Genomic DNA, 72089 nt, shown 5'->3' with positions numbered 1-72089 from the left:
AAACATACATTCAACTTTTAATTGAGAGATTTAATGGAATTATGATGAATAAAAGTGATAACGTCATTGAACAAGTCAATAAAATGTCAGTAATTGCAAAAGAGTTAACTGTCTTAGGAAATCCAATTCCTGATAAGATGCAAGTGTCTACTATTTTGCATAGTTTGCCTGACTCATGGGATTCTGTAGTGGTAGCTCTAAACTATTCTGTAACCCCTGTGAACATGAAAAACTTACCAACTCTTTTGGGGATAGAAGCAGAAAGAAGAAATAAAAAGAATACATCTAAATCGCTCTTGACAATTGCTTCCACTAGTCAACCCCCAAAGAATGAAACTCCTAAAAATGAAAAGAAAAAATTTTCTAAAAGTTTCAAAGGCAAAGGAAAGAATTTCAAGAACAATGATAAGAATAAAAGGGGTAAGGGAAAGTGTTTTAAGTGTGGAAAAATTGGCCATTATCAAGCTGATTGTCATGAAAATAAAAATAATAACAAACCAAATTATGGAGGTTCCAAGGATATAGTTTGTGTAAGGAGTAAAAAGACCCAAATGGGCATGTGGGCCTTTGGACTGTAGCATGGAGGGTCGACCTGCTCCATAATTAAACTCTACGAGTTGGCCCATACGCCGAGGGTCCGAGGATACAGCCGAGGGAGAGCTTCTCCTCGGACAGATTCAAGAGAACTCAAAACTTCATTATGAAGGTCGAGGCACAACCCTGGAAAGACTGGTGGTTAAAGGGGGACATCCTGAATCTTCTAGACGCACCAGTATTAAAGAAAATATCAAGAGCAAAGGCTGCCACCTCCGCATTAAAGGCTCTGCACCTACCTCCCTGGCCGCATTAATAGGGAGGTGACCCATGAACAGTGAGGTGGAAACTTCTAGTCACTGTTCAAAAAGTATCAGGGAAGGAAGTATAAAAGGGGGTAAAGGCCAAAGAAAATGGGGATCGAAAAACTAAGAAAGAAATTAAGAAATTGTAATCTTGAAGGAAGAAAGAGAAATAATAAAGAAATAGTCCTCAGCTCGAGTCCGAGGAGATCCATTTGTCATTATCGTACGTTATTTACTTGTGTTTGTTTATAAAAGCCTGTTATCAAGCTCCCAACACTTCTAACCTAGGTTTCAAGCCCACACTCTATAAATTTTATTATTTAAGGCTCATTGGGCCTGAGCCCATGACTGTCTTTGGGTCCAGGTGCAATTGTGCACTTACAATTGGCACCGTCTGTGGGAAACCTGGTCTAGAAAAGGTTGGGATACCATGGCAGGCCTAGGTTCTCACCATGCAGAGTCACAGGGATCACAACCGGAGGATCGTTTCGAGCGCCTTGAGCGTCAGAGGGATCGTGAGGGAAGTGTCCATACAGAATACCCCGGCGCTAGCCATACTCATGGTGGGGGTAGCACCACCCACGAGGAGGGTTCTAAATCCATGCAGAAGGAAATCAATCATTTGAAAAGGAAGTTACGTCGTTCTAAATGTAGGTTTTCACCGTCCTCATCTAATCCTTCCTTAGAGGAGGATAGGGGAGGTGGCTACAGCTCGAGGTCGCGCTCCCCCGCCAGTGCAATGTCCTCCGGTGAGGAGGACGACCAGCCAACTCGTAGACGTAAGAAGCTTCATTCTAGGGGCTTAGGCAACGATGCTATGAGTAGGGCGTTGCACCAACTCTCCAAATCTCCATTTACACGGAGGATTGAGAAAGGAAGGCTTCCCAGGAGGTTTACCCAGCCCACTTTTACCATCTACAATGGCCGGACTGACGTCCGGTGGAGCACGTGAGTCACTTTAACCGGAGGATGGCGGTGCAGCTCTCACAACGAGACCACGATGTGTAAAGTTTTCCCCTCTTTGCACAGGACTGTTGCTATGAGGTGGTTCAACGGCCTTAAATCGGGAGTGCATAGGTTCGTTTGGGGAGCTTACTAGAGCATTCGCTTCGCGGTTCATTACGTGCGGCGAGTCCCTCGGCCATTAGACTCGGCGGTATCCATGACCATGAGGGAGGGGAGACGTTGAAAGCATACTCCGACGTTATTGGGAGATGTTTAATGAAATAGATGGCGACTTTAATGAGGTGGCGCTTAATACCTTTAAGGTAGGCCTTCCTGCGATCACGACACGAGAAAGTCTTTGACCAAAAAGCCGTCCGCGGTGTACGTCACCTCATGGACCGTATTGACGAGTATAAGAGAGTAGAGGAAGACCAACGGCAAGGAAAGGGTAAGGAGAAGGTTATCCCGCGGGAGAGAAGGGATTTCGGGTCGGACGGGTACCCACGATAACGGGCGAGGAGAGATTACGTTGGGAAGTCCGCCTCGGCAGCACCTCGGGCCGTGAACAACGTGTTCGAGAACTAGTACATCATTCTTTGGAGAAAATTCGTAAGGAACCCTTCTTCAAATGGCCGATAAGATGGCGAGGAGACCCTGCGAAGAGGAATCGGGAACCTCTTTTGCCGGTACCACCGGGATGTGGGCCACCTTCTGCTTGTCGGACCACTTTGGAACCACTTAAAGCGGCTTGTCGGTGAAGGAAAAGGCGAGCCGGCTTTGTGCCAACCTAGCGGGCGGGGTAGTCAATGCAGTTCGAACAATCGGAGGAATAATTCATCTCGGCCGGCTTTAGGAACAATTAATGTTATTTTTGCTTTGCACACAGCGGGACCGGTTCGACTCCCGCTAGGGTGATGGCGAGTTTCCCATTCTCGGTAGCCGAGGAGGCGGTGCGAGCCGAAGAGGTTGAAGCTCAATTTGCCCGTCTTGGGATTTTCTGAGGAGGATAAAGTAGGGACTATCCAACCCCACGACGATACTCTTGTAGTTACGCTTAGGATAGGGAACTATGATGTGAGGAGGGTGATGATAGATCAGGGCAGCGGTGCAGATATCATGTACCCTGATCTATTTAAGGGGTTAAGATTGAAGCTGAAAGATCTTACTCCTTACGACTCGCCACTTATAAGCTTCGAAGGGAGGTCTGTTGTGATGAAGGGACAGATTCGTTTGCCCGTTCAATCCGGCTCAGAAACGGTTGAAGTGGACTTCATCGTGGTTGACGCATACTCTCCATACACGGCCATCCTTGCCAGGCCTTGGCTGCACACTCTGGGAGCTGTCTCCTCTACTTTGCATGTTAAAGTTAAATTCCCCTCGGGGGAATATGTTGAGGAAGTTCTCGGCAACCAATCGGTGGCCAGGCAATGCATATCGAGGCTGTGTGCGTATCGGACGAAGGGCGAGTCTTCGGCTTTAATCACCAAAGACTTATAGCGAGTTAACGACTCCGATTCATGCGGGATGGTGACGGGAGAGGAGACACATTGTGAGGAGTTAGAGAAGTTTCCGGTAGCCGATAACCCGGAGAGGTTCTTCCAAGTCGGCATACTTTTGCCACACCAAGAAGATCGAATTGTTAGAATTTCGAAGGACAATATTGATGTTTTTGCGTGGGATCCTTACGAAGCTCCGGGTGTCGATCCGAGCTTCATTTGTCATCATTTGAATGTCAACCCGGCTATTGTTCCGAGAAGGCAGCCACCTCGGCGCTCTTCCGAGAGGAACATTCGAGGCTATGTGAAGGAAGAGGTGCTTAAACTCGAAGAGTTTGGGGCTATCAAAGAAGTTTTACCCGAGTGGTTGGCCCACACGGTTGTTGTTAAAAAGAAGAATGGAACGTGGAGGGTGTGTGTGGACTTTCTTGATCTAAACAAGGCACTGTCCCAAAGATTTGTTCCCATTACCGCATATTGATCAAGCTGGTGGATGCCTTTGTCGGACATCCTCGGATGAGTTTTTTGGATGCCTTCCGGGGTTACCACGGATTCCCTTGGCATTGGAGGATTAAGAGAGAAGGTTTGCCTTCATTACTCAGACGGGGAATTATCATTATAAGGTCATGCCATTTGGTTTGAAAAATGCGGGGCTACTTACCAAAGAATGATGACCGGGATGTTCGAACGGTAATTGGGGAGACTATTGAGGTGTATGTAGACGATATGGTGGTAAAGAGAAAACGATACCTTCACACGTGAGAGACACAGTGACACCTTTCGGGTGTTAAGAAAGTACAAACTGCGTCTTAATGCCTCAAAATGCTCTTTTCGGCGTTAGATCTGGAAATTTTTTGGGGTACATGATCACTCGTAGAGGCATAGAGGTAAACCTAGCACGGGTAAAGGCTATTCGGGACTTGCGGCCTCCTCGCAACCCAAAAGAAATCCGAGAAATTAGGGATGATTGCCGCATTGAATAGGTTTATCTCTCGGTCGTGGCCGATGCGTCCCTTCTTCCAATTGTTGAATAAGTGGAAAGGGTTTCAATGGACCGAGGAATCAACGTGTTAGCTTTCCGGCGGCTTAAACAATATCTTTCTCGGCCACCCATTTTGTCTCGCCCGAGGCGGACGAGGTCTTGTTTGCTTATCGGCGGTGGCCGTGCACGCGGTCGGCTGGTCCTTATCAGGAATGAAAGTGGGGTGCAAAGACCGGTCTACTATGTTAGTAAGTCTTTGAATGAGGCCGAGGTGCGCTACTTGCTCTTGGAGAAAGCGCTTCTGGCCATAGTTCATGCCACGCGGAAGCTCCTTCATTATTTTCAGTCTCATGCTGGTGGTCACGACCCCAATTGCCTCTCAAGGCGAGTGTTACGCGACGGCGCCGCTACCTTGGTAGGGTGGCAAAGTGGGGAACCATATTAGGAGCTTTTGACGTTAAATACAAACCTCGCACCTCGGTGAAGGGCCGGAGTCCTCGGCCGGCTTGGTGGCGAGTTTGCTGAACCATTGCCAGAAGAGACTCTAAAGGAAGCACGCATGGATGGAAAATCAGTTGGTGTGATCACGGCCGCAGGGCCTTCGACTTGGAAAATGTATGTGGTTAGGGCAGCTAATCAGAGAGGGTCTGGTGTGGGACTTGTTCTGATATCCCCAGAGGGAATTATCTTTGAAAAATCTCTAAGGCTATCATTCTCGGCTACTAATAATGAAGCCGAATACGAAGCAGTTCTGGTAGGCATGAACATGCTACATAAGATGGGTGGAAAGGAAGTCCATGCGTTCTCGGACTCTCAGTTAGTGGTTGGCCAGGTCATGGGGACCATGGAGGCCAGGGATCCAAGAATGCAAGAATATTTGGCCCAGGTTAAGCGTCAGCAAGCAGAATTTGACTCCTTTGTCTTAGCTCACATCTCTAGGAGTGGGAACACTCATGCCGATTCCTTGGCTACGTTAGCAACGTCCTCGGCTCAGGACTTGCCCAGGATTATCCTTGTGGAGGATTTGCTGGAGCCAACTCTTATCCCCGCCAAGGCGGCTCGCGTCCATCTAATAAGGCTTGGAGCTAGTTGGATGGACCCAGTCGTATCTTTTCTTAAGAACGACATCCTTCCTGAGGACAAGTCTAAAGCAGAGAAGGTGCGTCAGAAGGCGCCACGTTTTTGGCTATCAGGGATCGAAGCTGTCTGAAACGATCCTTCTCGGGGACCGTACTTATTGTGTGTGCACCTGAATCAACGGAAGCACTTCTCGAAGAGCTGCATGAAGGGATTTGTGGAAGCCACAACGGGGAAGGTCTTAGCCCATGGGGCCCACGACTCGGGGGGTTATTGGTGGCCCGACATGCGAGAGGGAGGCTCGGGACTATGCCGGAAAATGTGATCAATGCCGGAGGTTCGCCCCAATATTCATCGGCCTGGAGGGGTTCTTAACCCTCTCTCCGGTTCTGGCCTTTTGCGCGGTGGGGATTGGACATAGTGGGGCCATTTCCGAGAGCGGCGGGAAATAAAATATGGCTTCTTGTGGGAACGAGACTATTTCACCAAATGGGTTGAGGCGGGAGCCCTTAGCGAATATCGGAGATATTGATTCCAAGAAGTTTGTACGGAAAAATATTGTCACTAGATTCGGTATACCACACACGCTTATCTCAGGCAATGGCGTTTAATTCGACGGCAAGGCCTTTAGGCAATATTGTGGTGACATGGGTATCATAAACGGATACTCCACCCCGGCTTATCCTCGGGGAAATGGGCAAGCGAGGCCGTTAACAAGGTCATAGTCGGTGGGCTTAAGAAAAGGTTGGACGATGCGAAAGGCGGATGGGTAGAAGAGCTCCCTCATGTTCTATGGACGTATCGGACCACACCGCGGGTCCACGGGAGAAACGCCATTCTCTATGACTTATGGAGCCGAGGCGGTGATACCTACTGAATACGGTTTTCCCACCCTGAAGACAAGTTCTTTTAGTCCGGAGAATAACAATGGACTCCTGGAGAAAGGTCTTGATTTACTCGAGGAACGACGCGAGGCAGCCATGGTCCAAATGGCTTATTATCAACAGAAGCTAAAACGGGGATTTGATGCCCACGTGAAGCTAAGGCCACTTGCACCTGGTGATCTTGTACTAAGGAAAGTTGTAGGCACTTCTAAGAACCCAGCTTGGGGTAAGCTAGGACCCAACTGGGAAGGCCCCTATTGCATTGTTTCAGTAGCAGGCATAGGGTCATATCGGTTAGCTGACCTAGATGAAAGAATTGTACCACGCCCATGGAATGTAAATAATCTTAGAAGGTATTATTATTAATAAAATGTGCCTTTGTCAGTTAACATTTTAAAGTTATGAGTATCTTTGACGCTTGCAGCTACTGTTCTTAAGAATCAAACAGAAACTTGGTTAAGTGCAGTCCTCGGACCACAAACCTTGTGGAAATTGATGTCTTGTCATTTGTTAAACAGAACCTTAGTTATGCCGGGTCCTCGGACCTCCTACTTTGGGGAAATTAACATTTGAAGCTACTGTTCTTAAGAATCAAACAGAAACTTAGTTAAGTGCAGTCCTCGGACCACAAACCTTGTGGAAATTGATGTCTTGTCATTTGTTAAATAGAACTTTAGTTATGCAGGGTCCTCGGACCTCCTACTTTGGGGAAATTAACATTTGAAGCTACTGTTCTTAAGAATCAAACAGAAACTTGGTTATGTGCTGTCCTCGGACCACAAGCCTTGTGAAAATTGATGTCTTGTCATTTGTTAAACAGAACCTTAGTTATGCAGGGTCCTTGGACCTCCTACTTTGGAGAAATTAACATTTGAAGCTACTGTTCTTAAGAATCAAACAGAAACTTGGTTAAGTGCAGTCCTCGGACCACAAACCTTGTGAAAATTGATGTCTTGTCATGTGTTAAACAGAACCTTAGTTATGCAGGGTCCTCGGACCTCCTACTTTGGGGAAATTAACATTTGAAGCTACTGTTCTTAAGAATCAAACAGAAACTTGGTTAAGTGCAGTCCTCGGACCACAAACCTTGTGAAAATTGATGTCTTGTCATTTGTTAAACAGAACCTTAGTTATGCAGGGTCCTTGGACCTCCTACTTTGGAGAAATTAACATTTGAAGCTACTGTTCTTAAGAATCAAACAGAAACTTGGTTAAGTGCAGTCCTCGGACCACAAACCTTGTGGAAATTGATGTCTTGTCATTTGTTAAACAGAACCTTAGTTATGTAGGGTCCTCGGACCTCCTACTTTGGGGAAATTAACATTTGAAGTTACTATTCTTAAAAGTCAAACAGAAACTTGGTTAAGTGTGGTCCTCGGACCACAAGCTTTGTCACTATTCTTAATATTTTGTCATTGTTCTTATTCTTATCATCCGTTTTTGGGAATCATTATCTCACCATTTATTAATTTGGATCTCAAGCTCTTCATTTTTAAGGGTTAAGCAAAATTTTTGTAAGGAATGGTCCTTGGACCTTGCATCCTACTGAAAGCAATATGTTAGATTACAAAGGTTTAACTGTCATATGAGTTGTCTAAACTTAGACATTATTTGATGTCTAAATTAAGTTATGCGGCATTCTTGAAGTCATAGTTATTTGCATAGTGGAATTATACTTATTTATGCTGTTTTCCCTTTAACTGTTTGATATTGAAAGCTCTCATGGCAAGCACAAAAAGAATAAAGTAAAACAAAGGCAACAATATTGAAAGCCAAATAAAAATGTTTTTCATTAATTACAGACAAGGAAGGGGAGTACAAAAAAATTCCTAGACTAGGCCCTAAATTAGAGCAGTGGGTCTTGAAGGGAGCTGCTACCAACCTCAGTACTCTTCAATTCTAGCTCAAAGGTGGACAAGGCTTGTTTCCCTTTGTCTATTGAAGGAATGAGGGGCTCCACGCTCTGGATCTGCTCCTTCTCGGCACCAACGCCCTCGTCCTTCTCTTTATGGGAACCTTCGGGTTACGTAGGAGCGAGGAACGAGCTCTTCCACCACGGGGAGGAAGGGCATGAGAGGCGACGACGGGAGGGTCTTCAATTTCTGTATGTCTAGGGAAGCCGGATGTTCTCGGGCTTCCTCGGCTCGGAAAGCTTGAGGAACCCCTCGCATTCATGGCCTCTCCCCGGACACCTGGCGACGGTACTCTCGGCCGCAAGGCGGCAAAGGCCTCTGTCGGCTCTTCTTGCGTTTTAGCCACCTCACGATAAGCGGCCTTCTTCACGGCCTCCGAGGTGTCTTTGGTGGGCGCGAGCCTCTTCCTTCGCCAGCGTAAGCTCCTTTTCCAAGTCGGAGCGTGCCTGATAGACTTGAGCGAGCTCGTCATCCTTTTGATGGAGAAGCTTACGCTGCCCCTCCACTTAGGTTGCCATTGTCTTCAAGCTGGCCTTGTCGCCGTCTCTCTCTCTTTTCAGGTCGGCCAGGCGTGAAGTGAGCTTCCCTTTCTGCCTCTTGTCTTAACTCCTGCTCCATCCCAGCGCGCTTTCGAGAATCCTCCATGAACTTCTCGGCCTCAAAAACCTCTTGGATGGACTGCAAAAATGTTAGGAGGGTCAATGCAGTAAAGTGTTTACAATAAATACAGAACATAAGTGCGAGGTGGAACTTACCAGAGCTAAACCCTTTTTCAGTGAGAGGAACAGCTGCGGTGGCCACCATCTTCTCCAAGGATTCCATATCCTTGGGCAACGAAAAAGGACGCTCCAACACCTCGGCTAGGTGGTGGGCGTGGCCTTGTTAGACTACCACGATCTTTGGAGTGGCGGGGAATAGGGGCGCCATCCGGCCTCGAGTCGGGAGACCGGGTGGCGGGTGCTCGTCGCACCTCGGCCACTTCCTAGACCTCCCCGCTCTCAGGCGGCGGGCGCGCCCTTTGCCTTTGTCCGGCTTCTGTTGTTGGGCCAGCGGCGGTTGCTGTTTTAGTTTCTTTGCTTTCTCCCCACCAGCCCCCTCGGCGTCCACCTTTCTCTTCTTTTTAGAATCATCTGTAGGAGGCTTTGTCTCGGCTGGAGGAGGGGGTGGTGGCAAAGCAGGGTGAGCTTGGGCCCATTTTGCTCCTTTCTTTGCCACTCGGGCACCTCTGTCGGTCATGAGATCCTTAAGCTTGTCCATTTCTTCTTCGATTGAACTGTCGTCTGGACGCGCTATCACTAGACCCGCGATCCCAGAGGCCTCGGCTTCTTCTTCCTCCTCGTCGGAGAGGATAACAAATGGATTTCCGCGAGGTCGTGAAGAGTCCTCGAGCTGGAAGTTTTCTATCTCCTCATCCAAAGTGTTTGAAGAAGACACTTGCTCCTCTGGGACAACAGTTGCCTGGGAGTGTGTAGCTAGAGGGACCGCAGCAATCGGTTGTAGGTACAGTATGGTGTTAGGGGCGTCAGGGAGGTCGTTGTCGGCCAGGAAGTGTGGTCTGGCTACGTGAATCTTCCTACGCCGCCGGTCACCGGCAATAATGGCGTTATCTATTGCCTGGAAGTCCGAGGATATGGGATCGTACCCTAGAATCAGATGAGCAGCCCTGAGTTGTAGGTCCGCGCTGACAAACACCTCAGAGCGCAGTACTCGGTTCAGATCTGCAACATTACAGTGGCTTAAGCACGGGCGTACGTGTTGCTTATCTGCAAAGAAAGACATCAAAGCAAACAAATATGGTCAAATTCACACAACATATAATAAACTTAAATAAACATGAATACATGTGAATACACATTTTTGTGAGTGTTAGTGGAAGTTGTGCGGTGGGGAGGTTAATCCTAAGGTGTCGCACCTGGATCTCCCCACTCAACTGGGCAGTGGAGGCCGTCGTGCCAGTTCCCAGAGACGATCAGGTAGTCATCCTTCATGCCTTTGTTGGATTTGGGCAGACAGGAGATTAGCCTAACGACGCTGGAGCGGGATTTAATGTAGTAACCTACATTGGTGAGTTTATGGCACTCGTATAGAAAGACGACATCGTGCCAGGTGAGGTTTAGACCCATTTGCTCGTTTAGAGCATCGACGCAACCCAAAACTCTAAAAACGTTTGAGGTGCACTGATCGGGACACAACCGGTGGTTGTAGAGGTACTCCCTAGTTACAAGCTTCATTGGGAGGGTCATCCCACCCTCTACAAAGGCTACCATTGGGATGATAACCTCTCCTTCCTTTCTAGAGCCGGCCACGGCTTCCGCCGGGCAATATTTTAAACCTACATCGCCGGGAATGTGATACTTGGCTCTGAAGCCTTCCATTCCAACGGCGGTATCAACTAGACACTTAAATTTTCCCATCAGGGAGGGATGAAAGACTAAACTCTAAAAGGAAAAATGTCTACAAGGATAGCCGAGGACAAGATCCGAGGAGAAAAGGTTAAGAAAAGAAGAATCAAAAACTTACGAATCTCAAGTTGTGCAAATTTCCACGGTTTTCTGCGGGTAAAGTATGTTTACTGATGTTTTGATGGGATTAGTCCCTGATGAATTAAATGAAGGCGCAGGTTCCCGAAACGTCACGGTGTGCGGAAAGAGGCCTCGAAATTATATTTGTCCCGCCTAAATTTTCGTGAAATAATGAGGACTGTTGGATGCCCATCTCACCGTTGAACGTGGGGGACAAGGTGTAACTTATAGTAATAAATGCGCGCATTTTTGAAAATAAAACTGCCATATGGCATCCTCTGGAACGCCAAACGGCCTTCACACACATAGTTATTTACAGAACGTGTGGGGAAAGTTTTCGTTGGATCAAAACCCTATTTTTCTCCTCGGATGATGAAAAATAGAGTTTTGAGGGGCTATTGTAAGGAGTAAAAAGACCCAAATGGGCATGTGGGCCTTTGGACTGTAGCATGGAGGGCCAACCTGCTCCATAATTAAACTCTACGAGTTGGCCCATACGCCGAGGGTCCGAGGATACGGCGAGGAGAGCTTGCTCCTCGGACGGATTCAAAGAGAACTCAAAACTTCATTATGAAGGTCGAGGCACTGACCACAGAAGGCGGGTGGTTAAAGGGGGACATCACTGAATCTTCTAGACGCAGGTATTAAAGAAAATATCAAGAGCAAAGGCTGCCACCTCCGCATTAAAGGCTGCACCTACCTCCACAGCCGCGTTAATAGGGAGGTGACCCCTGAACAGTGAGGTGGAAACTTCTAGTCACTGTTCAAAAAGTATCAGGGAAGGAAGTATAAAAGGGGGGTAAAGGCCAAAGAAAAGGGGAATCGAAAAACTAAGAAAGAAATTAAGAAATTGTAATCTTGAAGGAAGAAAGAGAAATAATAAAGAAGTAGTCCTCGGCTCGAGTCCGAGGAGATCCATTTGTCATTATCGTACGTTATTTACTTGTGTTTGTTTATAAAAGCCTGTTATCAAGCTCCCAACACTTCTAACCTAGGTTTCAAGTCCACACTCTATAAATTTTATTGTTTAAGGCTCATTGGGCCTGAGCCCGTGACTGTCTTTGGGTCCAGGTGCAATTATGCACTTACAGTTTGTGTGGTATCTGAATCTCTGTTAACTGATGTTGACTTCGGAGCATGGTGGGTAGACTCTGCATCGTCAAGCCATATGGCAAAATGGTTGGTTCTTTTGCTTACTTTGATATGTCTATTAATCATTCTTATGCTTATGATGATGCTTGTTTATGTATGGATGATCCTTGTATATGGCATAAGAGATTAGGACACATTAATAAAAATAAAATGAAAATGATGATTAATATGGGATTAATTCCAAACATGAACATTGTTTTTCCTACTTGTGAACCTTGCATATCTAGTAAAATGGCTAGACTTCCTTTTCCTAAAGGACAAAGATCCAATGAATTATTAGCTATTGTACATTCTGATGTATGTGGTCCATTAAATATTAAAACTCATAGGGGTATGTTATATTTTGTCACATTCATTGATGATTTTTCTCGATATGGACACATATACTTGATGCATAAAAAATCTGAAGTTTTTGAAAAATTTCAAGAGTACAAAAAGGAAGTTGAAAATCAATTAGGAAGAAATATTAAGGTACTAAGATCAGATCGTGGGGGAGAGTATATATCAGATCCATTTAGTGATTTTTTGAAAGAAAATGGAATAACACATCAACTTACCATGAGCTATACACCACAACAAAATGGTGTTGCTAAAAGACGTAATAGAACCTTGTTGGACATGGTAAGGTCTATGTTAAGCCATTCTTCATTAGGTTCTACTTTTTGGGGAAAAGCAACTGTAACTGCTATGTTCTTGCTTAATCTAGTTCCTACAAAAATTCATAATAGAACATCACATGAATTATGGACTGGAAGAAAACCCAATCTACAAAATTTAAAGCTTTGGGGTTCTTCTGCTCATATATTAATCCCATCACATTTAAGAAGTAAGTTAGATAGTAAAACTATCAAAAGTACATTTATTGGATATCCTGAAAATTCTAAGGGGTATAGATTTGTTATTCACCATAGTGATGGAACTATTAGTGTAACTGAAAGTTGAGATGCAAGATATTTACCATGCAAATGCTTTTCCAGCACACATAGTTATAGTCAAGGCTTGCCGCGAAAGAAGGGGTGACTTGCCGAAAATCAAACAGAAGTTTTGGGATACTTAATTAGGGAGAGAAATTAATACATAATCATACACCCATTTGAGAAGAAGGCAAGCCACTAACAAGAATTTTATTTTCATTTTCACGTACCTTTATTCCTGAGCTTAAACTCGTGCCCCATAAGATGTTCCAGCATTCTAGATCAAACCATGAATGCAAAATAATGTTGAAGGCTTGCTAATTAGAAGAAGAGAAGGTCCAGCATGAGAAAGAAGAGCCTATCAGATTAGCCAAAAATACTGCCTACAATGCACAGGAGAGTTTCTAGACTCAACACTTGAAACCCCTTGGAGGAGCAGGCATATCATCATTGGCTACCAAACAAGACTCTTATCCTCATGTTCGATCTCTCTTCCTCTCAAATATTTCATAATTCCAATGTATGATGCAAATACTACATCTTCGAGCCTCTATTTATAAGAAATAAAATAATGGAATTCTTTACGTCCCTCTTGACTAAATTTCCTAGTCCTTTTGGTCTTACATTTTTTCTTCCATTTATCAACTGCATCAATTAGTTGACCATAATGGAATATATTCTATACACGGAAAGCTGAAGAAGAGTTCAACCAAGCACTTTTTCTTTTTTCTGAGAAGAATTCAACCTGCCACTTTGGTTGAGCAACTTGCACCAAGTCCTTTTGCTTCCACCTTTTGCACTTTGAAGGAAACATGGTTGTGACAGTTAATGATATGCCCATTTTTAATAGAAAATTAGGAAACTAGGATCTTGGCCGAATTTTACATAGGATTTCAGAATTTTAAAATTACGATTTTTTGCCAAAAACCAGAAACTAGGATTTTAGCAAAATTTTGGTCAAAATTTTTGCATTTTGAAAATATTCAAAAATTTTAGATTTTTTTTAGAAGTAAAATTTTTGCATCAAAAATTTTTTTGAAACTTTAAGATTTTACTAGTGAAAAAAAAAAACAAACAAACAAACAAACCAAGATCCTGGTAGAAATTTAAACATATTTTTTGCACTAGAATCATTTTTGAAAATTTAATATTTTTTAGTGGAAAATAAAATAACTAAGTTCTTGATAGAATTTTAGAAAGAAAAAAAAAATTGCATTTTGAAAATATTTTAAAATTAAAGATTTTTCAATACTCATAAAACTAAGATTTTAGCAAAATTTCTGCATTGAAAAACAATTTAAAATTCAAAAATTTAGTGGAAAATAAAAAATAAAAAATAAAAAATAAAAAGCAAAATTTTAGCAAAATAAAACAATAAGTATCTAAGTCAATTCTTTCATCTAAAATAAGACATATGAAATTTAATATATAAGAAGAGGATTATGAAAAAGGTAAATTTGAATGAAATAAAAATTGTCACGATTCTTTTTGAAAGTATCTAATTCAATTCTTTCATCTGAAATAAAACCTTATCATAGTTCAATTTACAGGAAGAGGATTAGGATACTGATAAAATACATGCCACGAACATAATTAGCAAAGATGGAGATTCTCTCCAACACAATTAAACGATTATATAGCCTGAAAATGTCTACCATTAATGCCATTGTAGTTTTACTAGAATGAATTGAAGTAGACTATCAAAATAGGTCCTCTTAACGGCCTATAGTGGCGTTTTTTGGATCTGTAGTGGTGTTTCACTAACACCACTCATGGCATACTCTGGCATCTCTCATGGCATGAACTAGCAAAATGACCACTCAAGTCACATTGATGTAAAAATTAAAATTAAAAGTCACATTGATATCAATTTGTCCCATTCTCAAGTCTTTTGTGGAGGGTCTTTGGCTATCTATAGGAGATTTTAATGCTTTTCTCCGGTCCTCTGAAAAGCTTAACAAACGGCCAGTCCAAGCAAGCCAAGTTGAAGATTTCTGGGCTGCAATGGAGGAGTGTCAGTTGGAAGATTTGGGTTTTAAGGGATATCCTTATACTTGGAATAATAAAATGCCCGAGGAGGCAAACACAAAAATCCAGTTAGATAGAGTTGTTGCAACGAGGGAATGGAGAGAAAAGTTTCAGCTGAGTTTAGTGGTGCATTTGGCTCCTCATGCATCGGACCACTTGCCAATTGTTCTTCACACACAAAAATTCAAGAAGCATAGAATACAAGGAAGGAAAGGGTTTAAGTTTGAGGAATCATGGCTGCTTTGGGAGGAATGTGAGGCTATTGTCAAAGAAGCATGGAATGTGGTACATAATGGAGGGCACGGGTGGCACTTATTAAGCACAGAATTCAAAGTTGTGGTGACCAATTAAAAGCTTGGGGAATTTCTAAGGCCAGACCGAATAGTGAAGATATCAAACAGCTTCAAAAAAGATTGGAAAACTTGAATATGGAGGTGACCACGGAGGATTCAAAGGCAGAATTCTTGGAGGTGAGCAAGGAGTTGGATGATTTATTGTTGAAACAGGAGATTTTTTAGGCACAAAGATCTAGAATTTCTTGGCTTAAGCATGGAGATAAGAATACAAAATTTTTTCACTCTAAAGCAACACAATAGAGGAGGAGAAATTATATAAAAGGTGTAAAAAATTCTGATGGAGATTGGGTGGAGGAGATGGAAGATATTTCTTAGGTGGCAATAAACTATTTTGAAAACTTGTTTAATTCAGGTACTTGTACTCAGGTTGATGATTGTCTTAACACGGTGGAGCATAAGGTGACCCCCTATATGCAACAGACATTGTCCAGTGATTTTATTATTGATGAAATCAAGATAACGATGTTCCAAATGGGACCAACAAAGGCGCCTGGACTTGATGGTATGAACACTCTTTTCTACCAAAAGTTTTGACATATAGTGGGGGATAATGTAGTTAATGCAGTGTTAGACTATTTAAATTCTAGTGTTATGGGGCCTGATATAAACCTCACTAATATTGTACTAATACCTAAAATTAAATCTCCTTAGAGAATGTTTGATTTTAGGCCAATTGGTTTGTGCAATGTAATTTATAAAATTATTTCAAAAATGCTGGCTAACAGGTTGAAACAGATTTTGCCATCTGTTATATCTTCTGCACAGAGTGCTTTTGTGCCAAGGAAGCTTATTACTGACAATGTACTAGTGGCTTATGAACTTTTGCATTCTATGCATTCTCAGAAAAAAAGGGAAAAAAAAAAAGGATCATTGGCATTGAAGCTTGATATTAGTAAAGCATATGATCATGTTGAGTGAACTTTTCTACAAGGCATAATGAATAAATTAGGCTTTCTAGAAAAATGGATTCAGTGGGTGATGGGGTGTGTAATCACCCCATCCTTTTCCATTCTTATTAATGGAAAAGCATATGGCAACATCCATCCATCTAGAGGAATCTGGCAAGGGGATCCCCTTTCTCCATATCTGTTCTTATTATGTGCAGAAGGATTCACTTCATTATTAGGGAAGGCAGAGTTGGATGGTCATATCAAAGGAGCTTCTATATGTCGAAGGGCGCCTAAAATATCCAATCTAATATTTGTTGATAATTCCATAATTTTTTGTAGAGCCACTGGTGGAGAGGTTGGGGTGATTAATGAAGTTTTGCAGATCTATGCTAATGCTTCTGGCCAATGCATCAATATGGAGAAATCTTCGGTCTATTTCAGCAGTAACACTCAAGAAGGGCAAAAGGTAGAGATTGTGTCAATGTTAGGGGTGAAGGTGGTTGACAGATTTGAATCGTATTTGGGGCTGCCTACTCTGGTGGGAAAGGCAAAGTATCAAACTTTTTCCTACCTAAAGGATAGAGTTTGGAAAAAATTACAAGAGTGGAAGGGCATGATGTTATCAAGAGCAGGTAAGGAAGTATTAATAAAGGCAGTTAAACAAGCAATTCCTACATATACTATAGGGGTATTCCAGTTTCCGGTTAAATTGTGTGAGGAACTGAATGCTTTGTGTGCTAAATTTTGGTGGGGACAAGTGGGAAATGAAAGAAAGGTTCATTGGAAGAATTGAGGTAGCCTAACTCAATGAAAGGCTGATGGAGGGATAGGATTTTGGGATTTGAGGTTGTTTAATCATACTATGCTAGCTAAACAAGGTTGGAGATTAATGCATGATCAAAATTATCTTTTCTTTAAATGTTTTAAAGCTAGATACTTTCCAAGATGCCACTTCTTGGATGCAGTTGTGTCTCCTAATAGTTCCTTTGTATGGAGAAGTATTATGTCTACCATGCCAATCTTGAGAAATGGATCTTGTTAGCGTGTGGGAAATGGTGAATCCATAAAAGTTTTGTTAGATAAATGGATTCCTAATTATCCATCAAACAAGGTACTACATCCGGTACATAAGGGTGAGGAGGATTTGAGGGTTTTGAATCTTATTGATTCGGAATTACATGGCTAGAGGCAAGATATCATCATGGAAAGCTTTAATAGAGAGGATGCAGAGGCAATTTGTAAAATTCCCCTTAGCCATAGGCGTGTGACATATGTTGTGGTGTGGCTGCATAATAGAGAGGGAGTTTAAACAGTCAGGTTCAGCTATCATGTGGCTAGAAAGGTGCTGAGGGTGGGCTGAATGCTCGACGAGTTCAGGGCAGCAAATATGGAAGAAGCTGTGGAGGGTACGGGTGCCTAACAAAATGAAAGTTTTTGCTTGGAAAGCCTGTCATGAAATATTGCCAACCCGAGTAAATTTGGCCAAAAGTAAGACCATTAGGGTGAATACATGCCATTGCTGTCAAAGAGCTCCAAAAACGGTTATTCATGCCATTTGGGAATGTCCAGAGACCCAAGATGTTTAGGCTGGTAGTTCCACCGTGATGTAGAAATGTACCACTAACTTTAATGATTTTATGCAACTATTTGAGGCATTGATAAACAGGTTGGATGCAGCTGGGATGGAACTTTTTATTGTTCAAGCTTGGACTGTGTGGAACCAGAGAAACACGATAGTGCACGGTGGACAGATGAAGGATCCATGCTAGCTGAACAAATGAGCAGCAGATTACCTGGAATAATACAAGAAGTCGCAGGAACATCTGGTTGTTTCAGACACATCACCAAGCGGACAACAATGGAAGCCTCCACCACAAAATATGTTCAAGTCGAATTTTGATGTAGCTATGTTCACGGATCAGCAGTGTCAAGGGATTAGAGCAATAATCTGAAATACACAGGGGGAAGTGATGGTTGGGATGTTGGCTAAGTGGCCCTATGTGAAGAGGCATAAGCTTTGGCATGTCAAAAAGCAATGTTTTTTGCCATGGAAGCTAGATTTTCAGAGCCTGTAATTGAAGGTGATAATGTCACAGTGATGAGAGCTGTCTCGGGTTTGTCTTGCCAATAACTCCTTACTTGGACATATTTATGAGGATATTTGTGCTTACCTTAATGGGATGCAGCATGTTTCAATTAGTTGTATTAAGAGAAGGGGGAATATGGTGGCACATTCATTAGCTAGGTATGCAAAAAATAGTAGTGATGAAGTCTGTTGAGTAGAGGATTCATCACCACCTACGGTGAAGGCTTTGTACCAAGATTCTTTACATATTATTGAATGAATGAATGCCTTGTTTTCAACAACAACAACAACAAAAAAACTAAAACTAAAACTAAAAATAGTTTACAGTGTGTATATTAGTCCTAATTCTTTTATTTACAAAAATATGGCGTGACATAATATTATTGAAAATATAAATAGAGGCTTTTACACAATTCCCTTATTGAATTTAATCTCAAAGGGAGATTACATTGTAACCCTCATTTCAATGGCAAGGTTCATGTTGGTACAATTATTAAAATTAGGATGTTGATTGCAATGTTTCATGCCTTTGGGATGTGAAGTGCAATTATTCCATAGTTTAAGTTTAGAGTGGTTATCTATTAGGGAAAACCTTAGGTTTATGCCTTTGGGATGTGCAGTGCAATTATTCCATAGTTTTGAGTGGTTATCTATTAGGGCAAAACTTAGGTAAAGAACTTAGGTGTTGTTCCTTAAATTCTTTTATTTAAATTCAACTATGTAGCTGCTTAACTAAAAATAGACTTCCATCTCATGAGAAAGAAAAAAGCTACATGACTGAAATTTAAGAAATGAGCCAAATTAAGGAATAGAACCTAAAGTACTATACTTAAGTTTCACCCTATTTATTATTAGCCTCTTTTTTATTGGATATTGTATCCATTTAAGCACTTTAATTAATAGTTTGTAATTAATCACTAATCTAGAAGTTTCATTTTTCAATTTGGATTTTTTTTCACATCTATATATATAAGGCAGCCAAGACTCAATTCTAAAGCAGGTCTAATTGTAGTAGCAACAATTACCTCAGAGGTCCAATTCTAGGAAGAGTTCTAGAATCCCTCACCCAGCTTTGCCTCCTCTTTACAACCTTTAGCATTGTAAACAGATGGCTCAATTTTACTTTTGTAATACGTCAACCAGTTTTCACAATTGTAACCCCATGGCCTCAACCGGCCTTTATCTGTATTTTCCGCACATGGCCTCAACCGGCTTTAGTCTGTAAATCCAATTAGATTTGAAATTGAAATTCAATTAGAGTCTAATTTTGCGCCATGTGTCTCATCTAATCTAAGTTTTTAAATTTTTGTGCCAAGTTATTTAATTCAGTGTAAAAATTAGAATTCAATTAGAGTTTAATTTTACGCCACGTGTCTCATCTAATTTAAGTTTTTTTTTTTGTGCCAAGTGAGTTTAATTCACAGATAGTAATTGTGAATTGATATTGTATATGTAATATACAATAGTGGTTTTCGAAATTATATATATAATGCAGTGTAATGAGAAATTTAGAATAACTAATATCATGAAAATTTCAAGAAAAAACTATTTTATTACCTCCAAATGTCCTGGTCGAACTAATATCTTATGTTTAATAACTCAACTTAACATCAATAGCACTACTACAATTCATCATTTCTATGTGTAAGCACAAATTACATACTAGTAAAAAGTAAAGCAACTCCATGGAGATTTACTTTTCCTTATAATTCATTTGTCCAAAAATTCACTAACTTTCCTTTTTTTGTATTCCATTAATTTATTCTTAGTTCATTTTATTTGAATCGGTCAAAGTAATCTATCCTGTGAGCATATTATTTTTGGGAAATTATATGTCCACAACATTTTCATAACAATCCTAAGTGGTAGGTTATTACTTTTTATTTTTTGTGAACAATAAAGTAATTTCAATGGTAGATTCAAATTAAAACCAGCAATAACCTAACATCTAAGATTTGCTATGAAAGTACTGTAAAAATATTATGAACGTATAAATTCTCATCTTTTTCGTCAATATATTTTTCATATTTTCATATGTCACAGGATTTCATGTTATGGACTCATTTGTTCAGTTTGAATGTACTTCATTTTTAATCCTAGGTTTAAAGTTTTCAAATTTTTTGTTGTAAAATTTGAGTTCATAATTTTTCTTCAATTCTCTTAAATTATAATTCGTTTGTTTAGAAATCCAATTTGTTTTTATTTATATTCCTGATTCTCTCATTTTGTCATTCACGCTATTAGATTTTGTATATATATACATACACACACTATTAATAAGAGGATTCCTTTGTTTTGTCTTTAATTTTTGGCATAGCAAAATATCCTCGTACAAATTCTAAAATAAAATACCCTTTAGTTAAATTTTTTTTTTCCTACAAAAAAAAAAGGCAAAAAAGGATAAAACAGTAATACTATCTCACATACAAAAAAAAAAAAAAAAAGCGTTGTTCTCACTGCCCATTTGTATTCAATTGTCTGATTCCTATCTATATTTGCTATCTAATTGAATTCAAATACTTCAATTATCTTTATAAAAAATATATACAAAATTACTTCTTCAAAAAAAAAAAAAAAACCTCATTACCTCACGTAAGAACTACTCATTCTTATCCCGAAATTTCTATTATTTTTTCTTTCAATTCTTTAAATCATTCCAAAAATTTTGTTATCCAAATCCTATATAGTTATCATAAATCCCCATTCATTCACACTAACGTATATCATCTTTTTTTGTTCAAATCTCAAATTTTTTTACTTATCCCAATCAATAAATTCAAATGTCTCATTGGGTTTAAGACAGTTCTCTATCTTTTTTTTTAACATTATTCCACGCTACCTTATCTCTTTCTTTAAAAAAAATACTCCTATACAAATACAAATAGTATTTTATATATCACTTTTAACATTATAACACTAAACCAAAAATAAAAAAACAAATAAATAAATGTGAGTTTCAGTTAACTTAACTAGTAAAGTTTCTAATAATTGTATAAGAAATCTAAGGTTCAATTCCCGCCTACACCAAAAACTGATTGGTATCTTGATTGGATGATAAAGAGCTATCATCAGGTGCGGATGTAATAGCTAGGTTGAAACTCTCTCAAAAAATAAATAAACAAGAGCATGCGCATGAATCTAGTGCGCGTGTATGAGTATATATCAAAGACATTGGACTTTGGTTTGACTTCATAATATTTTGTCTCCTAAATGGTAAAACCAATAGTTTCATATGCAAATAAATCATTTAATAAGGGTGTCCAACCATGATCCAACCCAAAAAAATTGTCCATTTTGAAGAGATCTAAACTAGAATTCGACCAAGGTGGCAGTCAACGGCAAATCTTTGCTAAGAAAATTCAACAAGCATGAGTTGAGTGCAAGTTTTTGTAAGAAAATCCGACTCCAACCAATTGAACTGATAACCACCGTTAGACTTCCGCATTTTAACTGATATGTTGGTTTCTTCACCAAACGTGGCGAGATCCTCTCGATCAATGAGATCCCGTCATATTTGACAAGATCTCAACTAGATCTGACAAGCTAGATTCATTGAGATCTCAACCAAATATAGCAAGATCCATCAAATTTCCACTGAAAATGATTGACGATTTCTTGACCAAACCCAATGGATTTGACCGCCAAAATAATAAAATTGTTGTGGCGGTCGAAAAACCATATACCCATAGTTGGTGAAGAGTGGCATTCAGGGCGATGCCACCTTAAGGCCAGGGTGGTCCCAGGACGACTCTGACCTAAAATTATATATATATATATATATATATATATATATATATAATAATTTAAAAAAATTTATTTGTCTACCCTTCAAAAAAATTTAAGAATACCCTCAATTTTTTTTATGTCAATAAAATTAAATTTTGCTTCATAATTTGTTCTACATTCAGTGGATGAATAATCGCTTGGTTGTGTACATTGAAAGAGATGTAGCTTGTAGCATTGATAATGAGATTATCATGCACCAATTTCAAAATATGAAATCTCGCATAGGGCAATTGTAAACTTTATGTATTGCGTGTTTTTTTTATTATTGTTATTGTCAATATATGAATTTCTCTTTTTACTAGATTGTATAATTTATGTTTTTTAAGGAACATCCTAAAAAAAATTTCTGGAGCCGCCACCGGTAGCATGATTCTAGACTCGAGTTGATTGGGTCGAAGACCCATTTCCACAATTTTCGGACAATGATGCCATTAAAATACTCACTTGTGCTGCCGTGCACTTCGTTGGAGTGGTGCACATATATTGGTCCTGGTTCGAAAATCAATTCCACTCAGCGTCACATATTGTCTGTACTTGATGGGAAGACCATATATAGCATTTGTGGTGGTGGTTTCATCGTCCTCACTACATTGTTCACAGGTGGCGCCTGAGGTGATGCTCTTCCAGTATTGTAGAGTGTACCTTTCACTCTAACCACCAGAGGAGGACCTTAATTTCGTTTGGAATGCTAGCATATTTTGCATTTGCTAGTGAATAATGATTCTAGTGAACTCTTCCATCATCGATTAAAAGATCATGTGACATTATACCAAGTGCTATGGTGTGAAATAATTGTATTTGGATTGTGACACATAGCTAAATTGATTTTTAATAAGCTATAGTCGAAATAGGATCCACAACAATTCACAACTAAATTAGTTTCCCTTCTTTTTACAAATTTGTTTTTTTTTTAAGTTAGCTTTCCTACATCACACATTTCGGAAATCTAATGTGGGGTTGCCCACCAAGTCCACAATTTTTACAAATAGATTGGCTAAAGAAAACGTTAATAATTTTTAAAAATATATTTTATAAGTGGAGAATTTGTACCTAGATGCCTTGATTGAAAACATTAAAATTTTTATTTAAAATGTTTGAAATCTAATGAACAAGAAATCATGAAAAAATGGATCGAGGCCATACATATTTTCGTTGTGCGGGAGATTGGTCTATAAATAATCAAATATAGGTAGAACCTTGCAAATGCATCATCAGTGTTATATCTTTCACATGCTTGGCAACGCTTGTGAGGATAGTCTCTCTGTCTCTCTCTCTCTCTCTCTCCTCTCTCTCTCTCTCTCTCTCTCTCTCTCTCTCTCTCTCTCTCTCTCTCCTAGTCCCACAAACATTGCAAAGGGTTAGAAAATAAAGCCAAGGGCAAAAATAAATGATAAATTAAGTATTAGCAGTATTGAGACCTCTTGAAGGTTATACATTCCAGTCACAAAGTAGAAGCAACAATGAATAATAATTTTTTTTTTTTTTTAAACCATTAGAGGACTAGAACCATTGACCACTATTTTATGCGTTTGTCTGCCAATTCTTCACATAAATTTACGATGCAATTACTTTTCCAGCACATCATACATAGATAAGTTCAAGGGCTTGCGAAAACTAACATTAGAGATCGAGAAGAGCTTGTGATCAGCTCAGCCGAGGTTACTGGCTGAAAACCAAACAAGAGTTTAGGAATAATTAATTAGAGAGAGAGAGAGAGAGAGAGAGAGAGAGAAATACATACACTTAAACTTATTTAAAGGAGAAGGATGCAATCTCTCAAAATAAAATATAAAAAATAATATTAAACAAAAAAAGGAGAAAAGCAAGCATCAACAAGAATTATATTTTCATGCATGTATCTTTCTTCATGATCTTAAACCCATGCCCAACTAGGATATTCCAAGATTCTCATATGAATTTTGCATGCAAACTAATGTTGAAAGCTTGCTAAAAGAAGAGAAGGCCCAGCATGAAAAAGAAGAGCCTATCAGATTAGCCAAAGTTGACTGCCTACGAACCACACAAGATGAGCTCCAAGACTCAATACTTGAAACCCCTTGGAAGAGTAGGCAAGTCATCCTTGGCTACCAAACAAGACTCTTGTCCTCATGTTAGATCTCTCTTCCTCTCAAATAATATTTCATAATACTAATGTATAATGCAAATACCACATCTTAGAGTCTCTATTTATAGGAAATGAAAGAATCAAATTTGGACCACTCCATAAAGTTACATCCCTCTGACTAAATTGCCCTGTCCTTATCTTGGTCTTGCATTGTTTCTTCCATTTGTGAACTGCATCAATTAGCTGACCATAATGGAATATATTCTATACAAAGAAGGAAATCTGATGAAGGCTTCAACCTGACAGTTGGGTTGGAAAACTTGCACCAAGTCAATTTGGACGCACCTTTTCTGCTTCAAAGGAAATTAGGGGTGTTTTTAGCAACCAAAATAAAAAAGAAATATGGGGTGTCACAGTTAAAGATTTGCCTGTGTGGTTTGGTATAATTAATAATATTGCGCTGCACTTTTTTTTTTATTATGCTCTTTATCATCAAACCAAGATAATTTTTGGTATATGCGGAAATTGAATCCTAGATCTCCTATTCAACCATCAGAAATTTTAACAGTTAAACTAACTGAAACCCATCTGCTGCACATTATTTATTGTGAAAGTTATGTGTTAGTTGTTACGATAGCAACATGGAATTAAATCAGTTTGTCTTTATAAATATAATAGGATTTAAAACATATGAGATTAGTTTCATGATGATTGCTATTAACCATCAAACCAAGATATATCAGTAAGATTCAAATTTAGGTCCTTTTTTATTTTTATGATAAGTGAGACTTTATGAGTTGAATTAACTAGAACCCATGTCTTTACTTATTTATAGAGGTGAAAGAGAATGAGTTTTTAACAAAATTTAAAAATAATGAATATTAAATAAGTGATATCATATTGCTTTCTTTGCCAACTAATGAAAATTTTGAATTCTCTATAAATGAAAAATTATATATTTTTCTTTTACTTTCTTTTTTGTTTAAGATTTTCATCCACTCTTATTATGTGTTAATTTGCTAATGATAATATATTTGAGATTAACTTCTTTTTTTTGAGAAATAATTACAACATACTGCTAACCCCGCAGCTCGAACCCTTTCCCCCCTAGACCCCTAAGCATTTTGTACATGGGAAGGTACCAAAACTTCAACTTGTAGCCCTCTATTTTATTGTTGTCTTTAATCCAAATCACTACATTGTTCATCTAATGTTATATTATAGTATTATCTCTTGCGAAGTATACAAAAGTATGATCATGATATTTCTTACTAAATACATTGCTTATCTTGATATATTCATAAATACCTATCAAATCAAAATATACACATATGAAGATGTTTTGCAAACAAAACACAAAATGCCATCACAAATTTTTACTCAACAATGATTAAGCTTTTATATGAATAATTATAAAAATTATTATAAAAAAGTCAATAATCAAAATCTATCTGCAAAAAGTTAAAATATGTCACTTTCAATTATTTTTGTTTGACTAACCATTATTTTTTGCCCAATTAAGTGCCACTATAAAGTACTTTGAAAATAACCATTCAAAGTACTTTCTATTCATCACAATTCGGGTCCGATGTGTTTTTTTCAGTTACAACCATGCATCAAAGTATATACCAATCTCAAATCTAATCAATTTTCCTGGCTAATTAGCACTTAAAAAAAAATTTTCATTTAGGTAGCATTCAAAATGGCTTGATAGTCCTACAAAATAGTTACTTCATAAAAATTTACACTCTCATATCTCACCCTCCAATCCCCCTACCCTTTTAACACCCAAAAAAATATATATACATTTTTAGGAATAAGTGACATTGTATCTGTAAAATTGTGATTTCCAACTATATTGTTGTAAGAGGCAAAATTTTAAGCCAATTATAAAATGCCACATCAAAATCTAGTGGCAAATTCTAAATTAATATCATTAAATTAATTAAATTAAATGATGACATGTGTCATCCAAATTGATATCAGATTGGCATATCAAAATTTGCCACATGTCATTTGACCCACAAGATAAAGATAAATTTCCTATTCAGGATTTATGGATAATTATATTTATTAAAATAAATAAATAAAATAAAGATAAATTTTTATATTCAAAATTGATAGATGATTATCTTTATTAAAATAAATTAAATAGAGATAATTATTTATCTTTGTTGATTATTATCTTTATCAAAATATGATATAGATAAATAGAGATAATTATCTCTAAAAAGAATTTGGGCCAATCAAAAGTCTACTACATACTTTCAAACATATTAATTCAAAGTGGAGCTTATCCTCTGACATTGCTATAAATAGAGGACATCCCCTCTCATTTTCAGGAGGAAGTATTCAAGAGGCCCAAGCTCTGGAGAAATTCTGTCTCAAGAATCTTTGAAGAACTTGAAGAACATTCAAAGGGCTTGAAGAACTTGAAGGACAACAAATCTCTAACAAGCTCAAAGCTAGAGATTTGTTGTGAAGACCGTTCAATCTATCTTCCAACCAAAATCAAGAAGATCTCTTGTTCGAGTTCTTTGAAGTTCTATTGGAATTAAGCTAAAAAGCCTCCATAAACCTCAACCCAAATCTTTGAAGCTCAACAGATCAAGCCTCTAAAACCCCTAAAAACTTCAATCTAAGAGCCTTCACAATCGAAGACTTGAAGAACAATAAATCTCTAATAAGCTTAAAGTTAGAGATTTGTTATAAAGACCATTCAATCCATCTTCCAACCAAAGTCAAGAATATCTCTTGTTCAAGTCAAGTTCAAAGAAGATAGAATCAAAGGGTATTCTTTTGTAAAAGAATTGAAATAGAGATTGTACCCATTATTCATTAATACAAATATATATTTGCAACCCCTATTTCCTTTTAATTGTTTGATTTTCTGCAATTGGGAAATTTTGTGTTAACAATTGTGTTGGCTTTAATTTCGTGTCAAATTTGATTATAATTTCTTCAATCATTTTCCCTGTATTTATGTGTTTTATTTGTAAGGGATGAGTGTGAGAGATTGGCGAAGAATCAAGCTTCAAAAGTTGAAGCAATGGATTTCGCAACTAGCTTACGAGTCGCTCACGAGAAGCAACCCACAAAAAGGCCACGTGTAGAGCACATGACAGGAAGCAAAAAGTCATACCAGGCTGTCAGTTTCACGAGTGTCTCGCGAGAAGGGCCAACCCGCGAAACTGTTTGGAAATTTAGACCCCGGTTGATAAAATTTACAAGTTTTAAACCCAAGTTGTTAATTAGATTTATTATGCATAAAACTTGTTAAAACAAACAAACATCAATATCATGTCAAAACTATTTGCAGCGGAAAAGTAAATAAGACAAGATATGATAACCTAGGAAAACCAATGAAACCAACCAATTTCACAGTAAAAAAACCTGGGGGGAAACCTTCCCAAAAAGCAATTCACTATAGTAAAGAGAAGTTTCAGATCTAGTACAAAACCTTTGTCCCTAGACTTTACAATCCCCGTAGATGAACTCACAGCAGAAACCTTCTACCGCTTCAGAACCTCTGAACTCTTCAATATATGAACGCCACCCTTTAATGCACGAATCCCAGTATGTGACTAACCAATTGCGCAGATCCTAGTACGCGACTTTAATCACCAACTAAAGAAGAAGATGTTGGTTGCAAAGTTCTTCACTTCATCAACAATGAAGATCAAGAAGCACTTAGTTACAAAACCCTAAGGCGCAAAGACGCAGTAGCTTCTTTCTGAGAGAATAAGGTTTCGGTCACCTTTTGCATATGTTCTCCATATTCTCTTATATGATGGCCTCTAAAATAAGTCTTATATATGCCTAGGGTTGTGAGAAAAGAAACCCTACACAAATACAAAATTCTGGCCCAAAAATTAGATCTGAAAATTCTGATTTTCGTAACCTCAATAGATACCTCGATAAATAGTAGGTGTTGAGCCTCATTAAACCTTGATAGATAGCTATTTGTTGAGCAGCTGTCGAGCAACTGTCCGCAGGTGTCCAGCAGGTGTCCAACAAGTATCCAGCTTTAGTAAACACCTTTTCTTTACTTGTTTCTTGGTCCAATCTTCATGGCTTAATACTATACTTGAACAACATGTTCTTTGAAGTATTAAACACATCTTAGATCTACCCAATTACAAGTAAGGTGCGTTTTGTCAAAGGATTAGCCAACTACATAAAATATGTCCTTAACAAAAACATTTTGTTTGACAAAAGGTTATGTTGCTTTACCAAATTTCTTACCCACTCTATATATACCTTCATTACCCACGAATTGTAAGGAGTACTTTTTAGAAAGAAAACTCTAGAAAATACATTTGCGAGTTAGAGATTGTTATACCCACAATCATCTACATATTTCCTTATGGTTTTCCTCAACTCCCACCTCTCCATCTCTAAATCTTTGAGAGGTTACTAGCCCAAATTCTTACCACACCCATTCTGAGTGTCAAGTGAAATTTTGGTGCTATTGGGAAATATTGGAAGGAGCCATTCATTAGCAAATGCAATCTTGCTTAATTGCGAGGTCCAGAAAGCTAGAAAATACAAGACTCCGAGAAGTCCGTTGGTAGCAGGAGCTTAGAGAGCTCAAGTATATGGGGTAGACTAGGCTTGGATGGTTTTTTGTTATTCGTGTACTCCAACTTTATTCTCTAGTGGATCAATTTCAACTTGGAGGGTTGCGAAGAGGTTTTTCATTGAGTTTTTCGATTTCCTTTTCGATAACACATCTCAATGTTATCTTGTATATGCATCTCTCTTCCCTACTCTTTAAGTTTTCATTTTATTATTGATGATGGATGAATATGGCTTAGGGTAGCTTTATCAATTCATTGCACTTATTTACTCTAGTTCTACACTTAACTTAAGTTAGAATAAAAGTAATCTAGTCGTAATTTTTAATTGGGGGTCTGAACTAGCTCTTGGGTTTTAGCACAAATCCGAGCTTTCAGTATCTTAATGTAAAGTTGTGGTTTTCAACTAGCTTGTGTTGGTTTTAATCATGTACCAAATTTGATTGTAATTTCTTCAATCATTTCCCTGTATGTATGTGGGTATTTTTGTAAAGGATGAGTGTGAGAAATTGGTGAAGAATCAAGCTTCAAAAGATGAATTAGTGCAATTCACGACTAACTCACGAGTGTGTGAAAAGGCCATGTGAGAAGCAACTTGCGAAAAGGCCATGTGTGAAGCACATGACTGGAAGCTGAAGGGTCACACTAGGTTGTCAAGTTCGCGAGTGTTTCCCGAGAAGAGCCATCCTACAAAGTACCTGCAAAACATTCTGTTTCGCAAAAAGTTAAGCTGCTTTACCAAATTCGTTACCCACACCATAAATGCCCTCATTACCCACGAATTGTAAGGAGTACTTTTCAGAGAGAAAACCCAAGCAAATACACTTAAGAGTTAGAGATTGTTATACCCACAATCATCTACACATTTCTTTGTGATTTTTCTCAAATCCTACCTCTCCATCTCTAGATCCTTGAGAGGTTGTTAGCCCAAACACTTACCACATTAGATCTGAGTGTTAAGTGAGGTTTTGGTGCTGTTGGGAAGCATTGAAATGAGTCATTTAGTGGAGGATGCAATCGGGCTAAATTACAGGATCTGAAAAGTTAGAGAAAACAAGACTCCGAGAAGTTTGTTGGTAGCAGGAGCTTGGAGGGCTCAAGTACATAGGGTAGACTAGGCTTAGAGGGTCTTTTGTTATTCATGTACTCCAACTTTATTCTCTAGTTGATCAATTTTGACTTGGAGGGTCACGGAGAGGTTTTTCACTGAATTCTTCGGTTTCATCTTCGATAACATGTCTTGATGTTATCTTGTGTTTGCATCTCTCTTCCCTACTCTTTAAACTTCCATTTTATTGTTGATTATGGTTGGATATGGCTTAGAGTAGTGTTATCGGTTCATTGCATATATTTACTATTGTCCCGTACTTTGTTTAAATTAGAGTAAAAGCAATCTAGCCATATTTTTTAATTGGAATTCTGAACAAACTCTTATGCTTTAGTACAAATTCAAGCTTTCACTTAACTTTAAGTGAAGGGTAGGGTATGACCAAACATCTAGTTTATAGAAATGGAAACTTTCCAAAAAGAAAACATAAAGAACATTATAGCATTAAATCCCTTAGGCAAATATCACTCTAATTTTAAAAATAATTGTGGTGCACTGGTGCAGAGTCTTTCGTTGTCATAACAAAGATCACATAGTCTTCATCTCAAATCCACAACTATGAGAAAAGGAAACGGCACAGCAAATAATTGCATGATCACACAATATATCAACTTTTGGTAGTTCTTTCCCTTTTAAAATCATCCTGGCAATCTGAGATTACACATGCAAAAAAGACATCCATACATTCATATTTACAAAAAAAAATAAAATTAAATAATAAATAACACTGCAAAAAAAATAATAAAATAAAAATCTATATGGAAGCTGTAAGTGATTTTATCAGAGACGTCAGAATATCCTTCCACTTCCTCTCGATGCTCATCTTAAGCAAGGGGAAAAAACAATAATTATAACATGCTAGGTCGAGCAATTAAAATAATAATTCATAATTCAAACATACTATAGCAGTAGACACATTTCCAAGGACATAAGAAAAAGGTTGGTTTGCCGTCATTGGCAGCATTGGTGAGGCCAAGCCATTGCCCATAACTTGCTTCAGGGATTAATAGATTGGGAGCAATGAGAAAAGCAAGGTCCTCACCAGCATTCCACAACGTTAATGACAAAAGTGGAGTTGAATGAGGCCTGAATCTCATCACTAAACCACATGATGATAGGTTGTTTATACATAATGCAATACAAAGTAGAGCAAAATCTTCTTATTAAAGCATCTTTAAGCTTTGGGAAATGACGCAACTAGTGAGGTTCTAATCGAGGTGTGTCTATTGCTAGTTAAAACTATTTCCAAACCCCCTCGTAAGCCTGGGTTTGGCCCTGGCCTTTGAGAATTTCTGGAAGGGCGTCCTCCATGGTAAGACCCTGACTTAGTAATTTACTTTGTAACTTGTATGCTGTGCCCATAAAAAATATATATATATATATATATATATATATATATATATATATTTCACAATCTAGCAAGTGGAAACTACTTATATTTTCATTCTCAAGTTCAAGTGTATTATGCCAAGAAAATTATTGCATTTTCCTTTTTAAAAAATTATGTATTCATTGATTTTACATTGAGAATTGTTGGGTTATAGATTAACCCCAATTAATTAATTCAATTACCCAAATCAATTAAAATTACTACAAATCGTGGAGGCACGAACAAATCACCAAATAAACTAATGGTGCAACAGAAATTAAATTGACACAGTGATTTATTGACAAATGAAAAAAACCTCTTGCAAGGTAAAAACACCATCAGGTGATTTTCAGGTCACCACTTCCAAGAATCCACTAATTAAGAATCAAACGATTACAAGTATAAGGAATCTTACGACTACCCTAGACTATTCCAAAATATCAACCTACAGTTAAACCTTTAGTCCAATCCCCAATTAGACTTGATCTTGTAGAGACTTCTTCCTTTATGCATAGATCCCAATACATGTCTAATTTCCTAGCAAATGATTGATTGTTGTTGGATGCAAAATTCTTCACTTCAAAGCACGTTGAAGATTTAGAAGCACTTGATTACAAACCCTAAAGCTCATAAGAACGCAGTAACTTCTTACAGAGTATATAAGTTCTCTAAATTGAGTCCTTGTGTTTTTGATGACTTTAAAATAAAGCTTTTATATGCTCTAGAGGTTTAGTGAACGAAACTCTAGCAGTTCAAGTCGTCATAGGCCGAAATTTTGATCTGAAAATTTTAGAATTGCATAGCTTGATAGATCAAGAGCTGTCGAGCTAGTGTCAAGAATTACTCATTAAGTATTGATAGATGCTAGTGTCAAGCTTCACTAAATCAGCTTTTCTTCACTTATTTCTTGGTTCAATTTTCATGTCTTTAAAGATACCACTTGTTATGCCTTATCAACACACTTCTTGATATCTTAAACCCATCTTAGTTTACCCAATTACAAATAAAGTGCATTTTCAAGAAAAAAAAAATATTTTAATACATAGAGAATATAACCCTAACAAGAATCTATGGCAAACTATATTAATCTGGCGGATTATTCAAAAACCATATGCATCACTCTTACAAAATGATCTTAGCTTTCACTAATATTTACAAGTATTGCATTTTTTTTATTGGGTAAGTACAATTATTTACGAGTTGACTATAACATTTTATTAGGAATTTCACCTTATCATAATGTCTTATATGATAAACTTTATCCACCATTTCTTTATCTCCCTCTTAGTCTTACCGTATAATCTGAATGCTCTTTGGGATTATTAATATTATTAGATGGTTTAAATATTACTAATGGTAATAGTAATTGGTAGATATAATCACATAATGTTCAACAAATATTTATAGATTAATATCACTCAATATATGTTAAATCTCAGGACTAAATATAGTGGCTCTAAGATTTAAATGTGATATTATATAATAGTGTTTCAGAACTTAACTCGAAGTAATTAATGTTAATTTGTCTCTTTTTAAGTAAAATAAATTAATAAATAAATAAATATATGGTTTCAAAATAAATTTGGATTTATTGTGTATATATGTGTGTGTGTGTGTGAAACAAATTTGAGAATTTTTTTTTTTTTTTTTAGATTAAATTGCTATAATTTAATAGAATTTAGAAAGAGTTTGAGATTTATATTTTTTTAATAAATTAATTCAAATTTAGAATAAGTACTCTCAACCCAAACATGCATTTTCCCGTTCTCAAGTAAGTGCACCGAAGTAAACCAAATTAGACCATAATGGACCTAATTGGACCAATATCAACCGAATGAACCAAAGTAGACCTAAATGGACCTTATAAACCAAAGTAGACCAAAGTGAGCCTTTTTTTTTTTGTAAAGATCAAAGTGGACCTAATGGACTAAAGTGAACGAAATTGGACCAAATTAGACCGTAATGGACCAAAATGTTTTTTTTTAGCAAGGACCAAAATGTTTTCTTTTCCTCTCTCTCTCTCTCTCTCTCTCTCTCTCTCTCTCTCTCTCTCTCTCCTTTGCAATATTGCAAAGGGTTAGAAAATTAAGCCAAAGGCAAAGATAAATTATAAATTAAGTCTTAGCAGTATTGAGACCTCTTGAAGGTTATACATTCCAGTCACTAAGTACTATCAACAATGAATATTAACTAAGAAAAAACAAACAAACGAAAACTAGAACCATAGTTCGTGGACCACTTTCTTCTGCGTTTGTCTGCCAATTCTTCACACATATTTACCATGCAAATGCTTTCCGAGCGAATCACACTTAGTTAATTAAGGTCAAGGGCTTGCGAAAGGAGGCCTAACATTATAGATCGAGAAGAACCTGTGATCAGCTTAGCCAAGGTGACTGCCTGAAAACCTAACAAGAGTTTATTAATAATTAATTAAAGAGGAAAAAATATAATACATACACTCAAACCTATTTGGAGGAAAGAAGGCAAGTATCAACAAGAAATTTCATTTTCATGTACCTTTCTTCTTATTTACGAATTATGCATGCAAAATAGTGTCAACAATTGCTAATTAGAAGAAGAGAAGGCCCAGCATGAGAGAGAAGAGCCTATCAGATTAGCCAAAGAGACTGCCTACGAACCATACAAGAGTTTCTAGTCTCAATACTTGAATGTTGAAACCCATAGGGGGAGCAGGCAAGTCATCCTTGGCTATCAAATAAGACTCTTATCCTAATGTTAGATCTCTCTTCATCTCAAATATTTCATAAACCCAATGTTGGATGTGCAAATACAACAACTTAGTGTCTCTATTTATAGGAAATGAAATAATCCAATTAGGACCGCTACAAAATTTTACATCCCTCTGACTAAATTGCCTTGTCCTTTTCTTGGTCTTGCATTGTTTCTTCCAATTGTCAACTGCATCAATTAGCTGACCATAATGGAATATATTCTATACAAAAAAGGCAAGCTGATGAAGGCTTCAACCTGACACTTTGATTGGCAACTTGCTGCAAGTCAATTAGGTTGCTCCTTTCTACTTCAAAGGAAATATGTGGTGTCACAATTAAAAAAGGCTACAGACCACCCACAGCTTGTGCATAGGAAACAATTTTCATTTCTTCAATGTTAGCCTCATGTTTTGGAAACATGTTTTTTGTTGAGTATTATTCCTTTGGAAATAGGTATCTCACTAGTCTATAGTCTTCCCTGCTAAAACTGTTTTAAGTATTTTTTCTAGATATTTTTCTGGATCCAAAACATATTTTGGTTTTGTTCATCATATATGGAAAATTACTGGCTAATAATACATCATCTACAAAAAACTTTTAGTTTATCTTCATACCTCCATTTATTAAAACAGTGGTCTAGAGGACTCATTTTGAATTTTGATTCTATTTCTATATCGCCTAATGGAATGTTAAATACCATTACCTCGATAATTGTTTTATCCATACAAATAATTTTTTTCTTTTTTAACCTGTAGACTGAAAGTTTGGATTTGTGTTAAAAACACAAGAGCTGTTTAGACCCCAAATTAAAAAATTACAGCACGGTTGATTTTACTCATACTTAAACCAAGTTCGGAAACAAGAGTAAATGCCAGCGAACAAACAATACAACTACTCTAAGCCATATTCAACAAAACACAGCAATAAAATGAAAGCTAAAAGAGTAGGGAAGAGAGATGCAAACACAAAATAACACGTCGATGTGTTATCGAAGAGGAAACTGAAGAACTTGGAGAAAAATCTCTCCGCCGTCCTCTAAGCGGTAAATCGATCCACTAGAGAATAAAGTTGGAGTACATGAATAACAAAAGACCCTTCAAGGCTAGTCTACTCAATGTACTTGAGTCTTCCAAGCTCCTGCTACCAACGGACTTCTCGGAGTCATATCTTCTCTAGCTTTCTAGATTCCGCAATACGCCTGATTGCATCCGCCAAGCCTCACCGGCTTCTTTTGGCAAATCTCCAAAACTTTCCAAGCTCCAAAACACTCTCTACACTCTAAAAAGGTGTGGGTTGTATTTGGGTACAAATCTCCCCTCAAGGTATGACAATTGGAGAGGGAAGGAGAAGATGCTACAATGATTTCTCACTAAGGATTGGTAGCTCTCTCTTTAAAAGATGAGTGTGTGTGTTGTTGAAAACCTATCTAGGATTTTTCTCTCTGAATGATCTCTCATACTTTTGTGGGTAATGAGGGTATATATATAGTGTGGGTTAAGGGTAAGAAAGTCACACTTAAAAAATCCTCCAGGCAGAGAATTTAGCGGGTATCTCGTTGGAAGGTCTTACACGTGAGACACTCACGAAATCCTCCAGGCTGGCACAACTCTTCAGCTTCCAGCATGTGCTTCTCACGTGGCTCTTTCGCTGGTTTGCTTCTAGCGAGACAATCGTGAAATCTACTGATTCTTCATTTTATGCTCGATTCTTCACCAACTTAATACTAAAGAATTTTGTTACCATTTACCATTAGATATCTAACATTTTTGTTAGTTGTCACTGTGCAAAAGAATGTAGGAAACTAGCATCTCGAGTTTTATAAACTCGAGATCCAAGAAAAAATTGAGCTTTTAAAACTCGATTTGAGTGTTCCGCAATACTATTACGTGGACAAATTTTTCACGTGTAGCTATGTAGAAATCGAGTTTATAAGACTCGAAATCTACACACGCCCATTTCAAACCCCTCGCTGAAACAATCACACTCTCTCAACCTCACTAAAACACTCACACTCTCTCAATCTCTCAAACGCTCTCTCCGAAACACTCTCACTCAAAATTCAAACACTTTCACCCTCAACCCCTCGGCGTTCAACGGAAATCACCCTCACCCTCAAACGGTCTCCTCTTTCCTCACAACCGGCTTCAGGCGATCCTTCAAGAGTATGTTTTTGAGCTTTTTAAATAATTATTCCATTTGGGTTTTGCCAAGTGTTTGTGTTTGATAATGTCTGTTGTTAGTGCTTTAGTTTTTCTTGTTAGTGTAAGATTTAAGTTAGACGAATTTGGTTTGTTACTTGTTGTATGATTTGGGTTGCTGGCATATTCATCAAAAGAGATGCTGAGTCAGATGAAGAACGCGGATTAAGAATATGGAATGGAGTAGAAAGGTTGTCTTTATGGGATTATAGTATAGATGATTTGACCAATATTTTAGAACCCAACACAGTTGGTTTTCTGCCGACGATCTATAAACTGCTATAATAGGACTTGCAGTCATTCTCCAGAAAATAAACGGGCCGAGAAAATCATTGGCATGAAGCACCAAAGACTAATGCTTTCAAGTGTAGAACTAATTCCATATTGTATGAAAAAATTCCCTACTTTCAAGTGATATGGATGCAAATTTTTTCACAAAAATTTCAGAAATGCTGAAATTTTTTTTGTCTTTAGCATTGTTGTTACTTTTATGGTACACCCATCACAACTTGCCATCTTAGAAGCTGTGAAATTTGTTTTGTCATTACACTTGCTCATTCTGTATCATCTCAACCAATTTCAAGAGCTCACAAATGCCAAACCTTTGCCTCAAAGATTCCTTTTTTTTTTTTTCAATAGATTTAGAATTTGTGCATTTCCCATCTCCATCCCACTCAATTTTGTGAAATGATCTTGTATATGTGTGGGGTACAATGGGTCATGCCTAGATGGGGTGGCAAATATGTTCAATTGCTGGAAGGGACGTTTTGGCAGGCATTGTCATGCAGGCATATGGAATGTCATCCCTTTATGCATTATGCGGTGTATTTGGAGAGTACGGCACATAGTTTCATCTTTGTGAGAAAACAGTTGTAGAGTAGAAGATATTGCCATTGAAGAACTTATTAGACTGCTTAGCAGCTCGTCACTGTCTTTCTTTTTCTAACCTATTTGAATTTCTTGATATTTTTATTAACTTGATTTTGGCATATCTTTTGTATGGTTCTGACTACATGGGTTGTGCCCCTTTATGCTTTTAAAGAATTTCGTTTACTTATTAAACAAAAAAAAAAAAAAAGCAGCATCAAGCTCAAACTGTCAACAGTGAGGCAAGAATCACTTAGTTCACGAGATTAACTATCCCATCAAGAAAGTTCAGGAGAAGGATTGATATGTATCATTATTAAAAACAAACTTTCTATTCTAGTTACATCTTTATGGACAATGTCATAGAAAATATACAGATATTACATAGACTTGGAAAAGCCTCATGCTTAAGGCAGAAAGAAAAAAGTACCTCACTCAATGCTTCACTTGGGTGTGGAGCATATGCTTCCCTGTCAGAAACGGCTTTTCGTTGGCGCTTCCCTCTACCAAGAGCTGCTTCCTCCTCCATTTGATATTTTTCCCACCTACAAAACACATTAAAATATATCATACTTTTCAAGATAACAGTCTATTACTTCTAGTCACTATTTGAAAATCCAATGTCTTCCATGAGTAGAAGCTAAATTGTAGACAGATTAGGGTTAATGGCACATTCAGGCACAACTACATGACTTCAAATTACAGCTGCAAACTAACCACCCCAATCATGAATAACACTTCAAAACAGAACTCCCACTACTAAGCTAATGCCAAACCTTATTTTGTTCTATGGAAAATTTAAAGAAAAAAAATTGTGAATTATTTTGTGCTTTTGAGTTTTGATACCTTATGAGAACATCGCTTTGTTTTGCATCAATATTAGAGTGACTACCCTGCAAGCAAATAAGAGATGCTATAAGCCATATAGAACATGTTTTAGGAAGCACCAATTTATATGAAACTTATGGGGAAAAAATCATAGAAAATGCACATATGGTAGCTTGATTTTCAAGTCTAGCACTTTGCTCTGAAAACATTTCATTTCAGAAATGTGACTGTAATGATCTTAAGCTAATTTCATCTTGGGCATCTAGAAACAAATGGTAAGACGACCATTCTTGGTCAACTTATTTCCAAGATATGATAGTGAAACTATAAGCATTGTCTATAATTTTATAATACATTTAGCATCTTCAACCTGCCCAAATTGACATTAAAAATATTAAAATGACATTAAAACTCAACTTCCCCCTATCCACAAAATCAAATTGGTGTATTTGTATCAATTATATTCAAATTTCTTAGTATACTAGGCAAGATAATTCTAACTACTCTTTAAGTTTAACAGACAACATCTGTTAGACTGTCAAACTGCTGTCTTCAGAAGATTAAACAAATCTCTTTGGATTTAAACTTTACCTTAACAATTTGACAATCACCTTAATCTATTCAGTTCATCATGCTGAGCTTGGTTTTCCGGTATACAGATGGGTGCATTGGTGTCATAAAACAGAGTTTGAGTTTCAAGGGCATCATAACATCAAAACACATTTCAATTATAAGTATCCAAAAACTCTTGTTTTAGCATTCCCGTTTAAATCATTCCTCCCTTTGTCCTAACTAGTTTTTTCTGTATTCCATTTTGAGATGTTGCAATATATAGTCTTATTTTGAATGGGGGTCTATCTCATGTTTAGTCACATTTTGAGTATCTGAATGTTTGCAGTATGGAGCCTCAGATTGATGACGAGCCACAGATCTTGCACCCTGGTCCACTTGACGAGTCATTGTTGACGCGACAACGATATCATCGATCAGAGGACATTTGGAATGGCGAGGTAAAATATCTAGTTCTAACAATCGCTTTAATTTTTACGTTGTCTTTGACTTTTAGTTAGCAAGTTCTTTCAAAACACAATTTGTAGTTGTAACAACCGCTATAATTTTTATGGATTTTGCAGGACCCAGGCCCACTTACGTGCCGTGGTCGCACTAAGAAGATGGCAAGCATTCAGATGGGAGATAATCGGGTGATTGACATTATCAAGTTGCTAAGGCTGGAAGGATTGTTTAGGGCCCCTTCCAGAGAGATAGATCATTGCCTAATTTTGGCCCTAGTTGAGCGATGGCGGCCGGAGACGCATACGTTCCATCTTCCACATGGTGAGATGTTAATCACCCTACAAGATGTGGAGGTCATATTCGGACTTCCTATAGACGGTGAGGTCTTGGTTGGGCCGACTGCTCTGGTGGATGGGGATTGGCGAGATCTGTGCATGGAGTTGCTTGGTTTTACTCCGACGAATGACAACAAAACTTTGGTGGGGCAAAGAATTCTCATCAGCCGCCTTGTTCACGCCATTGCAGTGCCACTGCCTCATGACGCAACGGAGATGCAGATACACCAGTATGCTCGGTGCTATATTTTAGCATTGTTAGGGGATAAGCTTTTCATGGACAAGTCGGGAGATAGGGTGCATTCGATGTTCTTGGCGTTCCTACGTGACCTTCGTGATCCGCCACAGTATAGTTGGGGTAGTGGTTGCTTGGCCTGGTTGTACAGAGAGTTGTGTCGGGCAAGCGAGAAAGGGGCATCGCAGATTGGTGGGGCGTGCACATTGGTCCAGTATTGGGCATGGGCAAGGTTGCCATTCTTGTGCCCGAGGATAGAGCCCCCACCTGGATGTGATTATGGCCCATGGCCATATGCTCCACTTGCATTTAAGTAAGTATTTTTCTAATATTGTATGTGCAATGTACTGTTCTTAGTAACTATAACATGGGTATTATCTTATCTTATGTTATTCGCTTCTAACTGTAGGTGGGTGCGGGTGCCAAGCTCGAAGAGTAGGCCATCGGGCATGGCCTTGATCCACTATCGCGAGCAATTAGTTAGAATTCAGCCGGACCAAGTATGGCAAACAAAAATTCTGTTTGGTTATGTTAATTTTCCTTAAGAATATGATTGTTTCATCCTTTAACACATCTTCTATTTTAATTTTTGTTTTTCCCTTTATCTATGTATTCTCCCTTGTTTTAATAAACTTGATGTTATGATAATTGTTTTTTGTTTCTATTGTAGATTGTGTGGCAGCCATACGAGGCAGACTTCGGCCACCTTCCTGACTTTTGAGTTGCAGGGAGGGATACGTGGACGGCAAGGGTGCCACTTGTGTGTTTTTGCATAGTAGAGATACACCACCCAGATCGTGTCCTTCGTCAGTTTGGGTTGGCGCAAGAGCAGCCCGACCATGTTGTGTACGATGAAAGACTGCATAGAATAGACTTGCGTGGGAAGGTGGAGAAGAATTGGAGGGAGGAGCATGGACCGTATATCCTTACATGGGATGCGAGACAACAACGACTTTGCCATGCACCTCCTCAGACTGGTGAGATGCCTCGCGATCATGAGTATTACCGCTAATACCGTCCAGTCACTCAAAAGTATGTCGACCGCAACAGTGCAAAATTAGATATATCGGTAATGTGTTCTAATTAGATATATCTTAGTTGAGTATTTGGGTAGATTAATAAGTACTATACTATATTATCCATTCTACAATTGATACGTAAATGTCTCAAATCTAATTGTACTGGTTCTTTCTCGGTTTCAGATTGAAAGCCATTTAGCGCTGTTGGAGATGCTTCTTGTAGGCAGCCGAGCCCACAACCATGTCCGACGCATCCTAAATGATCTGGCTGGGCTTGGTGGTGGTCCTGCACCAAATGGAGAGGCAAACAATGGGCATGAGACTGAATCAGCAGATATTGCAATCCCAAGCACAAGCGCAGCACCTGTACGTACACCGACCCGTGCTACTGCAGCTAGGGGCCGTGGTGGGCCTGCTACAGCAAACCCAAGCACAAGTGCAACTAGGGGCCATGGTCGGCCTGCTACAGCAAGCCGAAGGACAAGTGCAGCTAGGGGCCGTGGTCGGTGTGCAACAACCGCTTGGGTTGTAAGTAGTCCTGAGATACTTGCACCCATCCCGCACGCATCTCTCCAGCCTGGGGTCCCTCCACCCATGGTAGATGCATCTCCTCAGCCTAAGGTCCCTTCACCCACCCCACCTTCACAGCCCAGTTTCGATCTCGGTATTCATTCTCAGTTGACCCCTCCTATGCACCCCGAGACACCCTCAAACCCATCCACTAGCTCTAGTGCACCCACTTTGCCCATAGACTCACCCCGTACTGAACCCATGACAATGATCCCCACTCCTGGCCTGTACACAGAGCATCATTACCCACCTACCTCATCCTCATCTGACCCTTTAGGACCTCCAGTTGGGATTGACACTCTTCAGCCAGATATTGATGTACCGGACGAGCATCCCCTTCATCAGCCCTCACCCCCACGAGGTCGACCGCAACGTGCTAGAAGAGCTCCCACTTGTGGGACAGGTGGACACAAAATAGGACACAAAGGCAGCTCTATGGTACGATACCATTAATTACAATGTATAGGCCTATTTTGCAGTTCATTTTATCTTATCATTACACCAAATATTGACTGTATGCATCTAATGTGTTTGCAGCACGATGATGAGCCTAAGGATGATGCCCCGCAGCCTCCTCCCCCGCCCAAACATTACACGAGAGTTAAAAAACGTAAAATTGGTGAACCTTGAAAAAGAGGTTTGTTACAGAGGTAATGTCTAATGTGATCTTTTTTCCTGTTGAGGCTCTTATTTGTTGTGTGTGTGTGTTTGATGCTTTATATTTTTACAGCTTTAAGTTTACAATTTTTACTAGAAGTATGATGCTTCATATTTTTATTTGTATCTTTGTTCGGCCATTTAAGGCAAGACAATGTTAAAAGTGAGGTGAATTTTGTAAACTTCTAATTTTGTGGATGCTATCTATTGCAGACTAGTGGCTCATTATATGGTGCATTGATTGGCTCTGGAGAGAGAGAGAGAGAGGTAGGTTATGAATAATACTATTAGGTAACACTCTCGCATCCATAAAGTAAGGATTTTATTGAAGATGAATTTGCCACTTTAGATCCAATAAGCTTGAGCTCAAATGGCATTTCCTCTTCCTATAAGAATGGGGTGGAGCCCCCCCCCCCAAAAAAAAAAACCCAAAAAACAGAAAAAAAGAAGAAGCCAGTGTAGGGTTTCACTTTCAATAGATTAGTTGCATTTGTGATTTATGTCTTTTCAGCAGAGGAGAAAAATTTATATTCCCCATGTATTTCATTTAAAATTCATGGCTTTTGTCAGTATTATTCTCTGCCTTGTAGCTATCTCAATTAACAGCTGAACTAGTTTAGACTTAAATGCTTTACTGGGTTGGGTGTAGTTGGGTTGCATGTTTTCATTGATTAATGGATTTATTTCGTTGTAGCAGGGGTCGGCACAGTATGTCAAAGAGCAGAACTGTAGTATGAGTGTTAGTCAATTTAGGGCATTTCAGAATACTAGGCCCAAAGTATTGTGTGCAATAAATATGTCTGCAGGCCAGTCTGATGATCATGGGAAATTCAAATTGGACCATCTAATGAACAAGGCAAGAAAATTGTGGGACAATTGTCCTCAATCAGTCAAGAGCTTTCCATGGAAAAAAGCACTGGGGAACTTTGTTCAACTCATACTTGACCTCACCCTGGTAGTTGTCAAATACTTATGTGTACCTTTACTGGCAGTTTCCTCCCTTAGTGAGATGTCATACTGTGCACATGAAAGGAAGCTTTTTCTTGTCCCTGCTCCACTTGTCATTGGGATTACAGTTGCTGGGGTCTTAAGGGAGACAGCACTGGATCTATCTCCACGTCTCAAGGTAAATTTTTTAGCATTAATCAACTATATAGATTATCTAAGACACTAGTTTTGTAGAATGTGAGAATTGTCAATTAAAACATCTTGTGCTGTGTGTTCACATATGGTGAGAAGTGGCATCATTTGATGCCTTAGCACTTATGTTTAATTCACTTCATGTAGACAAAGTTGTGGGTGATGGTGTTGAAGCTATATTTTCCATATTTTGCAATATTAATTGAAGGTGTTTCTTTAGGAGCATTTTGTTCAGCTCCATCTTTTGAAAATAGGCTAGTGAGTTCTAGGTCAAGTGACACTTCCTTTCCCCTACAAGAATAGGATCGAAGATTTTGGGTGTGTTTGTTACATATTAGTGGAAGATTTTATTTTATTTTAAAATCATTAAAAGTAAATTAATGAAATTGACTATAACATGCTTTCTCTTTTTAATATTTTTGCTTCCAATATAAACTCCTCGTATTTGTCATATATCATTGAAAGGCCTATTACTTTGTGATTCAAGAGTTAGCCCATTTCTTAGTAGTATGTTTGGTTAGTGCTTCATTTTACGGGACTGTTTTTCTATGGATTAAAGTGGAGGGATGTTCTAGTTAATTGATTTTTGTTTTTGTTATAGTTTATGTTTTATTTGATTGTCAGGATGCAGAAGTTCCCTGGCATCTGATTGCCATGGCAATTTTCTTCACATTGATCAAATTGCCTGGACCAGATTATTCTTATGGAGGACACTGTGGTTTGCATTTTTGTGGAATCGAAGACCCCAAAAGGAGACATTGCATCAGAAATCCGTAAATGGTGGTCACTCTGAACCGGATAAGCTTTAATTCAAGCAGGCATAATATTTTATTGAATCAGGTACTTTTTCTTTTTCTTTTTCTTTTCTTTTCTTTTTTTACTGAACATTTGAATCAGGTACTTGTTACTTAAACTGAAGAGAGAGAGAGAGAGAGAGAGAGAGAGAGAGAGAGAGAGAGAGAGAGAGAGAGAGAGAGTACAATTGTAGTGTTTGGACATCTTGTGTCCCACTTCATATAGTGCTGCTCATCTCATCTGAGACAGGGATATATACCAATTGTCTACAATGGAAATGGTTTAAATATTGGTAATGTTAATTTGTGAAAATTGTAAGTTTTATTCTTTCACCAATCTGTTACTTGTCTATGCTAGCAGATGTTATCTTATAATCTTCTCATGCAAATATGTGGACAAAATTTATGTTTTAAGCTCTGAATAGAGCTGAGATAGAATATTATGTGATAAACACTGGGGGTTGATTCATGCTTTTATTTGTGCTGATATAAGCTCATTCTACTTTATTTAGAAGTTTTCTCAATCTCAATTTGTGAAATACTAAACTATAGTTCTTGTAATTGTGGCTTCTTAGATTTCAATGATTTGTGAAGTTAATACTAAGCTAGTACTAGGCCAATGCATTTGTGGCTTCTTAGATTTCAGTTCTCTTTTCTTTTTCCCTTCTCTTATATGGCCACATCACTGAACTTTGCTTGTGTTAGGCCGTTGGAGTAAGGCTTTATTAACACTAGTGTTTTGGGTAGTGTACTGTAACCCACCCAAAAAAGGCCAACACCATTTTTTTTCTTGCTCTTTTCAAGTTTCAGGCTCTGAGGAATAATATTTTCTATTTGATTTGATACAGGTGATTTTTATTTTCACCAGTGAAGATATAAGAGATCAGATGATAAAAGCCATTCTCAAAAAGTTTTGAAGTAGAAATCAGCTCCTGCTGGAAAATTGACTTGTTGCTTATGGTGGTTTTGATGATTGCTAGAAATGTTTGACAAACTAACCGGATTCCTGAGTGTGTTCCTGTTAATGTGAATGTATGCTTGCAGGAGTTTTTGTTGCAATGGTGAAAATTTCTTGTTCTTCATAGTCTAGCATTTTAAAGAAATAACTAGATATTCATAAATCATGTAATCATATAATTGAGTATACGTAAAATTTTGAAGTATACATAGAGAGCTATACATTAAGCATAAGTTTGTAAATGATTAAAATTTCCCAGAAATTTTTTTTTTCTATTAAATTAATGGGATTTTGTGGAATTGTGCATATAAGAAAGTTGATTACCCTGTGAAGGTCTCTGGTGTTGTGGTATCACCCAACCCAGTGGTGTCAGGCAAGCCAGCCACCTTTAACATCTCAGCCACAACTGGTAATTTCTTAATATTTTATTTTATTTTATTTATATGTTTTCTTTGTATAGGAAAGTATGGATTTATGTGGCTTTGATATAAGTAAGCTTGGATCATATAACTTGTGTCATGTTTTGATTTTCCAAATACTATGAATTTGATCAAATCCAGGGAGTTCCTTTGTCCCTTTTTGTCTACTGCATGTGTATAAGTTAATTTATCTGGCATTGGACGTATATTTTGCCATTCTTCGTAACTGAATCCCAAGAAAGACTAACAAAAAATCTTCCTATTGTTAATTGCTCTAATCTATGTGTTTTTTTGAAACTTCTTATCGTCCTTTTGGCTAGGTGGTACTTCTGCCCTGCAGGTTTTATGCATCTCTCTTGTGTTGTCTGCATTTGGTACTCAAGGATCCTAAAGGTTCCCTTTCTGACCATGTAAGTAACATCTGTGTTTTGGGACTTTAGATCATGTTATGAATTTGTTCCTGCAGTTGTTGTTTTTACGATCTCTTCCTTTGTGATATATTTTCCAGGTGACAGGTTTTGTAGCGGCACTACGAATGTTCTTTACTTATGGCCTTGAAAGTAGAACACAAATTACATATCCAGCTCCTGGTAACCAGGAGAAGGAGTTCCGTATAATGAGTAAGTCAAGCTTTGATGAACCTAAAAAAGTAGAGCATAGTCCATATCGGCCTCCACACTTGCGCAAAAAGGACACTTCATATATGAGGCAGAAGAAATCTCAAAACTCTCAAAGTTCTTCAGATCATGAATCTTCTACAGTTGATTTCACATCATCAGATTCAGATTACAGTGATAGTGATGGATCAATTAAAGAAAGTGAGACTGTTTGTCACTCTAAGGTTAGAGTAGCTGCCATCGTTTGTATTCAGGTCAGTTCACAAATTCTCAATTCTCCTCATGATGCTTGAGTCATTCAAGGTGTCCTTTTTTTTTCTTTCTTTTTTTCGTCATTAAATCAAATGGCAATAGCAGCTTTCAAAAATCAATGGAATCCTCCCCTTATTCTTCTGGTTGAACCCACCTCCAAACCTCCCCCCTCTTGGAGGGAGTAAGGGATTGTACTTGGGATCGCACATGTTAATATGAACTTGTGATCATTGTACTTGGGGTGGCATGTGTGGGTTACTTTCTCAGATGCTGGATTTTGCTATAAATATAGTCTTTTTGAGATAATGCCTAAAATGAGGACCTATTCAGGTCAACCTTCCTAAGACCCCTGATTGTTAACAGCATGTGTCAGTTCTCTTTATCAGTTTAGCACTTTTCTGTTTATTTGTATATGATGCTTGATTTTGAGATGTCCCATGTGTGTATTTGTTGCCTTTGGTACTTTTAGTTAATTACTACCTATCACAAAAGAGAGTTATGATGTGCATGTTATCTTAGCCCTCTCTGTAGATTCTTTATCACTACCTCTGGTGAAATCCATTTTGGCTACTATTGACAATGACAACTTTTACTGTTGGCGGGAAGGATCTCTGTCAAGCTGATTCCAAATCATTTACAACCCAATGGACTCTGCTTTTGCCGACCAATGATGTACTGCAACTTAGGTGAAACTTTCATTGTTCTTTGTGCCTTTCTTGTTAAATTATTTCGATTGTCCCATCCTCAAATTTGTTAACCTTCCATTTCATTGTGACTTGTTTATTTACAGGAAGTTTGAAGCAACTTTAATGACATGTTTGCTATATGATCCTTATTTAAAGGTATTGGTTCTTTTGTTTATATGTAATCACTTCTGTTTTTTGGATATTTATTAAAATCTAAGCTTCCATTATTAAATAAGTTTATTTGTAATCTGTGAGATATGATGCATATATTTCCTCTTTCTTGTTTGTTGCAGTTTTCATACATCTTTTATCTATCATATTATGATTTTCCTTATTGGCTTTCCGGACTAACACATTGAGCTGTTCTGTACTTCCTAGGCTCGGATTGCTTCTGCCTCAGCTCTGGCAGTCATGTTGGATGGGCCTTCCACCATTTTTCTGCAGGTAGCAGAATACAAAGAATCTTCCAAATATGGATCTTTTATGGCACTTTCAAGTTCCCTTGGACAGATACTAATGCAACTAATCCAGCGTGAAACTCATAGTAGATTGCTGGCGTCCTTATTCAAGATTCTCATGCTTTTAGTATCATCCACACCGTATGAATCTTCTTCTTACTGATCTCATAATGCTGTACTATTTGTTACTGCTTTTCATGTTGTCCCCATTGTGCTAGACTAATTTACAAAAAACTCATACGCGATAAACATATGTCACTTGTACCAATCAGAATTCAGTTCCAAAACATGCCATACATGGTTCAAATTGTCACCTTCTTGTCAGACTGGGATAACCTCGTTGATCATGGGTTTATGTCTATAAGTCAGATTCATCTACTCTGGCCTTAAATTATCCATATGTCTGTATACACACCTATGGTATTTAACTATCTTATACGATGATAGAATATATGATGTTATGATATAGTAAAGCTTGCTTTCTGATATGATGGTTAAATGGATATTAACCTGCAAAACTTCTGATCTATGGTAGTTGGTAGTGAATCTGAAGACTCTGAACCATTAATAATGTGGCTTTTTTTTTAGCAAAGGATTAGGATTTTCTACCTAGATCTAGTTGATTAATTTTAGATAAATGAGCCTAATAACGAACTAAACATATGATGTCATGGGTCTTTTTCAAATGGTGAATGAGCATACTTTGAATGTTTTCATTGTTGTGAGAAAATGTGCCTACTTACAATATTGTTGTTTGTATTAATGATAATTCTTCAGATATTCAAGAATGCCTGGAGAGTTGTTGCCAACCGTTATTACATCTCTTCAGACTAGGATCAATGAAGGGTTTTCATTCAAAAGTGATCAGACTGGCCTTCTGGTTAGTTTCCTCATGTGTTATTTTGAAATATTTGTAACTCTCACTTCCCTGTTTTACTGACCTCTTGTCATATTTCTACCTCCTTTAACAGGCTGCTGCTGTTAGTTGCTTGACTGCGGCACTGTCGACTTCACCTTCCTTACAAGTCAGAGAAATGCTTTTAGAAGAGATATCTACAGGTTAAATCCCCCCCCCCCCTTTTTCTCCATTTTGTGTATGTGTAGGTAAATTAAATTTTTTTGAAAACCAACATGATGCAGGACCATTAAGAAAGTTCAGCACTATACTAGGTTTCTTGATGAATTCTTGAATAAGGAGTGATGTTTAAGAGTTTAGGTTAGAAGAGAATGAATGCTGACGACTGTTTGGGGCTGAAACAGGGGATAAATAGAAAATAACATAAATAAAACACTAGGCAATCACACCTAGGTCTTCCTAAGCATCTCACCTAGGGTTCCTTGGCATCACACCTCGGAGAAGTTTGCATCACACAAACAAAGCTTAAAATAAGCTGCTGAGTTTTATTAATCAAAATATTCTGAAATAACATGGCTACAAAAGAGCCTTTATATAGAGGCTATGGTTATCCTTTTCCTAGTAGGACTTGGACTCAAAATAACCTATTCTTAGAATGAATAAGAATACTAATAAAAATTAAATAAAAGACTTAATAATACGTAAACATAAAATAAGACTCATGTGCCTTTGGTACGGCCAAGGACAGCCCATTCCAGATTTTTGGAAATTACCAAATTTCCCTTATTCTAATAGACCTTAATTAAAATTGATCTAGCAGCTTCTCAACCTAAAAGACTCAATACTAATAACTAAAATGATTAAAGGTGCAAAGAAGGTCCGACATCAAAACTAGACCACAATTCTTGAATCTTTGTATATTTAATCTTATGAATGTATTTATGGTGTCGGACTAAAAAATTCAGTGTATGTGTCAAGCTTAGAGTATCTCTTTCATTGCAACTGCCTTTGTCTCTAGGCTGGATGTTTATATGCATAATCAACTTATTATTAAGGTTGGAAATTCCATTGGTATTTTCTTTTTTGGTTACCTGGGAAATTCTTTTGATGCCTCTTTCCAGGTTTCCTTGAGGCTGAAAAGAAGTCACGTGTTCTTTTTGCAATATTTCTATACTCAGAACAACTAACCAGCCCAAATATATGCTTTGAGGCTCTCCAGGTAATTTCATAAGGAAGCTAGTATCTTTTTTATAATTTGTGTTGATTGATTTTGCATTATTAATATTGGGGTTAATAGTTCTTGTCTGGTCATCCTCTGTTCTTGCCATTTTCTCCTTGTCTTTTCTGAAGTTGGGTGACTAGGGAGTATGTGGTAATTGTCATGGGTCTGTTGAAAAATGTTATCTGGGATGCATATGGTTAATTCAGTCTGGTCAGAACAACTAACCAGCCCAAATATATGCTTTGAGGCTCTCCAGGTAATTTCATAAGGAAGCTAGTATCTTTTTTATAATTTGTGTTGATTGATTTCGCATTATTAATACTGGGGTTAACAGTTCTTGTCTGGTCATCCTCTGTTCTTGCCATTTTCTCCTTGTCTTTTCTGAAGTTGGGTGACTAGGGGGTATGTGGTAATTGTCATGGGTCTGTTGAAAAATGTTATCTGGGATGCATATGGTTAATTCAGTCTGCTCATTAAAGCTAAGGTTTTGTCTTACACGGTTATTAAATGAGAGAAAATCATAAAGCTTTTTTCTTTTTTTATTGGTAAGTTACACACACCCATTGCGTCTTGAACCCATGACTCACCCTCCTTCCAATTATCATGGGAGGAGGAAGTGTCAGTTGTGCTATTGCTCATTGGCCTAAGAGGCACAAATATTATTATAAAAAATCTTTATGAGACTATTTGAAACCCATGCTTAAGTAGGCTGCTTACAACAGTAACATCCTATTATATGAACTCAACACTTAGATTTGTGCTCATACCTGTGTCCTCAGATAAAATGAGTTTTACTTCCAGCTTTTGTCAAGACAGTGGCTAGTGATTGCTCAATGTTTTAATTAGTTGTGCAAATTATGCTAGAATTTAGAAGAAGGATGGTCAAAGATCTTAAAGATGTTACTTAAATTTTTGCTTTTGTTGGTAATAACTTGTTTTGGAACTTGACATTCATCGTATATTATTGGTCACAGGCACTTAGAGTTGTGTCACACAATTACCCAAACATTATGTTTGCATGTTGGGAACGAGTTTCCACCATTGTTTATGGCTTCTTCATGGTAGCAACTCCTGAAGTACCTGCAAGGTCATGGACGGGAAATGCTGGAGACATTCTTTGGGGTTATTGGGGAAAAAGTTCTTACAAATGTTAGTCAAGGAAAGGGGAAATAAATATTGGTCATTTACATATTTCTATATGGATGTAATGATATAAGTATCCTCTTTCATGTGGATTCATATGCATGGCTAAGAGAAGCCAAACTTGCAAATCAGTAATTTCCATTCCTTCTTTCATTGTCAGTCCAATATAACAATTTAATCTATCATTTATTTTTATTTTTTTTACTCTAGTGTTTCGCATCAACCAGCTGATGGTTTATGGTATTCACAGGGCTCTTACACTCTCAAGATGACACTGGAGGATGGTAACAATCAACTGTTGACCTGCATTAGCTTCAAATTCAGTATCAGCTTTGGATCTTCTGCGTCTGATAGTTGAATACCTTGCTCATGTTTGCGGTGTTGCAACGTGGTGTTGATTAGAAAATGACTTATGGCCATGAAGCTACAAGGTATCCAGTTTTCTCATCCTCATAAGCCTTGTCAGAGTCAGAATCATACTGTTCCTCCCTGCTCCCACAATGGATGTCAAAATATATTGGTCCAAGATACAGTGAACTCTCTTATTTGTATGCTTAATAGGGACATTTCCCAGACAAAGAGGTCAGATAGTGAAGATGTCAGTGGATTGGTCGAAGAATGGCCTTCTAAGAAAGACATAGGCCATATGTTTGAGTTTATAGCATGTTATGTTGCATGTGAAAGAGCTAATGTCTCAAAAAGTGTCCTAAGTCAAATTTTAGAATACTTGACATCACAAAATAATTTTCCAACTAGTGTTTCCTCTCATCACATAACTTCAACAAGAAGGGAGAAGCAGGTGCTTGCCCTTCTAGATTTTATATGGTTTGTGGTTTGAAATTTTGTTCAATTGCTGATCTCACTTTTTTTTTAGTTTGCTTAAAACAAGTGAGGGAAAGGGGGATTCGAATCTAGGTTCTCCTCGTAAAAGAGACCGAGCATATTCATTGAGCCACAAAGCTCTTGGTTGATAATCTCACATTTGGTTAAATTTCCATGATGACATCAATGAGTAATCTGCAGGGTGTTTGGGTTATAGAGACTAGTTACAAAGATTTTATTTTTTACTTTTATAATTTGTAAACTCCTTATATAGTATAAATTGCCTTAACTGGCCTGCAGTGGTTTTTCTTTTGGAGATGTTTTTTCTACTTTATCATTTGGTGCATTGCCAATTTGTGGTTAATAATCACAATCTTGCGGAAGACAAAATTGAGATAAATTGATAATTAATCAATAATTTCGGTGGATTTTCAACTAAAGGATCTAAAAAGATTTCAACCATGAATTTAAAATATGGGATAAATATTGCCACCAGTCATTTCAAATCAATTGTTGTCAAATAGGGAAGTTTATTGATATGCTAAGGTTAAAATTTGTATCTTATTTAAAATTTACAAGAAAAAGAAAAAGAAAAAGAAAAAGAAAAAAAAGAAACAAAAGCAGAGAGTTAAGGCGTGACGTGTAGGAAATTATTTGATTTGAGAAAAAAAGCTCGGTGGTTTAGTTGTTTCAAATGTTAGATCTGTTCAGTGGGGCTCATGGAACCTTTGGAAGTGGAATGCCAAAGGATGATCAGAGTCTTTGATGACAATGGAGATGGACGAATTGATTTCAAAGAATTTGTCAAACTTGTGGAGCACAGCTTCTGCTAAATGACACTCCCAAGTCCCAACTCTCAAGCCCTCTTCTTCTCGCATTAACGGTGAATCCCACCGTAAATTTAAATAATGACATTCAGTATTACGTTAGAAAAGCGAGTTTTACTCACCGAATATTGAATTTAGACCATAATTTTCACCAAGCACTTATAATTCTTGCAAACACTAATACAAGTACATCTTTTCATAACATACCAACAACGAACAACAGGGAAAAAATGAGCAAGTGATTTCCTATAAACTTAGCCAAAAGTAATGAACAATTCATCTTTAGATTTGCAAAAGGTGCACGTACAATAGGATCATTTTCCCTCACGATCAACAACATTTTGTATAGCACAAAATGTGTAGACATCAACAACAACGTTGAATGTTCGTAGGTAGAAATTTTTGGAAGTCATCATTGCTTGAATCTGAGAAGTCTGAAATGTCACTTTCATCATCTAACGCAGTAATTTCATTAATAGACTTCATGGCTCGCTCTTGCGCCTTCCCCTTTAGATGCTTCCTAGCTTTTTGGACTGCATGAAAACGGTCTAACCGCCTTTGCATTTGATTGTTCTCTTGTTCAAGGCGAGCAAGTATGTTGGCAGGCTCATCTCTAGGTAACTCGGCTGAGCGTGCCTTAGGAACTCGTAACCCGTGCCATCGACAATACACCTCCAACTCACACCTCTTCTCGTATAGGGTTGACCATGGTGGTTCTGCTACGATGAACTCCATTGCGGTGGTATCTGTACTTAGTTTTGTAGGTTTGCCGACCATGATGTGGCCAACGCTTCCAAGACTCTCGTACGTGTATATTGGCATATTAACGAAATCTCTCTTCTTTCCAACCCATTTCCCTCCATAGTGGTCTGTGTATGTTTGTAGTTGTTGATCTCGCCGGAGCTTGTGATAATTCATTTGTTGAAGTAGATTGAAACTTGTTTCTACGTGTACGAGATGATGTTGAGGCGTTGCGACTCATAGCTTACTCAACCTACAAAGTTAGTGGTGTAGGAATAAGAAAAGAATTGTGGTACATTTATAACCTCATTCCACTGTGTATTCAATAATAAAATTTAACATATTCAGTGCTTGTCATGTCAATACAAGCCGGAAAACCACGATACGAATTTTTTGTTCAAATGTTCCCAATGTTATAGTGAGATTCTCTTATTCTGGCGTAGTTGCAGTGTATCGCCATGACTATTCAGCTGAACAAGTATTCATGTGAAGAGTATTTAGCATGCTTGTGTTTCATCTGACATGAACTTGACAAGACAATACCGAGTTGTGTTAAATGCATCATAAACTTTTCAGGGGTCTTCTGCATCCTTGAAAACAGTGCATTGCAAAATGATGCAGATCTGTGTATTGACGTGAGTGTGAATGATATGACTAGATAGGGTTCAACAGTGCCGAGCTATTGAGCAGCACATGTAGCACTATGAATATCAGTGTAGCAATAGTGGACAGCTGACCCCCAAACTCGAGAATTTGTTTTAATAAATTTAGATTTTGAATAAGGGCTCTCAACCTAAACTTGTTGTCTCCAATTATATATGTAAGCACACAAAGATGGATCGAAACTGACCAAAATGGAACAAAGTGGACTGAATGGACCAAATTAGACCAAATCAGACCAAATCAGACCAAATTAGACCAAATCAGACCAAATAAGACCAAATCAGACCAAATCAGACCAAATCAAACCAAATTAGACCAAATTAGACCAAAATAGACCAAATCAGACCAAAATAGACCAAATCAGACCAAACTAGACCAAATTAGACCAAATGGACCGATTTTATTTTCCACTACAACTCGAGTATTAAAGAATCAAGATTGCCAAAGAACTCGAGTCTCTAAAACTCGATTTTCACTGGAAAAATTTTTTTTTTTTTCCAGCAAAAGCATGCTCTGTTTCAGGTAGAGAGGCATGCCCTGTTTCAAAAAAATTTGCCCAGTGGAACTCGAGTCTCTAAAACTCGATTTTCACTGGGCAAATTTTTTTTTTTTTCCAGCAGAAGCATGCTCTGTTTCAGGCAGAGACGCATGCCATGTTTCAAAAAAATTTGCCCAGTGGAACTCGAGTCTCTAAAACTCGATTTTCACTGGGCAAATTTTTTTTTTTCCAGCAGAAGCATGCTCTGTTTCAGGCAGAGAGCAATGCTCTGTTTTAGTGAATATAGCCCAGTGGAACTCGAGTCTCTAAAACTCGATTTTCACTGGGCAAATTTTTTTTTCCCAGCAGAAGCATGCTCTGTTTCAGGCAGAGAGCAATGCTCTGTTTTAGTGAATATAGCCCAGTGGAACTCGAGTCTCTAAAACTCGATTTTCACTGGGCAATTTTTTTTTTTCCCAGCAGAAAATGCTCTGTTTCAAGCATAGTATTACAATGTAAATGCACTCAAATCACAACAAAAGTCATTCTCAATATATCACCATTTTAAACATGTCCAACCACGCTTAATTTGCAATTCTAACCATACTACTCAAATCAAAATCTTCATAGAGGTACATTGGATAGAGAATTACAAGTACATTCAACAACAATCAAAAAGTTCACGTAGAGCCAATACAACGTAGTCACTTTTCCTAAGATCAGCGGTCCGCATGACAAAAATGTCGTCCATGGAAGGATGCCTGAAAAACGTAGAGTATTTACGTTAGGAGACAAGATAGTAAACATTAGGTAAACATCGAATGAACAACAATTATTTAACCGATGCATAACTTTTTGCCAACGTACCTAGTGTGGAACATGGCCGCTTGTGGAAGCACCACGGGACTGCGGACATTTTCTGCGGTTATGCCCGGAAGCATGACACAGTCCACATGTCTGCTTGGGTTGACTCTCTATCAAATCTGCGTCCTCCCTCCGCCATCCCGGTTCTTGATCCTTATTCCTCACTCCATCCATCTCATTCCTTATTTGTGACTTCACCGGTCGACCTTTGGCCCGCAACAATGCCGGATTAGGCAACCACTTTGGCCCCATGGGATCCCTCCATAATGACTGTGACTTAGGAACCACAAATGCATGCTCATAAGTGTTAATGGCATGGTTCAAACCATAACATGGGTGAATATACGTGGTCGAATCAATATGTAAATAGTCACATACTCTAATTGCATGTGAACACGGGATCCCTATATTTTGCCATTTCCCACAACTGCATGTTTTTTCCCGTAACCGAACTTTGTAACTGTGGTTTCCCCCTCCTGTGCTACACATGTTGAGTTGGGTAACTACTTGAAATATCAGCTCTTCATTGCTAAATGGCTTGAGATAGTGTTTCTCAGATTTACACTTATTTCCATCCCACGTGGATAAGGCATATTCACTCCATTTCTTACCCTCTGACAACTCATAATGGTATTCTTTGTGCCGGTCGTGGAAATATTGAACAAGTTTGTTCCAAGTGAACTCAACCAACGCGGCAATAGGAAGGCCCCGTGCACCTTTCAGCACACCATTGAAACACTCTGATATATTGGTTTTCATTGCTCCAAAACGTCTCCCACCATCGTATGACTGGGTCCACATGTCCACATCCTCGCTCATTAGGTATGTGTATGGAAGATAATCTTGATTCTTTTCCTTACCATCCCTCCCCGTCACCTTCTTCTTCTTCCTAATGGCCTCAATTTCCACCTGCTTAATGGAGTCCATTATGGTAGCAAATTTAACTACCTGACTAGCATATCCCGCTTTCAACGCCGCTGACTTTAGAGTCAAGTTCTGAAAATGGGTGTTGAAGTTGCTAGCAACATGTCGAAGACAATATTTATGAAATACCCCTACTTTTCCATCATCCCTTCTAGGCCAGTTTGCAATGGCGTTTTTGATACCGAGATGTCGGTCAGAAATTATGCAAATGCCGTCGTCAGGTATCAGGTGGCCAATCGTTTCTCTGAGGCATCGTAAAAACCACCTCCAACTGGACCCTGACTCACAATCCACAACAGAAAAGGCGAGAGGGAATACCTTGTTGTTAGCATCGGTTGCCATTGCGACCAACAACTTTCCCTGATATTTACCATACAGATGGGTCCCATCAATACTGATAACCGGCTTGCAGTATTTGAATCCTGATATGCATGGACCGAAAGACCAAAACACATAATGCAACAATACGGTGTGATCTTCATCGGTGGGTGTGACACGATAGCAAACAGGCTAGTAGGGTCCAGATCAATATACGCCATTAGCAACTTTTGCAGCCTTTGGTAAGATTCTTCCCAATCTCCAAACATAAGCGCAATCGCCTTTTGTTTCGCATCCCATACCTTGTAGTAAGAAGGCTTATGGCCATTATATTTCGCCTCTATCAGAGATCTGAGATGCTTAATTTGAGTAGTTTGATCCTCACGTAACTTGTTATGGATTTCTGCTGCAATAAAATTACAACTCATCATTCTACCATCATTTCACACCCCAGTCGGCATACACGTGTGAGGACCCACATACACGGTGACCATCCATAGATTTTGGAGCTCGGGCTTCATAACTGCATAGACATACCACTTGCATGACTCATGCACGCATTTCGCACAAAAATTTTTCCTCGTCGACCTAGTGATCTTAAAGTGTTTGTTTTCCTTGAGGGTACAAATTTTTAATACGCGCTTCACCTCCACTTTACTGGCAAAAGTCAACCCTTTGCACAAATTCATCCCCTCTCTCCAAGTAGACACAAATGGCACCTCAATATGCGAAGGATCAATCATATTTTCCCAAGTATTTGCAGAGAATGACAACGCAGGAGGTGCGTAGGCAGGGATTGTGTTTGTAATGTTTTGGACACTAATAACATTGTCTGCATCAGGTTCACCACCGTCCAATGTCTCATCGTCATCAATGTCCCTCTCAAAGTCCCCAAAATCCCGAAAGTCCCCTCTCTCAATCATGTCTTCATAGTCATCTTTATCGGCAAAATCTTCACCGTTAATGGCAAGATTCTCATCAACATAGTCGTCATCATCATCGTCATCATCATTGTTAACTACAGTAGTCTCATCAACATAGTCGTCGCCGTCATCATCATCGTCATCATCATTGTTAACGGCAGTAGTCTCATCAACATAGTCGTCGTCATCATCATCATCATCATCTCCATCAGCATGAACATCATCATCCTCTACATGTGTAGAATACTCATATTGAGCATCCGGAATCGCAACTTGTAAGCTTGTGGTTGTTTGTTGGATATCCTCTTGCCATACTGCAAGCGGCTCCAACTGTATGTACAACTCAATGTTACTTACTTCAGCTATATTCTCCAACTTGTCAAACATGATCTTCACATGTTTGTCTTTTTCTATCAGCATATACTTGTAATTAATCCGATGCTTCATGATTTCATTTGGCATACGATAAGTAATTTGCATGTTGTATGCATTAGGATTCTTACACAACTCTTCCATGACAAATATCTTCAATTCATCAAGGGTTTTCAACCTACGATCAACTTCGGCATAATAGGTTTTCATACCCGGCCCCTCAAATGGCAATCCCTTGTTCGCATTGGGATTCTTAAGCGAACCACCATGGTATATGATTATAATAATATCAGGCATTGTGAACCTGTTCAAGTCAAGTCCTATGTTAGTTAAATCACATAGTCGTAAAGTGAGGGAAAAAAGTAATGCAATCTTGCCAATGAACATATTCAAGCCAGGTTATAGAGTGCCCATTAATATCTAAAGGCCAAGACGTAAACCTTCTAATCCTAGTGGATGGAGAGACGGAATTATCTATTACTCCATTGTGTGGTGACCTATAATGCCTAAAAGGGTTCTGAAAGAACTAGGTGGGTAGAGGAGCATGATTACATACCCATTCACTACATTCATTCACTACCCATTTCATACCCAAACCAATGATAAATAAAGTCAAAAAAACTTGAAAGATCATGATAAAAATAAAAGCCTAGAAATGATGAATAAAATTTTGATAATTATATACCCATTCCCATTCATTACATTCATTCACTACCCATTTCATACCCAAACCAATGATAAATAAAGTCAAAGAAATTTGTAAGATCATGATAAAAATAAAAACCTAGAAATGATGAATAAAATTTTGATAATTACATACCCATTCCCATTCATTACATTCATTCACTACCCATTTCATACCCAAACCAATGATAAATAAAGTCAAAGAAATTTGTAAGATCATGATAAAAATAAAATGATGAATAAAATTTTGATAACAAAAACTATACAAATAAATACTCAAAAAATTAACACTAACAAAACAAAGTTCTATAATTCACAATATTGATAAATTAACTAAGTTATGTTAACTATCTACAAAATAAATGGTAAAACTCTTTAACCCACACCCATAGACAACATACCCAACTACAATGACAATCAAATTATGCAAACCCTTACCTTAGATATGAATTTCTGAGAGGGAAGAGCAGTGAGAGTGGACAATGTAGTTTTGTGAGAGTGAGTGGTGTAAGAGAGTTATGGTGTGAGAGAGTTATGGGTGAGTGAGAGTTAGTGAGGGTGAGTGAGTGAGAGTTAGTGAGGCTGAGAGCTCTGTTTTAGGTTTTCTCTGTGTGTTACTGAGGGTGAGTCTCTGTGAGAGAGTTAATGAAACGGGCTGAGTTTTAAATAAACAGTCCAAAGGAAATCGAGTCTATAAGACTCGAGTTACTTTCATAAAACTCGAGTCTCTAAGACTCGAGTTCCATGCGTATAAAAAACATAATTTAAAATAAGATATAGTAAAACTCGAGTTTTATAAACTCGAGTTTAATAGGACTTAAAACGAGTTTTAGAAACTCGAGATCCAGGTGGCATGTTGTCCACCTCAGCAAGCCCAAAGCGAGCATAAAGCGAGTTTTTGAAACTCGATTTATTATGTAAATCTCGAGTTTCAAAAACTCGAGTTGCTATTTTCCTTTATAGTTTCAAACAATGCCTAACTTACTATATTCATGCCATCCACACCACTAATCTGCACATTCCCCCTAATACTAAACCTAATACAATAAAATCCCACAAAATACAAGGAACAAATTAAAGCAAATACAACATATTTTGTCATAGAATAAAGGCAACATAAAACATAGTTGTAAATCACAACATAGTAGGAAACATGTTTTTTGTTGAGTATTATTCCTTTGGAAATAGGTATCTCACTAGTCTATAGTCTTCCCTGCTAAAACTGTTTTAAGTATTTTTTCCAGATATTTTTCTGGATCCAAAACATATTTTGGTTTTGTTCATCATATATGGAAAATTACTGGCTAATAATACATCATCTACACAAAACTTTTAGTTTATCTTTATACCTCCATTTATTAAAACAGTGGCCTAGAGGGCTCATTTTGAATTTTAATTCTATTTCTAATATCGCCTAATGGAATGTTAAATATCATTACCTCGAAAATTGTTTTATGCATACAAAGAATTTTTTTTCTTTTTCAACCTGTAGACTTTGTCTTGATGTCCCTTTACCTAAAGTAGAACTACTTAATCCATATAGATATCTTCCTTTAATTATTCTTCTTTTTTTTCTTTTTTTCTTTTTTTTTTGAGAATCAATTCTTCATTAATTGAGAAACGTCGTTTTGACATCTAACTGATGCAATTTCAAATTTAGTCTGGCTACAACAAATATTATTCTAGAAACTTAGGAAATCTTTACCATGAATGAATATGTATCAACAAAGTCTACACCAGGTTGTTAAGTGAATCGTTTTGACACTAACCTTCCGTTATATTTTTTCCAGACTTCTGTCAACTTTATATTTCTTTTTAAGGACCAATTTACACGTAAATTTTTTAATACCAACTAATATTTTTTTATTACAACTAAATGACACAAAAACATTTTGTTAGTCATGTTAGCAATTTTTGTCATTTATGTGATAGTAAAGGATGAGAATGAAACATGGTTTAAAAGAATGACTAAAATGAAACACTAAATTTATTAAGGTCCAAAAATTTTAAATAAAAAAACCCCCAAAAATTTGAGAACTAAAAACATATTTAAAGCTATATTATACATGAATGGTCCATAAATCAAATACCGACCCAAGGCCAAGGCCCACGTAAGTTAGACCCATCCAAGTCGTACCGAACAAGTGATGAAGGGTTCGAGCATGGTATAGTACAAACCGAGCTAAGGCATCACTGAGAACGTCACATAATACTTTGGGGATATCTGTTAGCCAAGCATAGATTTAGAGGTTGGCGCAAGTTCCAACGGGATCAATTCAAAAATGTGCGATGAGTCCCATCCAATCAGAAATAGAGGTCAAAATAGGGCCCACCTTTTTGGGAAAAACCACCACTCATGATGGCAAACCCACTAAAGGAAGGCTATAAAAAGGGGAAGAGATGGTGTGAGGGAGGGTTGGAAAATCTGAGAGAGAGAGAGAGTGATACACGAGAGGCAACGAGAGAGAGAAATAGCTAAAGAAAAGGAACTTTGGTACGTAGGCCAACTCCACGGGAAACACATAAAGGGGGATAAGGTTCAAGTTGGGTCACAAACTCCTTCATTTGGGTTGTTAAGTTAGCCTTAAAGGGGTTTACCCATAGTAGAAAACTATTTACCCACTCTAAACAAATAAATTGAGAGCAGAACCTCAAAGGCCACCAAGTACTTTGGGCTGGGGCGGCATAATACAAAAAGCACCTCATAAATCTCATAAGATCTTGGGAACTACTAGATCAATCCCTTATAATATATGGGAAGTATATATGATAATGCTTAATTTGGGGTTTTTTTTAGGGGGGGGGGGGGAGTGGAGGAGTGATAGCAACGAGGTATGATAGGGTCATATCATGGGAGCCTCATCGCCATCCCATTCCCATCTTCATGGCGAGGAACACCCGTACACAAGGTTGGAGCAAGGAAATCAAGGTAGAGTGTAGGATGGAGATATTTTGCATCTTGAATCAGGTGGCTCTATCACTAATGAGATAAACGTGAGGAAGAGAATTAAAGAGAATAACCACAATGAGATTGGAGAGAGAAACAAATTATACGGTCTTCATAATGGATCATATCGCTTGTCCACAATTCTACTAAAAGACTGTCACTTGTTTAAACTGATAAGTCAGTTTAGGACGGGTAAGCACGAACGGAACTGACCAATCAACCCAACACAAAAATACTATTGGCGGGAGATAGATGTACCTTACCACAAACCAACTAACAAGTAATAACGGTTGAGTTTCTTCCTGTAGAAATACTAATTGGCGGGAGATAGATAAACCTTAGCAAAAACCCAAACCCGAAGCCCCTTGTTGTCCTCGGTTAACTTTCTTCGTCTTCGTCTTCTTCTTCTTAGCAAATTGCAACCAAAACATGTGGGAACTTCAAGCAGATTGGTACTCCCCGACTCGCCTCCTCAGCGACCCCACCACCCAATACGACTTTCCGGTACACTCTCACTCTACTACTTACAAATCAAACCACAACCCTTTTTTTTCTTTTTCTTTGTTTCTTTACCATTTCCTAAATTGAATTTATCTTCTTTCTTTGGTATTTTGTGAAGGGAGACCGGTTCATACCGAATAGGAGTTTGATGGATCTTGATCAAGCCCACTGTTTGTTGACAACCACCACCAAGAAAGTTTTCAATCCCAACTTTAATGTACGTTTCATCATTCTTCACACTGCTTTCTTGCTTTTTCTTTTCTTAAATGTGTGAACTGAAAATGTTACCGGGGGTTTTTTTTTTTTTTTTTTTTTGAGTTATTCACGTTCTTGGATGCTATGTTTGCATATGAAATTAGTATTTTGTGATTGACTGCTTAGGTAGTTATATGGGTTTTCTATTTCTATTGAATTTGTTTTCTTGAAGTTGATGAACGGATGAGTTAGATTCAAGGGTCTTTTCATGTTTGTGACACAAAATTTATAGAATATCTTGACAACTTCAATTGGGTATCCAAGTTCTTGGGAGTTATTGGGTTTGGCTTGAAGATTCTCCTTGAAATTTGAATTGGGTAATTGATGAACTTGTTGCAATTTAGAAAGTGGGAATCTTTTTTTCTTTTTTCTTTTTTGGTAATCTCTATTCATTTCTGTGAGGCAGGAAGTATACCGACAGAAATTGGAGGATAAGCTGACCTTGGATTCAGAAGGGAGACCGTTTAGAATGTTGGTTTTCAGGGGAAGCCCAAAATCAAGTAGAAGATCGATTCGCCATATTGATGAGATGCAACGGCAAGAGGTTGAGGCATTGGATTATAGTACAAAGCAGTATCAATTTCGGAAACTGCCCAATGTAATCATTTTATTGTTCTTTTCTTATTTTCTTCTAATTTCTCTGTGGTTTTGAGGATATTTTATGAGTTTGAATGCATACCTTCATATTAATTCATGTATATTTCTGTTTATGCTTATATATATGTTCATTTAGATTTTTATTAAAAGGACATGCTTAGAGTTCTTAGCACCATGAAGGCGAAGAGATAACTGCAAATGATAGTGCTTTTGGACAATCATGATAGTGCTTTTAATTCTGTGGCCTTTATTTAGAGTTATAGGACCAAATCAGGGCCTGTTTGGTATTTATCATGACATTATTCAAATTCTCTGACTTGCTTTGGTGTTTCAGACACGATAGAGAACTGCATATTCGATATAGTGTTGTCTGCAATGTAAATCATTTTAGCTTCTTTAGGATTAAATTAAATTTTAGGATGTGATTTAAGGGGTGTTTTATTGTTGAATCTTTCTATGTACAGAATTTTATAGAACTGAGACCATTGCACATCGAATATCACATGTGAAGTTGAGAGTTAAGAAACTAGGTACAGATGAGGTTGTTGATCAAACAAACACGAAACATAGGAAGCAGTCAAATGACACATGAACTTTGAGGAAGTTTGTACCTGACTGAAATTTATTTTGGTTTGATAATTGGCTTTAATGGAGCCTTAGTGGTTATTTTTGGGAAGCAGGTTTTGTGAGGTGGTGGATAGAAATGCCAAGATGGCTAAATAATACAAGTGATTCCATCTAGATATTTCCAATTGCTGCTGATCAACTGTTCAGTATGTGGCCACTGGTTAAGAGTTAAGACACTATATTCAATGGGTTGTGAAGTCAAAATCTTTTTGATTCCATAAAAGAAATGTCAGTTTTCTGCTAAGTGGACAGTCAGGATAAGAGGGGTGAAGTTTCTTGGAGGCATTTGATTTTAGGAAAGTATTAGATTCAAATTGCCACTTTCATTCTCTGGCTTGCAATGTGGGGGAGGCGACAAACTCAAGATCTGCCCTTGTGGAAGGGATTGCACAGATCATTCTGCTCGTCATTCGGAATTTTATGGAGAACTGGCAGCCCTTAATTTTGACAGTCTAGGGTACTTTCATGAAGCCATATATGTAGATGTATGCTAAGCTGGACAATCAGATATGCGGCTTCCCTCCTGGGCTTCATGAAAGTGTGCTGTGCCCTTGTTCAGATTCATGTTTGTAAAGGCTGCATATTTACTCCATTCATTATTTACATTTTACACTGTTCATTCACAGGTAACTTATATTTTTGTTTGCAGAGAGAAACTAGGATTCTTGATGCTCCAAACATAAAAAATGACTACTACTTGAATGTCATGGATTGGGGGAGAAACAACATTCTTGCCATTGCTCTGGGCTCAGAATTATACCTGTGGAAGTCAGAGAACGGAGATGTACAAAAGTTGTTGCAAGTCGGTGCCGATGATTACCCTACAAGTGTGGCATGGTCTGGGGACGCCAAGACACTGGCAGTTGGGTATATAAATTCCAAACTTCAAATCTGGGATGCTGAGACCTCTAAACTTGTAAAGCACTATCTGTGTATGTTTTCTGCCTTTCTTGAAATATTATTCAATTGTTTTGGATTTAAAGGTTCAGATTACTTGTATGCTTAACCCACAGATTAGAAGCCTAGAAGGTCATAATGGCAGAGTAGCAGCCACTGGATGGAATGGTCACATTTTAACATCAGGAAGTGAGGACAAATCCATCATTAATCATGATGGTAATTTGATTATATGTTATTACCTTTATTTATTCTGTTCTGAGAGTAATAAATAATTGATAGAATGAGATAATTTATATGTTTATGATCTGGCATACATGTTTTATTTGGCAGTTCGAGCCCCAAACAATTTGATTTCCTGTATAAAACTACATACTGAAGAAGTGTGTGGCTTGAAATGGTCAAGTAGAGGCAATACATTGGCAAGTGGAGGCAATGAAAATCTCATATACATATGGGAAGCTTCCAAAATGAGTTCATCCAATTTCTTGTATCGTTTCAATGACCACTGCGCTGCAGTCAAGGCCCTTGCGTGGTGCCCATATCAGTCTGATGTACTTGCCTCTGGAGGAGGCACAAAAGATGGTTGTATTAAGATATGGAATACACAGAAGGGGACCTGTATTAACAGCATAGATACCAAAGCTCAGGCAAGTTATAGAATTTGCTCCTGTTTTAATTAGTTTTCCATAGTATCTACAATTTTCTAATTAGTCAACAGATGGTGTTAATCAGTTAAAAGGAATGAATGCATTATACCAAAATGTATAGTGGTTTGAACTCAGGCTATATGCTCTTATACCATGACAAACTACTCTTCATCTCAAAAGCATAAACTGATATGAATTATGAACTATGAACTAATGAATTTAATCATTTAACTATTATTCTAACACCCTTTGGTGTTATTTATCTAGATTTGTGGACTTGAGTGGAATAGGCATCACAAAGAGATCTTGAGTGGCCATGGCTTCGGCACAAGTGAGCATCGGAACCAGCTATGCTTATGGAGGTATCCGTCCATGACTAAAGTAGGAGATTTCAGGCGCCATGCATCCAGAGTCCTCCACCTCTGCCAGGTTTGACCCTATATGAGTTCCAAGTTAAAAATTTATTCTCAGAGAATTTGAATGGCTCTATTTGTGCTTTATATAGCATCTAGTGTACGGACTCCATTACTAAAAATGGGGCAGTTCAAGAATGGCTGCCATCATTCTAATTAGTTTGAATGAAGTAAAAATTCCTAAATATGACTAATCTATTTATTATGGTGCTGTCTCCAACTCATTTAAGTGGCCCTATGCAAGATGACATATTTGTGCATTAGATACCATACAAGGTATGAATGAGGCTGTTAGAATTTCATAGAACAGCCAAACGGGCAGGTAGACTATAGAGTGTATCTTTAAAAGACATGAAATTAGTTCCTTTGCTGATTTAATGCAGAGCCCTGATGGTATAACTGTGGTATCAGCTGGGGCGGATGAGACTCTTCGCTTTTGGGAGGTTTTTGGACCGCCTAGTCTTGACAATTCAAGAATCTCAGATCTGGACAGTTTTTTGTCTCTGAAGACATCCCCATTAAGATGATGGGAACTGAAACAATTGGTTTCCTCATGCTTGGTTCTGTCTCTTTCTGTTATTTACATTTAATTATTGTACAAAAGAGCATCATGATCTTTAACTCCTTTTTTTTAACAAAAAAAGCACATTGATCTTTATAGTTCCTTTACAAGTTACAACATGTATATTGTACTATTACTGTTATGTAAATGAGAAGATGAAAGCACAAAAAAATTTGTTGAAGAAAAATCTAGTCAATTCTGCTTATTGTGCAAAAATTTGTTACAAAATATTTCATTTATTTTCCTCTTTTTCGTACTTAATGCTAATTTGTCAATAATCCCATTAGCATGTTTGTTTAATAGAAAATCTTGGCAGAGAATGCATACAAATGACTAATTTAATGGTTCTGATCTGGGTTTGAGGCAGTAACTATTGAAACTCTGAGATCTGATGGGTTATGTCCAGCCTGTTTTGGTTGAAATCCTACTGCTTAAAAATTTCTTTCTTTTTCGTGTTCTATGCAGTCCAAGTTGTGGTCCATCTTGGTGTTGAGATGTATTTTCTTGTGGTTTGAATTATTATTGTATTAATTCACAAAAATGTAGAACTGAGTTCTTTGGTATACCGAGAGAATGTTATGCCAGGATTAGCCCTTGCAATATTCTATTTAGGGTGCGTTTAGATACCACCTATTTTGCTAAAAACTGAAAATAATAAAAAAATTATTTCTGAATACTGTTCACACCAAAAACACTGTTTATTTGCGTGCTAGATAAATATATATATATATATGTATAAATAAAAAGGCTGAAACGCAAAACGCATCTGCACTAAATGCAATCCAAATGCTCACTTTCATTTTAACACCCTTTATAGAGTGCTTAAAATCCTATTAATTTATTATGAAATGGGTGAATAGGATTTTGCCATATATCAATAACTTATAAATACCAAAATAGAGTTAATAATTGTTTTTTAAAATTATCTTTTTCAATTCTCCATCAAATGTTTCTAAAAATGGATGACTTACCATGTGCCTTAAAGCATACATTAACCGGACCCATATCCAATATGACATTCATTTTACACACTAGAGTAAGACTTGCCCTTATCTGGATTTTACTACTTTGGTTTTAGGGAAGAGTTCAAGAAATTTCTGAATAGATTTCAGAATTTGCGATGGTAACATTACCACCATCACTTGGCTACAATAGGTGGCTTGCAATCTATGAGATACGAGCCAATATTTTTCAAAACTGCAGTATGTCCTTGGTCTAATTTACTTTGAATCTTTGATGGTAGAATCCTAATGGTATTATTTTGTTCAAAGTTTCCATAATAATCCTTTCTATTTTCCCCAAACATCCCACGATATCCAAGCATTGACAAGAGTTTAACAGCATTTATTAAAAACCTAAAGAAAGCACTTCAATTGCATAAAGCTATGTCTACAAAACAAAGAAAATCTTAACTGATTCTAAAAATAAATAAAAACTTCTACATAGTATGCTTCAGTTGCCCAGGAGTCCTTCTTAACTCGAACTTGAATACAAGTTTACCAAATGCTCCTCTTTCTTGCATGCATTTATCCACAAGATACAAGCCATCATAGATGTATACTACGGTTTTTGAAGCCTTGGAAACTTCAGAGCCGCGAATTACCCTTACAGGAGTTCTAGCTTCCATGCTATTCTTCAAAGCAAGGTTTCCACGTTCAAGCTTCTGATCTTTTGGCTCACTTCTTCCAACACTTGGATTCCCACCTTGACCTGAATAAATCAAGACCTCAGATGATATAATGTCATTGACATAACGACCGGAAGCAACAATACTCGTCGCCAATTTTTGTCCACCCTTCACCATGTAATCAATTCCACCTTGAAACTGACGATGAAGGCCAATTACATTCAGTTCAGTTGCACACTCAAACTTGTCACCAACTTCAACTCCAGGAACAGCTCCTATCCGTTTGTCTACGTTAACCCATTTTCGCTCCCATCGTAGATCTATTGCTGCTGCTATATAAGCAAGCCTGGTTGCCCCATTTTTTATTCCTGACTTTGCTTTCAATTCTGCCATGCGCTTGCTCAATAACTCTCTGAATAGAATTAAAGACTCCTCCACTTTCTTGCGATTATCAATAGGTTTCAAATACTTAGACACAACACTTCGTTTTTTATTCACAAAATCCTCATTTTCTTTATTTCTACACATCATGTTAGTTCTTTTGGAAGTTCCACCACATTTATCATCTGAAAAAACCAAAGGTTTTGTTTCTTCCATGGACTTCCTCTTAACTAAAACCCTGGTGTTAGACTTAGAAGAAGCAGAATCTGATGGACCAAAGCCAGGAGGGAAATCCCTTTTAACAGGGAAGTCCCTCAAAACTCTAGGCTTTTTGTGCATCGCCTTAACACTGCTACTAGGAACATCAAGCTTATTAGATTCAGCATCACTTTTAGCACCCATTACAGTCACATCACACACTCTATTAGAGTTGGAAGAAGATACAAAACCTCGTTGTTTTGTAGATGTAGATGAATTAAACAAACCCATTATTGGTTATTGTTTGATTTTTCAAAAAAAAAAATTGAAGAAACACCTATTTAGAAAAGCAGAAGAAAGAACCATGTATCAGACAAAGATTCATATATATATCCATAACATGGTAAAGCATGTTTAATAGAAATACTAGTACACAACAAACATATCACATAATCACAGAAAGAAATCTCTATATAGACGAAATATTAAAACTATAAACACATAAAAATCTATATATTAAGAGAGAATAAACACTTACAAGAAATTAACTTGTTCAATGCCCAAGTCCACTTACTTGCCACTTCACAGAGCGAGTGAGTAGGCAAGGGAAAGTGAAGAAGTGGAACCTTTAACGGACATGAATATATATGGGGAAAAAGTTTCTCACCTATAACGGACAAGAATATATATCTAGAAAACCTTTTAAATTTATTAAATATTTTTATATTAAGTGTAAAATTTAAAAATTTAACTATTGAATTGTATATTCTTATTATATTATTTATACTTACAAAATTTTATGAAAATTAAAAATTAATTGCTATGTCATCAAATATACGTTAAAATTTTAAGTTTTTGTAATTTAAAATTGTGTATAAAAAATAAATTCATCGATCAAACAGTAAATAAAATTCGATTTAAATGAAATTTGATATGCAAATTAAGAACATAAAGAACATAAAATTCAATGATTAGATTTTTAAAATTAACACCTAAAAAAAATTTAAAAAAAATTTAAAAAATTTCACACAAAATTAGTTTAATGAGAAATTTTGTTTATTATATAAGTGCCACAGAGAGTTACAATGCATTAAATTTTAAATAAATTCAAATTTTCAAAATTATGGCGTCACTCAATGTAACGGACAAAAAAAGATGGTGAGTGAAAAGACAATTTGGCTTCAGAGTTCTGACTTGTGAGCCTTTCTCGTGTTTGTGTGAGGTCAATCAAATCGAAAGGCTGGCATTGAGCTAATAAAGTACTTTGTGTCAGAAAATCATGTTCATGCGTAAAAGCTTTTTTTTTTTTTTTGTTTATTTTTCTCTTTTAGCGAGCCCACCACCATTTGCGTATGACTTTTAATTTTTTTTTTTTACCATAAAAAAAAAATCAAAGGTCATACGCATTTTTTTTTTTTTTTTTTCCTTTTGCGAGCCCATTACCATTTGCGTATGACCTTTGATTTTTTTTTTTTACCATAAAAAAAAAAATCAAAGATCATACGCAAATCCATAAAGGTGATGGGCTCGCAAAAAGAAAAAAGTAACAAAAAAATAAATAAAGCTTTTACGTATGACCTTTGATTTCTACCCCCAAAAAAAGAAAATTAACCCCTAATTTTGCTAAAATTTGCCCTGAAACTGTGAATCCACCGAAAAAACAAAATCGAAGGTCATACGCAAATCCATCAAGGTGATGGGCTCGCAAAATGAGAAAAAAAATAAACAAAAAAAATAAGGCTTTTACGTATGACCTTTGATTTCTACCCCCAAAAAAAAAAAAATTAACCCCTAAATTTGCTAAAATTTGCCCTGGAACTGTGAATCCACCGTTTACCATTCTGGGCAAACTGTGACAAAAATTGTTATATTTATCATGGTAATAGCATTATTTTGATTCTATATTAAAATTATTTTATAAATAAAAGGTTTCGTTAAATAGTATTTTTAATGTATTTGATTATTGATCAAATTTAAGAAATTTTTAATATTTTTATTTAAGAATCGTTTTAATATTAGAAATATTAAAAGCTGGAAAAAAAATTAACTTTTTTTATAAAAACTTTCTAAAAATATTTATTAAACTAATGTGCATCTCTTTAAATAAAATAAAAACTAATTGTGTTTTTTTTCTTTTTTGGTAAAAATTGTGTTTTCTTGCATCAAAAAATATTTGTGTTTTCTTTTATAAGGGTTGCTTAAAACGTCTCTTGCGTTACTTAGCGGCACTTAAGAGCATCCACAGCAGTGGAGCTAAAAATTTAACTTTTTAACTTCACAAAAAGTTACTTTATCTATTTTACCTATACATTTTACAAAACATGCTGCAGCAGTAGATCTATTTTAACTTTCAACACAATAAAATAATATAAACCTCACAATAAAATAATATATCTACTACAATAAAATAATATATTTATTACAATAAATAACAATCACAACCAACCGCAACCGCTATCACTACCACTACCGCCACCGCCACCGACTCTTCCACCGCCACCGCAATCGCTACCGCCGCCCACCGTCACCGCCGCCACGTAATAGAATAATATATTCTTTACAATAAACAACAATCACAGCCACTGTCATCACCACTGTCACTACCACCACCGCCATTGCAACTGCCACCACCATTGCAACCGCCACCATCAAAAAAATTATTTTTTTCTCACCAATATTAAATAGTAATAATCTACCGCTTAAAATTTATTACAAAAATATTATAAAACATTACTTAATTTTAATTTCTTATTATTCTTTATTTTATTTTTCTTATTTGTTGGTTTCATCCAAATACTCCTTTTTTTTTTTTCCTCTTTGTTTGCTTCATTTCTTCAATCCTTTGAACTTTTCTTTCTGAAAGTGAATGAGAGACAGAGAGAGGCACGGTGATAAAAGAAAGGAAAAAAAATGGAGCAAAACCCTGAAGGATCGGCGGTGACCTCAAAAGGATCGGCGGTCAAACTCAACCAAAAACTCAGATCAAACTCATAAGGATCGGCGGCGTGGGTCTGAGCTAATCGGCGGCTTGGAGGGTCGGTGACAGTGTGGGTTTGAGAGCTTGGGACGGAGTGGGTCTGAGGTTGAGAGGGTTGATCGGCGGTGGGTCTCAGCTGGTGGGTCAGTGACGGTGGGTCTCAGCTAGTGGGTCTCGGCAACGGTGAGCTTGAGAGAGTTGAGAGCTTTGGACGGCGTGGGTCTCAGCTGGTGGGTCGGTGACGGGCCGACGGCGGTGAGCTTGAGTGAGTTGAGAGAGTTGAAAGAGAAGACAGTGGCGGCTCCAGGATTGTTTCTCAGGGTGTTCCTTGGTGGGCTTGCTCTGTTACAATTTTTTTTTCTTCACATTTTCTATTACAATTTTTTATTTTTTAGATTTTAGTTCAAATTTTTTTTTTAGCTTTTTCTTTTTGCTTGAAAGCAATGTTATGAATACCGTTTTGGACCTTGTTTCGGTTTGTTTAGTGGAACGAAATATTTTGGTACCGATCTATTTCAACGTACCGTTTCAGGGTGTTTCGGGATTTCTAAAAAAAAAATAAAAATAAAAAATATTTATATTTTCTTATACAACATAAAATTATTGATCCAAATAAGTAAAACTCAAATAAACAAATCATTAGTTTTTCTTTTTTGACACTCAAATCATTTAGTTATTACATAACAATTTTTGTTTTAGAATATTAAAACATAAATATGTAATTGAATAATGAAAAACAACAACAAAAAATAGTACAATAAGAGTGTATATATGTATATCATATTGGGAAGAGGCAAGGCCCAATAAATAAATTTGAAATCAAAATCTTTTGTTAGCTTTTTGAGTTTTGTCATTTCCAAAGCTTTGTCATGTGGGTGGGGTGAGCAAGCTAAAAGTCTAAAAAGCAAACTAAAGAAAAAACTTGACAAAGCAAAAACTAGAGTAAAAAAAGAAAGAAGATGTAGACTAGCAGAACGTTTGAGACGAAGCAAAGAAGAAGAAGAAGCCGACCTTTGCGATAGTTGGATTTGTTTTTTAGGCGTTCGACGCAAGTAATGACATGCTGTGCTGACGAGTTTGTTAGTTTAAGAGTTTTTCTTTTTTTTTTCCTTCTAAAAACTGGTACCAGCCAAAATGTAACAAATAATCAACCAAAATTTAATTTTATTGGCATAAAATTTTTTTGAGAGTGTTCCTAATTTTTTTGAGAGTGTTCCTAATTTTTTTGTGGGTGTTCCTAATTTTTTTTTATAGGTAGGTAAATAAATTTTTTTTACTATATATATATATTATAAAAAAAGAATTCAGGTCAGGGTGGTCCTGGGACCACCCTGACCTATATGTGGCGCCGCCACTGAGAGAAGAGATGAGAGTTGAGAGAGTTGAAAGCTTCAGTGCACACAGAGATGAGAGTGACTGAGAGAGAGAGAGAGAGAGAGAGAGAGAGAGGCGTTTTGTTTGAATTATTTTAATCGGGGCCCGAATAAAAAATTCTTTTTTTTTTATAACTCTCAGCTACAGTGCTCATGTATTGATACATGAGCACTGTAGCGCAAAGCTAAAAATTTTTAGCTTTGCCTCCACTACTGCAGGAGGGATTTTGGGGTTTGAGTGGAGCTAAAATAGCAATATAGCTATTTAGCTCCACTGCTATTTAGCTCCACTGCTGTGGATGCTCTAATCACTCATTATAAGCCAGTTCACGTGAGGATGTTGTATTTATAATTTATATCCATTTGAGTGAGAAAATTTGAAAAATATGAAAAGAGTGTGAATAGGGAGGGAAGTCATCCTTTTTTTCTTCTCAATAGATAAGCTGATGCTCCTCTTTGAGATAGAACCCTAGACCCCA

The 72089-nt window shown here is 37.4% G+C and overlaps 4 protein-coding genes, 1 long non-coding RNA gene and 1 pseudogene across 5 annotated transcripts; 5 read left to right on the top strand and 1 right to left on the bottom strand.

The window, feature by feature from the left end:
* The first annotated feature begins 30790 nt into the window (after positions 1-30790).
* LOC142621383 (U4 spliceosomal RNA) lies at positions 30791-30929 on the top strand (annotated as a pseudogene).
* Positions 30930-41888: 10959 nt separating this feature from the next.
* On the top strand, positions 41889-50000 carry LOC142620392 (uncharacterized). The gene is made up of 12 exons (XM_075793765.1): positions 41889-42570; positions 43209-43424; positions 44227-44745; positions 45096-45165; positions 45264-45626; positions 46231-46310; positions 46415-46466; positions 46689-46909; positions 47546-47648; positions 47740-47827; positions 48746-48843; positions 49821-50000. Exons 5-12 carry the CDS (start codon positions 45291-45293, stop codon positions 49998-50000), a joined length of 1158 nt encoding a protein of 385 aa, XP_075649880.1. The 5' UTR covers positions 41889-42570; positions 43209-43424; positions 44227-44745; positions 45096-45165; positions 45264-45290.
* LOC142620393 (uncharacterized) lies at positions 42241-43361 on the top strand. Its single transcript, XM_075793766.1, has 2 exons — positions 42241-42570; positions 43209-43361. The coding sequence occupies exons 1-2, from the start codon at positions 42241-42243 to the stop codon at positions 43359-43361; spliced, it is 483 nt and encodes a 160-aa protein (XP_075649881.1).
* LOC142618279 (uncharacterized) lies at positions 50000-50672 on the top strand. The gene is made up of 2 exons (XR_012841230.1): positions 50000-50120; positions 50240-50672. It is a non-coding gene; the product is annotated as an uncharacterized LOC142618279 (long non-coding RNA).
* Positions 50673-60827: 10155 nt separating this feature from the next.
* Positions 60828-65159, top strand: LOC142621290 (cell division cycle 20.5, cofactor of APC complex-like). The gene is made up of 8 exons (XM_075794611.1): positions 60828-61056; positions 61172-61270; positions 61715-61906; positions 63182-63448; positions 63546-63648; positions 63763-64079; positions 64347-64508; positions 64876-65159. The coding sequence occupies exons 1-8, from the start codon at positions 60982-60984 to the stop codon at positions 65017-65019; spliced, it is 1359 nt and encodes a 452-aa protein (XP_075650726.1). The 5' UTR covers positions 60828-60981; the 3' UTR covers positions 65020-65159.
* Positions 65160-66291: 1132 nt separating this feature from the next.
* On the bottom strand, positions 66292-67907 carry LOC142619145 (histone-lysine N-methyltransferase, H3 lysine-9 specific SUVH5-like). Its single transcript, XM_075792219.1, has 2 exons — positions 67799-67907; positions 66292-67597 (listed from the first exon to the last, which is right to left on the bottom strand). The coding sequence occupies exon 2, from the start codon at positions 67549-67551 to the stop codon at positions 66493-66495; it is 1059 nt and encodes a 352-aa protein (XP_075648334.1). The 5' UTR covers positions 67552-67597; positions 67799-67907; the 3' UTR covers positions 66292-66492.
* Positions 67908-72089: the final 4182 nt, after the last annotated feature.

The sequence above is a fragment of the Castanea sativa genome, chromosome 12 (genome assembly GCF_040712315.1).
Source record: "Castanea sativa cultivar Marrone di Chiusa Pesio chromosome 12, ASM4071231v1".
Classification (NCBI taxonomy): domain Eukaryota; kingdom Viridiplantae; phylum Streptophyta; class Magnoliopsida; order Fagales; family Fagaceae; genus Castanea; species Castanea sativa.
The sequence above is the reverse complement of the archived record's forward strand: the minus strand, read 5'-3'. Positions and strand labels throughout refer to the sequence as shown.

Coding starts and splice junctions, on each gene's coding strand:
- LOC142620393 (XM_075793766.1), top strand. CDS start 42,241: ATGTCTGCAGGCCAGTCTGATGATCATGGGAAATTCAAATTGGACCAT. Junction 42,571..43,208: donor ATCTATCTCCACGTCTCAAG/GTAAATTTTTTA, acceptor TTTGATTGTCAG/GATGCAGAAGTTCCCTGGCA.
- LOC142620392 (XM_075793765.1), top strand. CDS start 45,291: ATGTTCTTTACTTATGGCCTTGAAAGTAGAACACAAATTACATATCCA. Junction 45,627..46,230: donor CTGCCATCGTTTGTATTCAG/GTCAGTTCACAA, acceptor GTTGGCGGGAAG/GATCTCTGTCAAGCTGATTC. Junction 47,649..47,739: donor GTGATCAGACTGGCCTTCTG/GTTAGTTTCCTC, acceptor CTCCTTTAACAG/GCTGCTGCTGTTAGTTGCTT.
- LOC142621290 (XM_075794611.1), top strand. CDS start 60,982: ATGTGGGAACTTCAAGCAGATTGGTACTCCCCGACTCGCCTCCTCAGC. Junction 61,057..61,171: donor CCACCCAATACGACTTTCCG/GTACACTCTCAC, acceptor TATTTTGTGAAG/GGAGACCGGTTCATACCGAA. Junction 61,271..61,714: donor TTTTCAATCCCAACTTTAAT/GTACGTTTCATC, acceptor TCTGTGAGGCAG/GAAGTATACCGACAGAAATT.
- LOC142619145 (XM_075792219.1), bottom strand. CDS start 67,551: ATGGGTTTGTTTAATTCATCTACATCTACAAAACAACGAGGTTTTGTA.